At 39.5% G+C, this 69,378-nt stretch overlaps 7 protein-coding genes and 1 non-coding gene across 10 annotated transcripts; 6 read left to right on the top strand and 2 right to left on the bottom strand.

The window, feature by feature from the left end:
• Positions 1 to 21,872: 21,872 nt before the first annotated feature.
• LOC111588101 (uncharacterized protein CXorf38) lies at positions 21,873 to 28,122 on the top strand. The gene is made up of 6 exons (XM_023298252.3): positions 21,873 to 22,129; positions 22,218 to 22,352; positions 23,306 to 23,425; positions 25,607 to 25,756; positions 25,836 to 26,048; positions 26,153 to 28,122. The coding sequence occupies exons 1-6, from the start codon at positions 21,923 to 21,925 to the stop codon at positions 26,261 to 26,263; spliced, it is 936 nt and encodes a 311-aa protein (XP_023154020.1). The 5' UTR covers positions 21,873 to 21,922; the 3' UTR covers positions 26,264 to 28,122.
• Positions 28,123 to 28,174: 52 nt separating this feature from the next.
• On the top strand, positions 28,175 to 32,724 carry LOC111588094 (SH2 domain-containing protein 1A-like). The gene is made up of 4 exons (XM_023298245.3): positions 28,175 to 28,572; positions 30,854 to 30,914; positions 30,993 to 31,128; positions 32,007 to 32,724. Exons 1-4 carry the CDS (start codon positions 28,292 to 28,294, stop codon positions 32,057 to 32,059), a joined length of 531 nt encoding a protein of 176 aa, XP_023154013.2. The 5' UTR covers positions 28,175 to 28,291; the 3' UTR covers positions 32,060 to 32,724.
• A 247-nt stretch (positions 32,725 to 32,971) lies between these two features.
• Positions 32,972 to 42,735, bottom strand: LOC111588093 (granulocyte-macrophage colony-stimulating factor receptor subunit alpha-like). The gene is made up of 11 exons (XM_055014678.1): positions 42,598 to 42,735; positions 40,623 to 40,694; positions 40,062 to 40,135; positions 37,595 to 37,647; positions 37,343 to 37,497; positions 36,660 to 36,838; positions 36,309 to 36,442; positions 35,426 to 35,570; positions 35,171 to 35,276; positions 34,530 to 34,611; positions 32,972 to 34,446 (listed from the first exon to the last, which is right to left on the bottom strand). The coding sequence occupies exons 3-11, from the start codon at positions 40,126 to 40,128 to the stop codon at positions 34,360 to 34,362; spliced, it is 1,008 nt and encodes a 335-aa protein (XP_054870653.1). The 5' UTR covers positions 40,129 to 40,135; positions 40,623 to 40,694; positions 42,598 to 42,735; the 3' UTR covers positions 32,972 to 34,359.
• Positions 42,406 to 42,477, bottom strand: trnae-cuc (transfer RNA glutamic acid (anticodon CUC)). The gene has a single exon. It is a non-coding gene; the product is annotated as a tRNA-Glu (tRNA).
• A 100-nt stretch (positions 42,736 to 42,835) lies between the features above and the next one.
• LOC111588107 (caspase-8-like) lies at positions 42,836 to 45,864 on the top strand. Its single transcript, XM_023298259.3, has 6 exons — positions 42,836 to 43,058; positions 43,133 to 43,476; positions 43,584 to 43,621; positions 44,447 to 44,552; positions 44,861 to 45,410; positions 45,533 to 45,864. Exons 2-6 carry the CDS (start codon positions 43,140 to 43,142, stop codon positions 45,678 to 45,680), a joined length of 1,179 nt encoding a protein of 392 aa, XP_023154027.2. The 5' UTR covers positions 42,836 to 43,058; positions 43,133 to 43,139; the 3' UTR covers positions 45,681 to 45,864.
• Positions 45,865 to 46,662: 798 nt separating this feature from the next.
• LOC111588089 (caspase-8-like) lies at positions 46,663 to 49,901 on the top strand. Its single transcript, XM_035942901.2, has 6 exons — positions 46,663 to 46,971; positions 47,045 to 47,385; positions 47,493 to 47,530; positions 48,463 to 48,568; positions 48,915 to 49,446; positions 49,570 to 49,901. The coding sequence occupies exons 2-6, from the start codon at positions 47,052 to 47,054 to the stop codon at positions 49,715 to 49,717; spliced, it is 1,158 nt and encodes a 385-aa protein (XP_035798794.1). The 5' UTR covers positions 46,663 to 46,971; positions 47,045 to 47,051; the 3' UTR covers positions 49,718 to 49,901.
• A 143-nt stretch (positions 49,902 to 50,044) lies between these two features.
• Positions 50,045 to 54,435, top strand: catip (ciliogenesis associated TTC17 interacting protein). Of its 2 annotated transcripts, none has more exons than XM_055014816.1 (9): positions 50,045 to 50,918; positions 51,160 to 51,312; positions 51,403 to 51,458; positions 51,913 to 51,999; positions 52,185 to 52,352; positions 52,440 to 52,564; positions 53,628 to 53,704; positions 53,788 to 53,855; positions 54,010 to 54,435. In XM_055014816.1, the coding sequence occupies exons 1-9, from the start codon at positions 50,813 to 50,815 to the stop codon at positions 54,196 to 54,198; spliced, it is 1,029 nt and encodes a 342-aa protein (XP_054870791.1). In that variant the 5' UTR covers positions 50,045 to 50,812; the 3' UTR covers positions 54,199 to 54,435. The 2 variants fall into 2 exon arrangements, with proteins under 2 accessions (XP_054870791.1, XP_023154006.2); XM_023298238.3 differs by having other exon boundaries at positions 51,136 to 51,312.
• A 292-nt stretch (positions 54,436 to 54,727) lies between these two features.
• On the top strand, positions 54,728 to 62,185 carry casp8 (caspase 8, apoptosis-related cysteine peptidase). Of its 2 annotated transcripts, none has more exons than XM_023298247.3 (12): positions 54,728 to 54,920; positions 57,087 to 57,256; positions 57,432 to 57,607; positions 57,767 to 57,869; positions 58,632 to 58,761; positions 58,849 to 58,901; positions 58,998 to 59,058; positions 59,185 to 59,249; positions 59,356 to 59,467; positions 59,634 to 59,761; positions 60,211 to 60,602; positions 61,650 to 62,185. In XM_023298247.3, the coding sequence occupies exons 2-12, from the start codon at positions 57,149 to 57,151 to the stop codon at positions 61,783 to 61,785; spliced, it is 1,464 nt and encodes a 487-aa protein (XP_023154015.1). In that variant the 5' UTR covers positions 54,728 to 54,920; positions 57,087 to 57,148; the 3' UTR covers positions 61,786 to 62,185. The 2 variants fall into 2 exon arrangements, with proteins under 2 accessions (XP_023154015.1, XP_023154014.1); XM_023298246.3 differs by having other exon boundaries at positions 57,084 to 57,256.
• The last annotated feature ends 7,193 nt before the right edge of the window (positions 62,186 to 69,378 follow it).

The raw sequence follows: 69,378 nt of genomic DNA, 5'->3' as shown, positions 1-69,378 counted from the left end.
TCTACCCCCTCCACCCCCCCGGGAGAGGATGCAGATCCTGGATCAGCCCCGACTCGTCCTCACCCTCCAAAACATCAGCACCGGGGTGGAGGGGAGGGGAGCAGCAGCACTCGGCTGACCTCGGTGCTGAGCTTGTGCCGCCGTGCCCGGCATTCCCAGGAGTCCACCCACCACCACCATCCACCATCCACCCTCCTGTCACCGCTGCTGCTGCCATCTCCAGGGAGGAAGAGGACGAGGGGATGAGGAGGAAAAGAGCGCTGGAGGGAGGGGAGAGAATGCAGAGGCAAGTTCGTGGGAGGGGGGAGAGGGAATGAAAGTAAGATGAGCAGAAGAGGGAGAGATTCAGAGAGAGGTTGTGTGGGTGGGCTATGGGGTGCTGATTAGGCCCTCGGTTTGAAGTGCTCAGCGGCTTACCCTTGTGGATGTGCGCACACAGACACACACACGCAGTCGCACACATTGTCTCACACTGTCTTTATAACTCATTCAGTGTTACAAAGCCTTTAGAAGTGTACTGCGAGGACAGTGCACCGAGTTTTAGGCATTCTGTTAGAAATTCTCTGCTCTTTGAGGTGGAATATTTCCCCTTTGTTCTCAAATTCATGTCTGTGATCAATTGGACGGATAGGTCTGCTGCATAATATAACTCCCAGTGTGTGTGTGTGTGTGTGTGTGTGTGTGTGTGTGTGTGTGTGTGTGTGTGTGTGTGTGTGTGTGTGTGTGTCTGTGTTTTTATCTGCTTTTCAGAGTCTGTCCATTTGCCAGCGAAGAATTCAGCTAAACGTAAAGAATCAGCTCTGTGATATGCCCGCCAGAAATCTGTGCTCACCTGAGGCACAAAAAAAAAAAAAAAACCCTCATCGCAGCTTGCATGCGCTCCTTTGTACTCCGGCTACACAATGCTCTAACTCCGTTCACATCGCAGGGGTCTGACCACTCGTTAGCTATATGGCTGTGAAAGCGTGAGGACACACAAATCCCAAATACACACACACACACACACACACAAACAGCACAAGCTATGTCCTGGGAGTTATAACTCATGCATGATCACTAAATGGAAACATTTGTTATCTCCACAACAATACAGCCAGAGGAGCTAAATCTTTTATGGCTCCCTTGCCCCCCCAACACCACCGCCGCTAACCCCCCCATGCACTAAAAAGGCCCACACCCTCACTGCAACACACACACAGATGCCACACGTTGGAGCTCACAGGTCATCCTCCTGTGAATAAACCCAAAGAGGACGCATCGAGGCATAAACAACCGCACAACACCTCCCTCCTCAAACCTCCATTAAACATTAAAACTAAGGTGTTTGTGCGTACACCTGCATGCATGTACACACATAGACACACACACATGGGGCCCTTCACGCCTTGATAACCGTACAGTTATGAAACATTAACACAAATATATCCCCATTGTCTTGCCATGAAACATTCAGGCTCTTGTTCAGACTGATACATGCTCTCGGCGCTCATCCTCTATTCACACAGAATAAACACTCACTTTGGGGGATCGTCTGCCACCTCACCACGACAAATGTCTTGCTGACTCTCCAACTCGTCTAATCTGCTTTTTAGTGGAAACCTTCAAAATTCTGACCCACTTTAACAGAGCCTCAGACGTGTCTTCTGTCAGTTCCTGCATCCAAATACAAGGACAGTTCCAGTGGCTCTGGGTGTTTTACTCTGTTAACTACAAATGGTATAAACTTTTTATTACTGCTGACCATTTTCCAAATGAAGCTGCATGTCTTCAGAGTGATTGTTTACTTTCCAAGCAGCAGTTGGCTTCTAGTAATTTTACTTGACTTTGAAAGACGTCCACTACAATGAACATTTTGTTGCTGTCACCTTTTGTGAAAGGTCACGGCATTGTTAAACAAGCAGCTCTGCAAGGCTTTTTTATTGTGCTCAGGTTTTGTCAGCGGCTTTTGAATTTTGTATATTGGCGCAACTTTGGAAGAACCTCCAACAAAAGTTAATGCACAAAATAAAAAAAAGAAATAAGGGCAACAAAATCTTCTTTGTGGTGACTTACCCATTACAATGTGGTAAGCCTCCGCAAGCTGAATTCTGTCTGAACTGAACAGAAAAACAACAGCTGCGTGGAACATTGGAAATGAAATTTAAATCTTATGGTAAACTTTGCGAGACGATCAGCCGGAACACAAAGTTCTTTCTACACACAATTTGCAGTTAGTGAGCTTTAGGATGTGATGTTGACGGCTCTCATTTCATAGCTGCAAAAAAAAATCAAAATGGAGAAAGTGTTCGGTTTGTTGTGAAGAGATGCACTCAGAGAAGAAGCACAAAGCGGCAGCGTGAAGAATGGCTGGGCGGAGAATGGAGAGGGAAGAGAGGCTGAGTGAGCCCTTGGACACACTCTTACAAACACTCACACACACACACACACACACACACACACACACACACAAACTAAATCATCATTGGAAAATCATTAGAAATCTGGCGAAGTAGAGGGGCACAGATTGAGGGACAAACCCTCCATTCAAACGCACACAAAGCCAGGCCTGCACACACACACACACACAAACCTCACAAACAAGCCTCCATGCTTCCCACCCCGTCCGCCCGACCGACCGCCCACCTCCGTCGACATTTATTGCCCCTTCTGTGTGAATATCCTCTGGTTTCATTCTCATGTTGGCTATTGTGCGTCCGTGCGTGTGCATGCACGTGCACGTGGGTTTGTCACTGTGAACGAGAGCTCCATTAGCGATTCATTTGTGTGTAGTTAACCATTGTGGAGAGGAGGCAACATTTTATTTGTCTGAACCCAACCCCGACCATATGGCAACACCTTCCCCTCGCTCGCCGCTCTTCCTCCTCTCACATTTCCTCCTCCTTTCACCGGTTCTCCCTCCAGACTTCACACTTCTCCTTCTCCTTCTTCTTCTTCTTCTTCTTCTTCTTCTTCTTCTTCTTCTCCTTCTTCTCCCACAGTTCATCTGTTCAGTCCATCTCATCTGCACTTTTCAGCTGCAAAAGGAAAGTTGCCTCCCTGCCTCCTTCCTTCAGCTGACTTTTGGAGAGCTATCGTGCACGATTTTGTGTGTGTGTGCATGTGTGCGTGTGCATGTGTGTGTGTTGTAGGTCGATGGGGACAGGCCTCCTCTTTGGCTGTCAGCTACAATCAGCCCTCACGTGTGCCAGTAATGTTGTGTATTGTCCGAACACATCACTAGAGGAGCATCTGAGACGTCCATTAAAGTTCAAAGCAATTTATCACCATCTCCCTCCTCCTCCTCCTCCTCCTCCCCCGTCTCCTCTCTCCCATCATCCCTCACTCCCTCCTCCTCTCCTCTCTCCCTGTGCTGTCACTGTCTCCTCCTCCTTCCAGTCTCATTCCTCCGTCTCCATCCATCACACCCATTCCTCCTTTTTTGTGCCCGAATTAAAATTCAAATAGGATTAATCGTTGTGGCTTTAATTTGTTGGGGCTGAAGCAGGTTGTGTAAAGGTGCGAAAAAAAGAAAAAAAAAATCAAAATTAAGATTAAAAAAAATATTGCGGAGACACTCGCTCTGTCTCTGTCTGTGTTCTTTTCTGTCTTGTCTCCCTGCCTCTGTCTGTCACAGTCGCTAATGCACGATGCCCTTGACATCTTGAGTGTGATTTGTGACAAGCTGGGGCTCCTGAAGGCTTTGAGTGTGTGTGTGTGTGTGTGTGTGTGTGTGTGTGTGTGTGTGTGTGTGTGTGTGTGTGTGTGTGTGTGTGTGTGTGTGTGTGTGTGTGTGTGTGTGTCTGTGTGTGTGTCTGTGTCTGTGTGCGTGTGCGTGTGTGTGTCTGTGTGCGTGTGTGTGTTGGATTGCGAGTCGACGTGCAAGCTCCCCCCACCCCCCTGCGTGACAGGAGCCACCCTGGGGTAATGATAACTTTAGACGGCGAGTTTAAATATTAAAAACTGGCCTTAACAACTGACAGCTCTCTAACACCCATTCAACATGCGTGCACTAGCTCTGTTTAGCAAATACTCGCCCACACGTGTTCCAGGAGCCTTGACAGTAAGTAGCTTTCCTCAGCATACATGCCCGTGTTGGATGTGCAACTACAAACTGTATATGTGTATCCCTGTGTGTGTGTGTGTTTGTGCATATGCGACACAAGGTTGGATTTGGACTTGTTTTTAATCAGTGGGATTTTGCAAATGGCCTCGGGCTTCTCCCAGGGACTAATTAGCGATGTGACTTCAGCATAATAAATAAACACACACACGTACACACACACACACGTATACACACACACCAATGCAGCATCAAAACACAAAAAACAGAGAACACAAGAAAAGAGAGTTAGAGACGAGTTGTGCTTTACAGATCAGATGAAGGAAGTGTACATTTACAAGAGGAAATAAAAAAATGCTGCCTGATCCGCGCTGCTGCTGCTTTCTCGTCTCTACCCTAATTTCTTCCCTTTTCCCTCTTTTTTTTCGCCTTTACAGTGCATTATTGTCAAGGTTTCGCTTCCTATTTCTCTCCCTCTGTCACACACACACACACACACACACACACACACACACACACACACACACACACACACACACACACAGATTCTACTATTTAATGTGTTGACAGTCTGCGCCCAAGTGAGAGCAGAAGGTTGACGGCCTAAGAGAATTCCTCAGGCTTTACCACACTGCACCTTAATGCGTGCACACACACACAAACACGCACACACATTCTGGCTGTGTAAACCAGAGAGATTAGCAGCTCATTACCATACCACAGGGGGGCTGCACACGGGGGACTGTGTGTTTCTCAGTGTGTGTGTCGTGTTTGTGTGTGTGCCAGCGTACCTCAGAGCATTGTCTTCTGGTCATAACAACAACTGTTCCATTATGTGTGTGCGCGCCAGAATGAAAGTGTCTTTAATCAGGAGGACAGGGGGGAAAAAAATCCCAGAAAAACAGAGGCCAGAGAGAATTACTGAATATGTTTTCATCGCAGAGACAATCACGAGATTAAACAAATTCACCTCGTTAAGCAGCTAATCCATCTGTCCAATCAGCAGGGAGGACAGAGGCGGCAACACCTGCTCCCCGGCGGTGACCTCAGACAGATGTGGAGATGTGGAGATGATCCACTTTCGCAGTTGCTGCTCGGATTCGAGGGAGGATTGTTTCATCCTTTTGAAGTCCTTGCTGCGTTTGGCACGGAAAGGAGAATGCAACCCAGTTTGCAAAATTTTACTTTTCACGTTTGTTTGGAAAGTTGATTGAGCTCCACACACTTTGAAAAGTACCTCGTTCAAAGTGTGGTTCAAAGTATCCGCTCAAAAAAGAAACTTTCATTCACATTTCCCCAACCAAGTTCGTCTGAATCATCAACGCTTATCTCTAGAGCAATGAGCCAGAATATTAAAACCACCTGAATGATACTGTGTAGCTGCCAGTTCTGCCACCACAACAGCTCTGATCCATCAAAACCTGGAGTCCACAGACCTCTGAAGTTGTCCTGTGGTATCAGGCATCAAGACGTTAGCAACAGATCCTTTAAAGGTGGAGGCTCTACGCATTGGACTTTTTTCTCGCATTCATCCCACAGATGCTCAGTCAGATTGAAATCTGGGTCATTTGGAGGCCGATTCAACACCTTGAACTCTTTGTCATGTTCCTCCAACCATTCCTAACAATGTTTTTAGTAGGGCCTGACCGTTTTATCGACCAGCCGATTAAATCGGTCGATTATAGTCCTTTTCAAAATAATCGTCATCAGCCAGAGTTTTGCAGATTAAACATCGATATATTCTTAATTTCTCATAAAATGTTAAGTGTCAGAGTCACGCAGAATGATGTCCTTGAGCCATCTGTCCAATACATGGAGCTCTGACTCCATTTTATCCTCAGTAACGTACAGGAGTAAGCTATAGCCAGGCAACATTACAGGAGTGGGCTGAGCCTGATTCAGTTTAACTCTCTTTGCCATGTGTCATGACAAGTGATGCATGCTTTGTTGCGTCGGTCATGCTTTTCATTCATGTTGCACTATATTATACTAAATAGTGCAACATACACTATATATATATATATATATATATATATATATATATATATATATATATATATATATATATATATATATATATATATATATATATATAAGCAATGCTTATGTAGGTGTCAAAGTAACATCCACATGAATGCAGGACTCAGTGTTTCCCAGCAGAGCATTACACAAAGCATCACACTGCCTCCACCAGCTTGCCTTCTTCCCACTGCTGCCGTTCCTTCTCCAGGTAAATAATGTACACACACCTGCACGCTTGCAGTTCTGATGTCTACTGTAGGTGCTACACAACAGTCTGATACACTGTGTGTTTCTATCATGACCAGCAGGGATGATTATTTACTTGGCTAACTGTTCAATTGAACCCTCTGAACCATAAACAGTTTCTGGGCATTTTTCCTCACTTTCTAACAGCAATGTGAAGTCCATCACCTCTATGGAAGCAACACAACTGTGAAATGTCTTGTGCAGTATATCATAGATACAGTGCCGTGAATCAATACAAAAAAAAGTGAAATTGATTTAGTTTTTTAAAGTTTTTCTTGGCCCTATTGCAGATTCACAGAATGCCCTTTCTTGAACCACTTTTGGTAGTTCCTCACCACTACATACCATCATACATGTTCTGCCTCATTCATCTAACCATCATGATCTGGTCCTTGTCTAAATCTCCTCAATCCAACACGTCAACTTGCTGCCAAACATATTCCACCCACCAACAAGTTACACAGAAGCAAAATAATCCCTATTATTGTTATTCAGTTCACCTGTCAGTGGTTTTAATGTTGTGGCCACCAAGTTCAGATTAAGAGCAGCACAGTCAGGCCTATTGAATTTCTTCACTCTACATTCAGGTACTGTTTCTAAAACCATCACAGCTGATGCTATGGACACTTCTTTTGGCAGGGATGATAGAATTAGCTTTGCACTATGGGCTACTTACATAATTACCTGGTACAATGATGTATAACTACAGAGGAACGAGACGAGAAGCCTTAAAATTCCTTGTCACCCCTAATTGCTGCATAATTTTTTACATAATTTGCAGACTGTGCTTGACCGTGATTATAGCAGTAAAGTGTGACTTCAAAAGTGTGTCACATACAGGCACAGCAGGAGAGCAGAAATTATAAAGAGTAGCACAGGACGACATAACTTAAGGCGGCGGAAAGATGGTGGATGATAACAGGGACCAACTGTCAAGCAACATATTTTGAAGAAGGACTCTTAAAATAACTGAAATGTAATGTATCATGTCATAGTTTATATTATATTAGAGTGTTATAGTTGCAGTCAAAGCTAGGGGGAAATCGGCCAGATCTGAGCACCGTTTTGTGCCATTATCTGTTTACTAGTGGCTCAAACATTTCCACAGACAGCACTTAAATACTTTTTTTATCTTAGTTTGCAAAAATCCAACTCACCTCTGTCACATTATGTGGTTATTCTACCTATACTCTTAATAAATGCATAGCGATGGAACTGAAGTGAATATAAAAGTTTTCCTTGCTCGGTTAAACCTCATATGGTCATTATGGGACTCAGACTTTTAATTAATTAAGGAAACAGCATGCAGCTGTTCCAAAAGTAATCACTGAGATTTAAAACCAGTGTAAATCTGGTATGATGATCACATTACAGTTACTAGTCAGTTAAAGTTACTGCTTTTACTCTGATGCAGTGTAGCCTACTAACAGAACCACCTCGATTCTCTTAGACATACCACTGAGCCTTGTTCCTCCTACATTTCTGAATTGTGAAGTCCACTTTTAACTGGTTTTCACCAACTTTTCTCTTGGTTTTATGGTGAAATGTCATTAAAGAGGATAAAAGATCTTGTGTATATTTTCTTTATTAGGAGAGCGATTTGCACTAATATGTAGACAAATGTAAGACTTGATTTTATATCATTAGTTGGAAATTAAGTGACAATGCATCTAAAGTGATGATACACAGAAGTAATTTAATGACTAGTGTAATAAATAGGGAGTAAATAATTCAAGTGAAACGTAAAATATTGCTTTTTTTGAGTAAGAATTCCAACTGTGTCAGCAGTATACGCACAAACCTGAGTAGACCCGTTGGCAATACCACTAAAAGATTCAAAAGCGTATCTCAAACAAACAGGTTGGATAAAGGACAATATAAATACTGACCCGAAAGTACAACCTCAGTGCAACAATAACATGTAAACCCTTCATTATTCATGTGTAATCTATATTATTTTGTATGTCTGTGTTTATTTTTCACAACTGATTCGATCTTCTTGGGCATGAACAATCTCAGTCTGTCACACATCTGTAGACCGATGTTCTGTAGTTCCTCACATATCTTTCTTTTCAGCCTTTCTTTCCTGGTGGGCTTTTGTTGCTCCACCTTCCGCTCTCAAATACTCCACTGTTGGTTTGAAATCAGGGGACTTGACCAGGTCATAGTTTTCAGTTTCTTCAAAAACTCCAGTTTCTTTGTTTGGGATCAATGTCATGGTGGGAAGTTTCTTTCCTGCTGAGCTTCTCGATGCTGGAAGTCCTTGTTCCTTTCAGTGTTTTGGTAAACAAGCTGGCATTTGCCCATAAATGCCATTTCCTCTGCATCTTTACATGGCAATATTTTATAAGAACAACCAGTGCACCTCCTGTTATCAGTAATGCGGATTGTCTCATAGCTTCCAATCACTGCTGCAGCTGAGTTTTAGCTCATGTTCAGTATCCTCCTGGTACTCTTGTACCCTCACATCTTTCTAAAGTCTCCCAGTCTGGTTTCTTACTTGTTCGGCTGATTCATCACCATGTAGAGTCATGTTGCATTAGAGAAAACCAAAACTGAGAAAGATCTGGTGTTTAAAGGTTCTGTTATAACCACTGGCAATGCAGTCAGCCTTGAAATCCTTCACTGGTCATTGACTAAACTGATAAAAACCCATCTCTGTGTATCAAAATTACATATTTTTGATGTTTTTTTGATGAAAATGATTTCTTTATGCCTGAAAATGGTTTAAATGTAACTCTACGGTGTTGCTTCCTATAAAGATGTGCAAATATAGGAAGTCCTTGCCTCTGGTATCTCCGTCCACCATTCACACAAACACCATTAAACTATTCCACACAAAGGCCAGTTTGAATTGGAATAGTTAGGAAGTCATGGACATGCATACCTGTTAGTAGCAGAAACCAGTTTTGAAGAAGAAGAAAGACACATAAAGAAAGGTGGAACTCTGAATCAGAGTTTTTGAGGCAATCACTGGTACACAGCAGTTTCAAGGTGGAAATTCTCATCCATGGCATTGACTTTGTATTGTGTAAGAAACAGCATATGGACATGATTGTAACATAAAAAAACGTTTCACTAGAGGGGGCCTTTAAATCCCATTGCAGTAGATGCAGCGGTGCTTTGAGGTCTTTATTTTCAATGAAGTCTGATACATAACAACAAAATACCAAACATGTAAACTTAAAAATGCCATATTTTTTGTGCGATAATGCAGTTTTGGACTATTTTAAGGTGATATTGCACAGGGATGTGCTCAATTTTGTTGTCTGCTAAACCCCATCACATGTCTTGTCTAAAATACCTCCTTGAGTCATTTACTGTCTTTTATTTTTTTCGCTGTGCATTAGTTAGACGTCAGAGACACGGGACAAAACAGACTCTTGACTCATGTTTCTGGCTGCAGCAGACAGCAGGTAGTGTTCACAACAACAACAGACACGTCCCAGGGCAAATCTATTTTAAAGCTGACAGCCGGCGACTTTCTCCTTTAAGAAAGAGGAAGTGCAACCCGAAGCCTTGATCGGGACAGAGGCCGAGATTTATTTAGACTTATGAAATGATCACAGTTGTGGCATTGAAACTGAGGGAGAAAAATATGTACGTGTGTGTGTGTGTGTGTGTGTGTGTGTGTGTGTGTGTGTGTGTGTGAGAGAGAGTGAGAGTGAGCATGCACACACACACACTCACTTTCAACACACATACACACACCTCTTCACAATCAGAAATCAGCGCCTGGCTGCAGAGAGAAAAGAGAATTCATTAAACTCAGCCACCCACGCTGGGCCACAGAGTAGACGGGGGGTTGTGAAGGAAGGAAGGCGGGGAGGATGATGATGAGAGACAGAGTGAGAGAGCAAAGATGGTGAGAAAAGAGGGAGGAGGATGAGGAGAAAGAGAGGGAGAGGATGGAGTCCTCTTAGTGGGGGCCCATCAAATGAAGTGGATAGGAGGTCAGCTGAACAGAAAAGCTCTTTAGGAGCAAAGGGATGAAGAGAGAGAGCGGACAGGAGAGTAAAGAAATAGCAGAACGGTGGAGGAGAGAGGGGAGAGCATGACTATGTGGGAAGGAGGTGTTAGATGGGCTCTGGAGTCTGGAGTTAGTCTGAGATTATAACACACACAGAAGCAATTAAAAGTTGTCCTCACAAACTCGTCAAACTGTCTCGCCTCCAGCCAGTCGCACTCTGTTGTCCCTGCTCGGCAGCCAATAGGCCGTCCTGACACCTTTCACCACACCTGACTGACAGCCAATCAGATAAAGCCTTCCCGGTCAGCGTGGACGTGACCTGAGGCCGACATGTCGAGCTTTCACTCTCTAACCTCGGCTTCTCCATCCAGGGCCTAATCCACGCAGCGCTAATCTGGTTAACTAGAGCTGTTTCTGAAATTAACAAAAGCCTAATCTAATTCCCACTTAGCACTAATTAAGAGATTATTGACCTCACATCCTATTATCGCAATCATCGGTCTTTTGGCAAACAGTCAGGCGGCAACAAAAAGGAGTCAATAAAAGGAATGAGACGTGGCTGTAGTGCTGGAGATTCTGTATGTGACAACGCCGCTCGCTCAGATCAGAAGCAGCGATACAGTGAAGGCAGAAATGTGAGGCTCCTCTGTCTGCCTCACAGTCACTCTCTACACCTTTAAGCCTTTTACTGTCCAGAATGTCAGCAGCCGTCTCCAGCACGGCCGCCTGTCACACACACACACACACACACACACACACACACACACACACACACACACACACACACACACACACACACACACACACAGAGTGAAGTCAGTGTGTTAGAGCGAAGCTGAGGGACGGAGACTTGCAGGAGGGAGGGGTGTCCTTGAAAGAGGACGGAGGTGTTCAGCTGGATCTAATGTGACGGAGGAAACAACTGGAGCACACACACACTCACTCACACACACATGCACACACACTCACTCACACGCCCACGCACACACACACGGACACACACACACACACACACCACTGTTGCATCAATAACATTCCTTTCTAGGAAGAAAAAAAAGACATTTGTTGGGATAAATTCACATGAATCCACAATCCGGCCGACTAAATCCGTTTGTCCCGTCCAACCCTCCACAGACCAGCCTTTTATGTCACCAGTATAGGAATGGGAGAGAGAGCAGGGCCCAGCCCCGGCCTGCCTGGCTCTCTGCAATGGGCCTCAGCATCATTATCATCAGCAGCGGGCCCTCTCAGATGCACCAGCACAAGATCAAAGGAAAGCCTCTCAATCTTCTCCCCTCACTGAGGCAGCACAGAGCTGCTCTATAACTGGCATCTTGGTCCTGCGATAATCCTCCCATTGATCTACTTCACAGAGTTCAGTCTGCACAGAGGCTTCTGGGTTGAGGGTTAAAGATGCCGAGGAATGTCTGTCAGAGTTTGCAGCGCAGAGTGCCAGATCTTATTAAGCCATATGCTGGCCCAGCTCAGCTTTACAGGGTCCTCTTTTTTTTTTATTGAGGGAACTCGTTTTGAAGGTGTTTTTGCTCACATGAGGTCATTTTAATGTTTCATGAGGGCTCCCAGCATTTCCATAGATTCCACCAGCGTCATCATTTAGGCTTTTGTAAAGAATACAAAAATAGGTTATGTATTTAGCACAAGCAATTAAAAAGCATATCCTGCTGCAACATGTAGGCACGGGGTGGAGAGGCAAATTAATTCACCTTATTTTCTAGTTCCTTCCTTTTCCTTTGAAGTCCGTGAGGGGGAGTTCAGACTGGAAGGCAGAGGGAGAGGGTGGAGGGTGAGGATGAATACAGGGAACAATAGAGCAGAGAGCCATTACCTCAGCACAGCCACCAGGCCTCCCTCCTCCCAGCGTCTCCATCTACCGGCAGCTGGACGTAGTGCTGCCTGGATCTGCTGACTGGTACTGCTGAGTTGACAACATGGAGCTCGAGTGATATAATGCATGTTGTAACTCAATAAACACCTAAATTAAAAAACAAACAGCTAAAGTGGCTGCATTTTGAAACTTGTCCAGAATTTTAGCCCATGTAAACACATTTCTAAAGACAAGTGGGGCGGTTACTGATGAATGGCAGTTTGACAGTTTGGTTATAAAGCGTGGGTCCACAAATCCACGTGGTTAGAAGGAACAACAGTCCTGAATGCTTTATGAATGGACTGGACTGCTTCATGGCCAAGTAGTGCTTTGCTAACCATATATCTGTTTGAAGCACATTTCCCCAAAATGGTAAAATACTCCTTTAAAACCCTCGCGTTGTCTTCATTTATGGGCACCAAAAAATATTGTTCCTTTGTCTGAAAAAAATCCAAAAATATTGCTAAAAAAATTCCCCAAATTTGTAAAAAATTTGCAAAATTTTCAGGAAGAACATTCCAAAAATTCCTTAAAAGTTTCCTATAAAAGATTTATTAAAAAAAAAAAAAATCTCGAAATTTTGCAAGAAATAAAAATTTCCTAAAAAGTAAATAATTTCAAAAAATGAATAAAAATCTTCCAAAAAATCTTTAAAATATCTAAAGTGATTACATATATATCAGTAAAACTTCTAATATTTTCTTTAAGAGCATTCAGAAAAAAAGATTTTTTTCTGAATGTTCTTGAAGAAACATTTTTTTGAACATTTCTTTTTTTTTTGCACCAAAAAATGTTCAAAAATTTCCCAAAAATTATGAAAATGTGGAAGTTTTCATTGTGAAAATATTTTTTTTTCCACATTTTCAAACTTTAAAATGGGTCAATTTGACCCGCAGGACGACACGAGGGTTAATCAAAATGCACTGGATCTAACCTAAAGGATTTGGGACTAATGGTGACCAAAGCTTTATAACAAACTGAACTAACCTAAGACCAAACACTCTTACTGTTAAATAGGAAGCTACTGTCAGAGGACAGTTAGCTTAGCTTAGCACAAAAACAAAGCAGATGGAAATGACTGCACTTGACCAGGAAATTGTCCTAAATATGGACATGCATTTAGTTATATGTATGGATTAAACAAATAATATATAATTTGTGAGCTTCAGAGGTAAGTGGAATGTTTTACCTTTGAAACATGGACTGTATATAAAATATGGAGCCTCCATAACATAACTCATTGGTTTGTTTACTGTTGTTATGCTTCCTCCAATCTGGAATTTTCCAGGTTGCTTTTTTTTGAAACTGCAAACATGCAAGGAGCTGATCTGATTGGAGAGCCCAAGGACATCCCTATAACATACCCCACTATTTTTCTGTTTTTTTCACTTTAAATGGAACCATAATTCACACAATGATCCCCATGCTGTATTGAAATGTTCTTGAAACCAGTGATTGAGACCATAAACTCATCTAAAAAATGTTTACTGAGCAAATCAAGTAAATCAAGTGAGAAGTCGGTTCATTTTCTGACAGATTTCTGTATAACTGGACTTCTCTTTGCATGCAGAGGAGTCGCCCCCTGCAGGCTGTTAGAGAGAATGCAGATTTAAGGCACTTCTGTATTGACGTCACTTGTAAGACCTGGGGGCTACATTCATCTTTTATTTTACAGGCTATACCTTGAAAGAGGAGAGGGAAGCTGTTTCTTCCTATTTCTAGTTTTTACCTTCAGCTAAAGTAACAAACTTTAGGCATATTTAGCATACAGACATGAGATTTTTTTTAAAAATATGAAGCCACAGAGAATAAGTTGTTAGCTTAGCTTAGCAGAAGTACAAGAAGAAGGCGAAATCGGTAAAAATATTATTAGTTAAACATGTATTTCCCCTTAATTTGTTTTGTTTTTTAACCATTTTTGAATGTTAAAGGATTGTTATTTTTTTACAGTGTGGTGTTAAAAGTCAATGTAAAGGCTAAGGTCAAAGTGAGGCGGGTGCTAAGACTTAAAAAATAAGTGTATTTGATTAAAAAAAGAGAGAAAAGAAGTACTACTGAGACTGAAACCAAATGTGTTTGAGCTTGTCGAGGCATAAGGACTGTGGTTTGGTCAGCATGTATTAATGTGAATTTTGTTATTCACAGCCAACTGTGAATGTGTAGCTACGTGTTGGATGGGACTTATTGCATATGTTTTTATCTGCACAAACACTACAAACACTCACAGGCCGACTCACACTCTCACACACACACACACCTACTCACATGCCTCCGTCTTAACCGCATGATTTTTCCAAGCTTGGCAAAATGCATTGATAAGCAAGTGCACACACACACACACACACACACACAGAGATACACTGCAGTGTGAAATTGGGTCAGCAGTGGAGAGTGGGCTTTAATGCTGAGCACATACGCTCTCTAAAACTGATCTGCATATTCATGTGGGTGGCTATCAAAATGACACACACACAAGTAGACACGCACAGATACAAGCACGCACATAAATAAGTACACGCATGTACACACTGGCCTAAACTTATCCATCCCACACACGTGCCCACTTGCACACATACATGCAAATGCGCTCACACAGACACACACACACACACTCAGCAGACAACAAAGCACAAAGAAAACCCTGAATCTCATGGATATTGTAACTGTCAGGGAGCTACAGGGGGCATTTATGTTCATCTCATTCTAATTCTGTGGCTAAAAATGAGCTTCTTCCTCTCCCAGCTGCACCATGTCAATCATTTTTCTCCTTTTCCATCCCCTTCTACTTCTTCTGTTCGCCTCTTTTTTTTTTCTCCCGCTGGCTAAAAGCGGTGACCATCTTTCAGAAGAAAAAGTGAAGTCCGGTTGGTGCCGGCCGCCCAGCAAAACAGCTCTCATTACTTCAGAATTTGCGAGTGAGTCGCAACATTGTTGGAAGCCTCAGAAGTGCTCGAAAAAGATGTTCACGCCGCCGAGAACGGGAAAAGAAAGATCACCACTTGCTTGGAATGATTCTGCTGCTGAGAAAAGAAGAGAGGGAAGGATGGGTGGAGGTGGAGGTGGTGGAGGTGGGGGGAGGCAGGGGATAGAAAAGGAGAAAGATGGAGAGTAGGGAGGGTAGAATGAGGGGTCTTTCCCTAAGGATATACTTGTCAAAAACCCCTACTTTGCGTTTCTGACTTTTTCGGCAATGAAAAACACTTTTCTCTGACAAAGCATTTTCCTGCTTATTTGCAGACGAAGGGAGGAGACGGGCTCAAGTTTGGAACGTGAGAAACTGAAAGGATGTAACAAAGGATTCGGAGCCAGTAAGCAGATAGCTCTGAAGGCCGCTAGGGGCCCGGGGGTGGAGGAGGGAGAGGAGGGGAGGATGGAGGGAAGGAGGAGGAGAAGAAGAAGAAGAGGTGGTGGTGTCTTTTGAAGAGCGAGATGGTCGGGGGAAAGAGAAAGGAGGAGACGGGGAGAATGAGTCGGAGTGAGAGTGTGTCTCCTGTGCATGTGTTTGGGGACCCACACAGTGAGGCCTGAGCATGTGATTTATTTCAGAATACTAATGTCTCTTTGATCTCCTCTGCTTAAAAAAAAAAAACACCCTGCTGGGATCGTGGGCACATACGCACACACACGCTAACACACACACACACACACACACACACAAATGCATATATGTATTTATATACACGCCTGCACACACCCCAACATACCTACGAGCGCACATTAATATTGTCGTGTCCCTTCCACCGGCTGCTGCTCATTTATGCACACAGTCGCACATACTCCAGGGCGCCTAATCTGCTTTAACTATCATCAAATCCATAGAGATCCAATTACAAAGATAGAGGGATATTTGTTTTTCTCTGTACATCCTAAAAGACTAATTAAATTTTCATGTAAAGATGAAATTATTTGATACAACACAAATGTCTTTTCATGTTCGTAATCGTAATGTAATATGTTTTAATCGGGAATCCTGTGACTGTTTCTGCCTATTCCAGCTGAATCTGGATATTCCTGTTTAACCTGCACACACACAGAAAAAAACACAGAACACTGCCTCTCTTCTTTCTTGTACACTTCCATCACTATTCAAAGGCAGGGTCACGGGGGCAACAGCGTTATCCCAGCATGCACTTGGAGGGGAAGGCAGTCAATCATCTAACCAGCAAAGGATGCAGGCAAAGAAACACACAAGCTCCAAACAGAGAGTTTTCATCACCCTTGAGTCGATTCTTTTATTTCTGCTCTGAAAAAGAAAAAGGACGTGTTGCATGGCTATAAATATCACATGGGGAATGTGTGTTGGAATAGGAGATGGTGTGAGTAGGCAAATAGAAACTTAATGAAAAAAGGAGTTTAAAAAATCACAGTCGAAGCTGCAAGTGGTTGGGCAAGGTCACAGCCCACCATTATGTTTTCATACACACCACACAGGTCTCCTGCAGACCTAACGGGAGTCTACAGTCGTGCTGGTATGTTTTGTTTGTGAGGTTGTATTTGGGCACAGCTCGCCTGAAGCAGTGTGCAAACCTTACCAGTGGTTTATGGAGAGTTCATTTGTTTTCACTTTTTTAGTGGTCAGAAACAGCAGATACAATAAAACACTTGATTTAGCTATTATTTGCAACTGTTTAATGCTAATAAAACACAAATAATTAGAACAGAAAACAGCTGAAGAGATGGTTTTGGCACCACAGAGAGTCAGTATTGTTCTTTTTGTCTTTGTGTTTTGGCAGTTGGCATCGAGAAAGTTCGATTTTTCTTTCTGATCTTCCAGTCAAAATGAGTGAAGTTTATGATACTGCCGCCACCGTGCTTTGAAGTCACTGGCAGGACCAGCATGCATGAATGTATCTTTATTCATTGATTTAATGTGTATCTCTCACTGCATGACACACAGTAACAAAGAAACAGAGCAACAACAGGATGTTGTCAGTATATTAGAGACACTTTCATAAATTATGTTTTCAGAAAAGCTCATGTTTTTGGCCCTAACTGAAGAATTCATAGACATATTAAGACAATATTTCACACAAATGTCTTATAAAAAAAGATCAAAAGTCAGCTTCACTGTCATGTTATAATCCTCTCCTAGCCACAGGAAGAGATGAAGGGATTGAGACCATACCTCAAATTTGGTTATTTGTGACAGTAATCTTTTGAGTTCACCTACTGAATTCCTTTAAAGTCTTCATCATTTTTTATTATATGAGTCTGGATGTAAACTGCAGCTTCACTGGTTGGTGGAGTCAAACAGCCACAAGGTGATATTTCTAGTTATTGTTTGGTCTGATGCTGCTACAGTATGAATGCAGGGCTTTGTGTCTGGCTGCTCTCACATACAATGTGCTGTTGCTGCAACCTTGGAATTATTTCATAAATAAAGTTGACAAAATGCTGTATGTGACATTCAAAGTTTTACAGCAGTCTATGCAGTCATTGTTGAGATTTTCTTTTGGTTCACAGTCTGCTCTTGATTGCTTACAACCTTGATAAACCCCAGACAGGAACTGCTAACAATGTATATTTGAACAACTGGTTGCTTTATAAACTGCTACCTCATTCTATATCTTATATTATTACAAATTTGTAAAGACTGGCTGCTCTGTTTTTCTTTCAAATCTGCTACCAAAACCTGACGTGTACCGTTGGTTTGGCAGAAAAGCCAGACAGCCGAGGAATTACTGTGCAGCGAAACTGTAGGTTTGACTGGAAATATCGTGATGTTGTCGAAGTTTGGACAGCTATCTGCAGCAATGAGAAAAAAATATGCCACCAAACAACACAATAGGTCTAGAAATGGAAGGTGCAGTGTTAAGTGTGAGAGTTTTACAGGGTGCTTTCGTTTGACATATGCGGCATGTCTCCCCATGCTGCTCAGGCTTGAAATAGCAAGGGGTTAGCAGCTCCTCTCCTCCGGCAAGCCCCTAGTCTCAGTTGATACATGGTGTCTGTCAGCTCCTCCCTGATGAACACCTCCGGCAGCAGCCTCAGGGACGTCGCTGTGTGCAGCTGCTGCTGGCCGGGCTCTTCTGGGTATCCGAGGCTCCTTTTCACAGCAGGCAGCAGATGTAGCAGCCTGGTGATGCCACCTCTCATAAGGGCTTTGGCACAGCGCACCAGCGTGTTATGGATTCAGATGTGGTCTTATGTTACGTAAAAGTATGGATGATCTAACCTGCATAGAGCCCAGCAGAAAGGAACCTCCTGCAAACATTCTCGCATTGTCTTCATTTCTGATCCTTAAAGCTGTAATAATTCTAGATGTACACTGCCACGCCAAAAATAAAGTCACCACCTGGATTTAACTGAACGAATGGTTAAGAGCCTTCTATTGGATGTTTAATGCAGTGATGAATATGTTTCAGCTGCAACAACTTATTTAACCCCAGCTGATGCAGTGAGGAGCTTCTCATTTCTTAAACAACCATGTTGGAAGACATATCCTGTGGTCGTGGAAAGGATGTTAATCTGCCTCATAAGGGTCAAATTACTGGCCTTCATCAAGCAAAGAAAACAACTAAGGAGATTTATGAACTTACTAAGATCAGGTTAAGAACCGTCCAACGCATTATTAAAACCTGAAGGATAGTGGTGAACCATCATCTTTGAGGAACAAATCTGGTCGGAACAAACTCTTAGATGATCGTAGGAAATCAACAGTAGAACTCACAGCTATGTTTAATAGTGAAAGTAAAAGCATTTCCACATGCAGAATGCGAAGGGAACTCAAAGGATTGGAACTAAACAACCCTGAAGCACAAAGAAAACCACTTATCAGTGAGACTAATCAGTGGGGGGGGGCTGGGAAATGTAGCAGATATTTTACATTTAGGATGAATTAAATGACTATGTGTCATGTCAAGAGGAGGAAAAACTCACCGGTAATTATCAGAAAAGACTGCAGATTCCATGATCTCTACCGAGATTTCGTTTACATTTGGTTTTAAAATGCATTTTGGTCATTGAGTACAAGTAGTCAGCGAGCTATTGCTGTTCACACCTGAGTCTCCAAGGTGTCCACAGCTGAACACTTGTTTTCAGATTTCATTTCTGTCTACGTCACTTCCACTAGACAGTCAAAGGGTCCAACTTACAGTCAGTCTGTCACCAAAGAAGCACCAGATTTGTTTTGCAATGGATTCAAGAGCTAAAGTACAGGCAGATCAGACAAAATCATGTGTGTTAGCCGTAACCCTGCACTGATGACATATTTTCTGTTGTCAGAGATGTAAAAGAATGCATCAGTGTTTACATTGTGAAAGATATGTGGTCAAATGTGTTCCAGACACCTCAAAAAATGATTTCAATGATAAGACAACAATGTGTCTTGATGGTCGTTTATACTTGTGTTTAGCGCTGCTCACTCATGATCCAGTCACCCAAGATGCATTTTAAGTGTGAACAGGGTCTTACTGTCTCATTGTTGAAGTTTTTCATCATGCAACTTATTTTTTTTTCATTTGCTCTCATTGCTCTCATCACTGTGATTTTCCTGATGCTTTTAAAGTTAAAGCTCAGACACAGATAATTTGAGAGCACTGCAGAGCCAGGTTCAAACCGCATCAGAGACCAAAACCGAGTTAATAGGAGTGTGATTATCAGACTTACGCTCATCACATGACCAGAAACGGAATTTTCAGTGAATATCAGTGTGTTGAATCTGTAAATATTCAGTTTTCTAACCGATCCATCATGTAAACTTGTATGTCAATGCCTAAATAGACAACAAAATCAGTAAGTGCAGCTTTTGTCTTGCCAAATTCCAACAAAAATCCCAATAATGTAGCCAGTGTGTTGATTACAGATCTGTATGTACCACTCATTCCAACAGCGTCTTTCTGGTGAGTTTAAACGATCATTTTCAAAGACCAGAGCACCACAAATAGGCATCAGTTGCAGCGCTCATTAACCAGCCTTCAGTCTTGTGTCGGTAGCAGAGGGGATGGATTGAAAAGATTTGTCAGATGAGTCAGATTTGGGATTTAGGGGTTCCATGTTTGTGCAATAGGGAAGGAAGGAAGAGCACTGAAAAAAAGTAAATGAGATGTTGTTGAACACACTGATCATCTTGCAGGCAGCGAGCGACCTACACCCAGAGGATCTGTGCAGGTGTCTGTGCAACCAGGTGTCTGCTGTATGAGGCACACTGTAAAAAAACAACAACAACAAAAGGTGGAACACGGTATCATTCAAAAACTGTAAAAACAACTACAACTGAAAACAACAGCAAATATTTGTAAAATAATGATATTTTAGTGGATTTAAATACAATAAAACTGTCATCTGTTGCTGGAAACAAATTACTATGTGATAATACGGACTTTTGATCTGAATATTTTTTACAGTTTTGGTCTGGTCTTTGGACAGTAAGCATGCAAGTTAGAAATAAATACTTTCAATTTTATAGACAGACAGACAGACAGACAGACAGACAGACAGACAGACAGACAGACAGACAGACAGACAGACAGACAGATAGATAGATAGATAGATAGATAGATAGATAGATAGATAGATAGATAGATAGATAGATAGATAGATAGATAGATTCACATCAATTTTTAGAAATGGTAATTGGTTCTTTTACAAAATTCAGCTGTAAAATTGCATTATTTATTTCTGTATTTAAATCAGGAAAAACATGATTATTTTACAGATATTAGTATTATGGGGGGAAAGGTAAATGGTAACAGATGTTTGCTGTTATTTGCAAAAAAGGAAGCTAAGGATTTAAGAAAATGTAAATCATTTCATGTTTTAACAGTTATTTTACATTTTTTCTGTTTTGTTCAATTACAAATAATCTCCAACACACACACACACACACACACACACACACACACACACACACACACACACACACACACACACACACACACACACACACACACACACACACACACACACACACATATATATTGGTATATATATATATATATATATATATATATATATATATATATATATATATATATATATATATATATATATATATATATATATATATATATATATATATATATATATATATATATATATATATATGTCCTTAATATTCTTTTTTTCAAATAATAGTGAATATTTGTAAAACAATTTCTTATTTGACTGTTTTGAATGCAGTGAAATACATAGATTTTTCCAGTCGAATGCTGTCAAAGAACAAACTACCATTTATAAAAATATTGATTTTTAAAGATTTTTGATGTGGACCTTAGTTAGTTTTGGACTGTTTTTTTGTTTTGCTTGTATTTTTTTTTACTATTTTTACAGTTAACATGTGCACTATTTGCTAATATCTGTAAAATAATCATGTTTTTTTGCTGATTTAAATACAGTAAAAATCGAGTAATTTTACAGTTAAATTTTGCAAAAGAAGAAATTACCATTTGTAATATTGTAGATTTTTAATGTGGATTATTTACAGTTTGTGCCTGTTTTTTGTTGTTCTTCTACTTTAATTTATTTTATTTTTTCCACTCTTGCTTTGGTTTCATTAAATGTTGTCTGTAATTTAAAAACAAGGGAACTTATTAAATTAACAGTGAACTATTTTCTTCAAAATCACAATTAACAACTTCATGTTTTAGAATGCAGCTGAAGGCGCAGTTTTAAATCACCTCTTTGTGAACAGCAGCAGCAGTCATGATAAAGTAAACGGCGCCCTCTAGTGGTGGCTGCTGTGATTGCTCTGACTGGGAGGAGCCGAACATGGACTTGTTTTCCGTCTTTGTTGTGTTTGACGTGAGGAAGTGAAGCCGGGATGGTCCTGGAGGAGCTGCGGGTCCGTCTGAACGACAGAGAATATACAAACTGGCTGAAGGCAGGACGATGTCTGGTCATCCTGAAGAACTTCCTGCTGCCCTTCACTGAGCACCACATGAGATCTTTCCATAGAGACCTGCTCAACAGAAACCCTCTGCTGCGGACATTCTGCCAGACCTCAACCTGTAGACCCAGAGGCAATAAGGTGGGATTTATTGTGACTTTACACATCATATGCTATCTTTATCATCGTTTTCCTTGTATAAATAGTAATCCTGAGTGTGTGTTTTCAGCTTCTCTCTCCATGCAGAGTGTGTTCAGAGTGGCAGAAAGTGATCATTGACCACCACAGACAGCCTGAATCCACCATCAACTGGGACAACTGCTCCCCTCCTCAATGGAGGACACATTACTGGGAGCTGGCCAAGGTACAGCAACACACACTGCAGTCCTCACAGGAGGAAACACAAGCAGACAGGGCTTCAAAACTTCTTCCATCTGAGCTTTAGTCAAAGTCAGCTCCAAAGTTTCACTTTCAATTTCCTGAAATTATAGACTCCATGTTTTGTTTTGTTTTTATCACTCCATCAATCACAAGTTACTGTCATCAGCCAGGAGGGAACGGCGTTTTTTCTCATGTTTTTCGGGTTAAAATGAGCTATAAATCAGGCTATGAGTGATGTGAAGAAATCTCTCTGCTAGAACCTTACATAGGAATATAATTGGAAAGTTTGGTGTGTGAAATTGCTCCTGAAGTAAAGAATTCTAGTTCAGAATACAAGAAAAACATAGTTTTGAGAAAACAGCCTCTAAAGATATGTACTGTATAATTCCATACTTTAAAGACCAAAACCATACCAAACAACAACAAAGCAACAACAACAAAAACGAGACCAAAAAAAAACAATATTTAAGAGAATATACTCATTTTAAGAGTTTTAACAGTCCATGGAAAGTAAAATTCTATACTTTAAAAAAAAAGAACCAAGTTCTTGAATACTTACATTAATAGAATAATTTTTTTGTGTTTTAAGTTTTTACATCTAAATGCTTAATTACAGAAGGGAGGCGTTATATATCTAAATATGCACTAATTTGCTTTAACAGAAATCTGAACATCTTCACTAACTTCAAACTTTCTGTTTCATTTTTGTTTTTTGACTTCTTTGGTTTTGCCAGAGGTGATATTGGATATCTAAAGTAAATTTCCATTAGAGAAAAGAAGAAGTAAAACAATATTCATGTTGCATTTAACAGGAAAATATACACTAATATGGTTACAGATTGATGTGATGTTATTTCAGATTAATTGTTATTCAATAATATTTTAAGTTTCCGATGAATATGTGAGTTTGAAGTCGACCTCTTTGTGTTTCTGCAGGCCTACATGCCACGAGGTCAGGCTAAAATGAAGGATGGAGGTCAGTGCGATGCGTCGGCTCTGCTCAACCTGATCAACTACTGCAAATGGTTCTCTGTGGATCCAAAATTGGTCAGAGAGGTAAATATTAACCTTGTTGAAATCGGGTATGTTGTGCTGCTTTTTGTTAGGCAAATGTAAGATGCTAAATCCTGTATATAAACCAAGTCTGACATAGTAGGAGCCAAAGACAGACTGTAAAACTGAGTAATCACTCAACACTGATGTTACCATCGAGGACTTCATGGTGAAGTCGCAAATCTGCAACCGGGTCAATATATAATTGCAGGACTTTTTGTGTCATAGTTGACATTTTTGCTGTTTTCAGGCCTAAAATCAACATTTATAACCAAACACCACATGGCATTTTTTAACACAAAGATTCATCTAAATATTATATATACAATTTAGTAAAATTGAAAGTTATTTATGAAGATATTGTAGTAAACCTGTTGACATGCCATAAATCCACACTTGACTCACACACTAGTTTTTATTAAATAACTCAGAAAGCCTTGGAGTCTTTTTCAGTCTTTTCTTCAGGAGGAAATGACATCATGTGGAGCAGGTCATGTGATCTGGAATTAACACACTTCCTTGAGAGGTGTTTTTGTAATGGGAAACTTAATTGAAAGTGATTTCTGGGACACAGATACAATTTGTTATTGTCCATATAAAATTTGATGTATTGCCAGAAAAGAAATATCTGTCATGATTATCTCAACGTAATAAAAAGAACACAGTCAAAACTATTTTTGAATAAGTTCATTTTCTTATTGTTTTGCTAATTAGAAGGTGGTTGTTATTAAATTTGGATGGTTATTTAGTTGACATTTTAGCGATAGCCAGTCATTTTTTTTATTAATAAGTGATTGTTTCCATGATAAATAAGTATGGAATTTGTAAAGACATGATCATAATGAACATAATAAACATAATTTTTTTTTTACTTTTAATAAAAATGTATGCAAGATATATCCCATGGACTTCAAAAGTCCCTCAATTTTATATTGACCCAACTGCAAGTGTTCAGAAAGGGACTTACAGAAAATGCTGCAAACAGGAAGTGGTATATCACTGCACACAAAAACTACTTTAATTAGAAAGTGGCCAAATGTAAATCTGGTGAGGCATAATCTGCTTCATATGTTTTCCCCTTTCATTCTACATATGTCTTACAGTGCCTGTAAAAATATTCACCCCCTTGGAAATGTTCCCCTTTTACTGCTTTTCAACATTGAATCCTGGTCAGTTGTTGGCTTTCATGTCTAAGTGAAAACAGATTTCTAAAAAGTGATGTTAGCTCATCAAAAATCTGAAATATGTGATTGCTTAAATATTCACCTTCTTTAAAGTGAGTCACCTAATTCAACACAGGTGCAGTCAGTTGCTGCTGCAAGTCACGTAATCAGTGAAAGAGAGATCATCTGAGGGCAATGAATGCATCTCAAGTGGCTGTTGCATAAAGACATGATAACTATAAGGTCTGCTTACTGGTGAATCAATACTCCTGGCTTTAACTACACCATGAAGACACAATAACACTCCAAGCAACTCTTTGAATATGGTTTTGAAAAGCGTAAATCAAGGGATGGAAACAAGAAGATATCCAAGTCACTGAATATCCCTGGAGTACAGTTAAATTCATCATTATGAAATTGAAGGACTGTGTACACCTACCTAATGCAGGTCGTCCTCAAAAACTCAGTGACTGTACAAGAAAGAGACTCGTGAGGCCACCAAGACACCTATGACTCCTCTGAGCATTAGCAGCTCAGATGGGAAAGACTGTATATAAAAACTGTTGCTTGTTCTTCATCAGTCAAAGCTTTAAGAGTGATTTGCAATTAAAGAAATCTCATTAAATCTCAACAAGAGTTTGCCAGAAGGTTTGGAGGAGACTCTGAAATCAACTGAAGCAAAGGTCTGATGGTCTGATGAGACCAAAATCGAGCCATCTAGCTAGACACTATGTTTGGCACACGTCATCACAAATGCACAATCCCCACTGTGAAGCATGGAGGTGGCAGCATCATAATATGGAGGCGTTTCTCTGCAGCAGGTCCTGAAAGTCTCGTAAAAGTGGAGGGTAAATGAATGCAGCAAAGTATCATAATTACACACAGTTAATATGATTGCTTTCTCCTTAGGTCCTTTTCAAACCCATTAGCTGTTTTTAATTAATTTAGAGTAAAGAAGATTTTTTGTGTGAACATTTTAGCTGATATTTTGTAATGTTTGAGAGTTCCTGTGTGTCTCCAGGTGATCCGAATGAGGAATGAGCTGATGCATTCCTGTGATTTTCTTGTGAAGGATGAATGGATGGGACACTACTACTTTGTTCTGAAACACTTTGTGCAGCAGTTCAGTCGTGAGCCACAGATGCCATCAGTCGGACAACAGATTGAGGAGGTTAGCATGTTTGTAAAATAATCCATGATGGGAGACTCAGCTATGGTTTTGTATTACAGTTGGTTTTTTTTTTGTCCAGATGCTGACCGTTGACTTGTCAATATATGTCTCTGGTGTGGACCGAATGGATTCTGCTGGCTTGTTGAATGGATTAGAGTCCGATTCTGTCAATCAACTGACCGGACCAGAGATCAGCGCCGGCTTAGTCAGCCAATGGGAATCTGAGTTGCTACAAGAGATGTTGCAGGAGATTCTACAAGTTTCTGCTGAGGACGGTGACGCATTGACACAGGTTGGAAGAACAAGTACAGATGTCCATATGCATTTGTACACGTGATACATAAGAAGAAAAGTTTGGGCTACACGCCTTTCACTGACTTTCTGTTTCTTCCTCAGGACACTCAGCAGTTGAAGAGCCTGAGTGGCTTCCTGCAGGCCAACAAAGATCTCGGTGAGAGGTTTTCTGCAGAGCTCCAAGCCATCAACTCTCTGGAGGCCACACAGTAATGAGAAGGTGGAGGTGAAATAGAGGATCAGGGAGTTTTGCACCAAGTCTTTAGAGTCATTTTTTGATTTAGGGCAAAGTCAGAATTTAAGTTGAAGAACAGGGGATTTGTGACAGATTCTATGAGCATGCACACAGTGATTTATTAAAATATGAATGAAAGTTTTTGGCAAAATCATGGACTTTTTCTTCAATGGTTAATAAAAAAAAAAAAAAAAAAAGACCTAATGTATCCAGTGACTTAAATAGTGAATCATAGTGAAAAAGAAATTACAGCAGCAGCCGAAAAGGTGCAGACATAACTTTTATCAATGCACCGTCACAATGCAAACGTGAGAAACTTTATTACCAATTACAGTCTTTACAACATCAAAACAACTTGTCAGGGTCTAGATATTAATTTAAATTTATAGTTTTACAAATTTACAATTTGCAATTAATGTTTCTGTAATTTTTACACTTTTCGAAGTCGTCCCACGGGCCGGGCTGGACCCTCTGGCGGTCCAGTTTTGGCCTGCGGGCCGTATGTTTGACACCCCTGGTCTATTAGATACCCGACACAGTTCATCTTCTACCATATCTACAGTGAAGCATGGTGGTGGCAGCATCATGCTATGTCAGAGCTTCTGAGCAGCAGAGACAAAAAGAATCAAGGAGAAGATTAAGTTTATGATCAAAACTTTCTTCAGATTGCAGAGACCTGAGCCTGGGGCAGCAAATGACCCTTTAACACAACAAGAAACGCAAGAAAAGAGTCGAGACAATGAAGAAGTGACTTCACAACCAGTTTCTTCTGTCACTTAAGTGGCCCAACAAATCCCAGACGGTGGCAGCTACCGTCTTTAGTGTTGCATCAGCGCCACCTTCTGGAGTTAGTTAACTCCTACAATATCTATCAGTCCTGTAGAGGGACTATGCTATGTAAATGTTCATAATACAGTACAATAATGCTTGTATAGGAGGGTCCTGAAGAGAGACATCTGTGGTGCTGTTCTCCTTCTCATACTGTTCTCTTTCTTGTTCTGGAAGTTGCTTTTTTTTTTATTTTTTGAGGAGGAAAAACACTCCAGGAAATAAACACACCAACTCTAGGACTGCAACATAAAGCAGGAACGTTTTTAAAAGAAGAAAACTTACTAAAAGGAGGTGATTAGAGAGAGGAATTAGAAGAAAAATAAAGATCAAAATAAAGACACAAATGATGCAATGCGTGATCACCGATAGATAAAGGAGAATTAAAGCAACACAAATTCTGTTATGCTTCCTGCAACATAAAACCCAGTTTTAACTTGTGTTTATCACTTTATATTCTGTCTTGATTGACGTAGAGAAGTAGAGCCTCTGAAAGACACTGAACTATATAGATTTATAATATTTGTCTGGATTAACCCTTTGACTCCGTACACTGTATATTTACTGTTTCTTATGAATGTGTGCAGTTATGTTATAAAAGCTGGACACTATTTATAGTAGTTATGCTGTTACTTCCTGCTGCCATGTTTCCTTCAGTCTTTTCTCACATGTGAAACTAGAAGTGCCTCTGGTGATACCATGTAAAGAGTCCTGACAGCTCAGAATCAAACCACAGGTATGAGTGATGTGTTGTTTTGTGCGTGTAGGTGGATGGGTGGGTGGGCTGGTGATTTATGTGTTTGTGTGCAGATCTACCTGCTCAAAGCCACTGTTCTCTACTGTCCAACAAACAAATTTATATTAATATGTGTTGAAGAGACTCATGATACACATGAAATATGCCAGTAAAATGGATTAAATGCAATTTTGTGCAACAGCATTAAAAAGTCACTAAATTTTTAGAGAGAAATATATTTTTAAAAATTTAATAAAAATTTGTGTTGTTTTATTTGTATTTTCTTTCTTTTGTGACTTTAAGAACAAGAACTGTTTTAAAAATGAGCCTATGTGACATAGCTGCAACAACGGCATACAGTGCTTTCAGTTTTCAACAGATAAAATCTATTATTCAGGTTAAAAGAAAAGAAAAAAGTTCATGACATGTGAGGTGCAGCTGCATGTCAGAAAAGTGTGAAAACCAGAAAAGCTTTTCCTGCCTCATAGCCTCTCACACACTCATCTGCTGCTGCAGTCTGCTGCACTTTCACACAGCTCAGGCACAAATGGGTGCCTTCCTCCCAGGCAGCATGGACAGGGAAGGGGTGCTGGTCCAGTCCATTTACTTTGGCAGGATTGGAAGTGAAGAAACGGAGAGGCTGCTGGAGAGGTTTGGACACGATGGCAGCTTTCTGCTGAGAGACAGCGAGACGGTTCAGGGGGCCTTCTGTCTGTGTGTGAGGTGAGCTGAGCAAAAATGACATTCACTTATCCTACATGAGCCTTTATTTAATCTATCTATCCGTCAGTAAACACACTGAGCATGTTCCGTTTGTAGTAAGGGACTTATATCATACATCATGTAGAGGTGAGCTGAGAAACCCAGCTGGGTGTGTTGATGCAGCACGTACGCACAACACCTCCTTTGTAGAAGCGTTTGTAAATAATTTTTTGCAAGAAAACATATGTAAACTTTCAGAGACACAGAAAGAGCTGTGATAAAATAAATTTACATGTAACTGTTTCTTTTATTTTGCTCAGTGCCTTTGTTAAATTTACAAAATGACAAGTTTGAACTGTTTGTCCTGAAAGAAAAATGATGCGTCACCAATTTTTTCAAAGAAGAGAGAGAACGTCAACAAACTGAGCTAAAATGTATCTAAAATCAAACAAAAAAAGTCCTTTACACATATTTTCATCACAGTATGTGGAGCTATTAGCCAAGAATTAAGTGTTCCTCTTTGTAATAATACAAAATAAATAGCATTTCATGTTGTAAACAACAAGCTTGTAATTTCTTCTATATGACAACACTGATGGAGGGAGTACTTAGAGCCTTCGCTTTAGCAAAAGTACTGTAATACTACATCAAAAAATGCTCTTTACAAGTAAAATTGCAGCATGAAAACATAAATATAAGTCTGACCAAGCAATACACTTCAAATATTAAAAGTAAAAGCACTCAATGCAGAAAAATGACCCCTGTGATTAACACACTCTGACATATTATTTTTATTTGACTGACATTGCTGATGCAATAGTGTTAAGATGCATTTACCGGCTGTATGTGCCTGTTTGTGGAGTTCATCTTTAACTACGCTGTTGAGGGAGTTTCAGATTGAGGCGATAGGGAGAAAAGTCAGAGCACAAAGTGAAACAATTGCACAGCTTCATTTTATTCAGGCAGCAGACCAAGCAATAAAATAAAATAAATCGAGTTTTTTAAAGAAAAGGAGAAGGCAAACAAGTCCTTGTGTTTTAGAATTTGCAATTATCACATATGGAGGAAGAAAAAGAGCTTTTATGTAAATAAATGCACTTTCCATGCAACAATCTTCCACAGACACATTGTAAAATGCATACTGGCTTGCTTCCGTTTTATTTTTAAAGATTATTATTTTCTGTATTTTTGAAACAGATTATATATCAACAAAAGTACAGAAAAAATAACTCAGAATAACCATAAAGTTTACTCTCTTTTTGAGTTTTTAAACATTAAAATGCAGCTTAAATACAGTCATGTGTTTTGGATAATTTCACAAATATTTCATTTTTATTCAATAGATTAATTCCAGTTTAATTTTTTAAATATATTTCTAAAATTACATACAGTTATTGACAAATAACACTAAATGAAGTTTTGGTTCTGTCATGATAGATTTGTTTGTTAAATGAGCAACATCTTATATAGAAGCTTGCACAACAAAAATGTTGAATAAATGTGTATAATATGTATTTTTTGGAATATGGCCGTTCTTTTATATTAAGTTTTGTTGTTGTACTTTTTACAATCTAGGTTTATTAAATATGAATGTACTTTGGTGCCTTGCAGCAAACCACATATCCAGCTGTCTTTCACTGCATCTGTTCAGCTGCACATTCACACACTATATTTAGATTTAAATAATAAGTAGACAGTGGCAGCAGCCTTAATATTAAACTTCTTATCTGAAACAAAATAACTGTGTTGTTTTTTCTTAGCTTTTTCTTTTTTCAGAAAAAAACAGAAAATTCTGTTACAAGTAAACTCGGGAACACTGGTAAATATTTAGAGCACAAAAAAATAAAACTATGTGAGACATGAATAACTGGAAGTCAAGATCTGAAGGGTTTAAGCCCCACTTATGACTTTCTTCCACCGCTGTCTATAAACTGTGTTTCAATGGTTCAGACGCAACAAAACGTCATTTCAGAACTACAGATATTTGTCACAAAGATAAAAATTTTATCCAGTCTCATGTGGAAAATGTGAAAAGATAATCCCATCTAGCAGCTTCTAAAGCAAGGAAATCCCACGAGAGAAAGATGGACATTAAGAGATTCTTATTAAAATTCGATATATTAGATCATAACTGAGATCTGGTCTCACCCACAAGTGTGCCGAGCACGAAATCACTGACTCATCCTCGGCCCCTGTTCCACATCTCGCGCCTCTTTCAGGTTTAATCATCACATCGGAACGTGTATTTTTTGATCTCCCTGCACAGAAAAACATTCAGATTTCAGAACTTTTTGTGTCACAGGAAAACACCATTCGTGCACACCTACAGGCTCGTACACTCCGCCGACGGCTGGTGTCTCCAGGTGGGTGAATATTTTCATGCAGAACACAAACACGCGACTGAGGAGGTTATTTAAGGTTTGTGTGTGTTTGGTTTGCAGGATTTGAGAGTCAGACCACAGAGATTTCGGACCCTGGAAACACTGATAGAGACCTACAGAAGATCTACCGCCTCTGATGTTGGTATCGTCCCCTTCACGGATCCACTGGACAAAACACAACTACAGAACAACTTGGGTACGACGCACACATGCGCACACAAACTTGTTCTGCTTTATATGCTACAAAATTGTGTCAAACTGCAAAGGCGGCCTCAAAAATCTCTTAGTACGGTATGCACCGCTCAGCCACAACATTAAAAACACCTGCCTTACATTGTCTTGGTGTTTCTCATGCTGCCAGAACAGCTCTGATCTATCGGGGTGAAGACAGGAAGCCTGTTGTGATGATCTGTGGTATCTTGCACTGGGAAATCTACAATGGGTCCTGTGGTTTGCAGAGTGGGGTCCCTCGTGACTGTTCATCACACTAAACTTTAAATTAAGCTGACAAAGAACAAATGAACGTCCCGATCCAGCAGACTTCACTCAATCTCACCGAAACAATGTATTTTCAAGTCATCATAAGAAGGATTGTGAAGTTGCGGGTACAAGAGAAGATAGCGTGGTCTAATCATCCATTCATGGATGCTTGATCAGATTGAGATGTGGGGAGTTTGGAGGGATGATCACCACACCAGGCTCTTGGTCATGTTCCTCAAGCCGTCCCCGAGCAGTTTTTGTAGTATAATGGTGCTGAAGTTGCTCCTGTTGGGGAGTCCTCTAATCATTGGTGGGGAGGAGGTAACATCCGTGTGAATGTCAGAACCCAAGGTTTCCCAGCAAAACATTGCATTGCAACAAGATGATCATGGTTGTTTTCTCTGCATTGCCGGTGGTTTTAAAGTTGCGACTGATCCGTGTAGTCTTAAATCTGGTCTTTGCACTCATACTAACACACAGACATGGTTTGTGTTTGTGGTGTGTCAAAGACTTCTTTTTCATCTGCAAGCTGTCTTTTTTGGCTCATGACCTACTCAGTCAACTCTAACCCACTTTCAATGGTCTCCACCACAGAGTTTGTCTACATGGAGGTGAGCAGCAGCAGCAGCAACGGCTCTGTGTGCTGATTCCTTCCCGTCTTCAGACTGATGCTGTAAATCTGACAGGAAAGCAAGACAACAGAATCATGCAGAACGCCGCACACACTGTCTATCACCTTCTGGAGACTTGAAAGTCAATGAAACATGTTTAAATTTAGTTTAGGTAAGGTCATTTCTTAGCTAATGCTGTGTAAATATAATGCACACTATCTCTGGTTTTATTTTCAGCAGACTTCTATATGTGATCTGTGGCTGTCTTTATTTGTATGTGAGAACGAGTACATCAGCACCGACACCTTCTTCCCTTAGCGCCTTAGTCTGAATCTTGTTCCTGTGTGCATTCTGATGTTTCACCATATTTGGGTGGAGATAGTTGATGGAGTTTGGGGTTTTGTGTCATTATGGGGAAGTCACTGTTGTGGAGAGGCTATGTGGTTTATCTATGTTTTGACACCATGAAGCAAAATGGCCTCGGACTGTAACAACACAAGACACGCAGCATCGCAGGGAAAGCAGATCATACAAACTACTGTGGCCAAACTTCTTTCACCAATACAACTTTATTTATTCATTTTTCCAAGCCATGTCTCTTCTGAGACTGACGATATCAAATCTACAAGCTGATGTTCAGATCTGTCCATGAACTCAGATCTCTGGTATCAACTGTTCAAAAATAAAAGATAAAGGTTGAAGTAATGTCCACTGTTTCCAGTTGCCTTAAATGAGCACCCAGTTGGTCGCCTTTTTAGCTTTAGCTTCATTCAGGCCTATCCAGTGTTACAGTCAATCTGCCAGACACATAGATTTTGTCCGAAGTTTCCAACAGCATCTACACTTCAGTCATTGAATGTTTGTTTTTTTTTTATTTCTTTAAAACATTCTGAGATTCATAATTGGAGCTTCTTTAGAATGCAAGAGTTGTGACGACTGTAGAGTACATCGGTTTGGGAAATGTGTTTATTTTCTTTTTTGTGCACAAGCAGATGAGAAGATAGATACAAAATTCATGAATTAAATGCAGTTAGTTAGCTTAGCTTAGAATGAAGACCTGAAACAAGAGCAAAAGGAAGCCTACCTGGCTTGGTACCAAAGATACCAGCACCTCTAAAGCTTACAGATCCATGTATTATATCTTGTTTTTTCGATCTGCCCAAAACCCATATAGCAAAAACAGGCAGTAACGGCTCTGGCCATCAGACGGTGTAGGTGAAGCTCTGTGTGGACGTCCTGCTACAAGGGCATCAACTGTGAAAACTGTGAAATGCATAGACCACAAACTACTTTCTTGGATGACGTCCTCTCAGCAGACTAGAAAGCAGGACAGCTACATGTCCATGTTGCCCACAGCTGTCATTGTGTGTCTGCAAAGAAGGCTAACCAGGCCCTGAAGCCAGGATTATACTCCGTTGTGAAAACATGCAAATAGTTGTTTAAAATTATGCTGTTTTGTGCTCTGCTTGGAGGATGCGTTCCATACATGCACAGTAGATTGTCATCTGCGTATTTGCTGCAACATGGACACGACTGCCCTTGTAGAAAACACAAATTTTGTGCGGCCCATAATGTCCACAGACTCTTAAGGACTAGGGCAGATGATGAAATTTATATCGTCTCACATCTCAAATTATCACTTCTCGTGGATACAGGTAGCATATAAATGGTCTTAGACTGTCTTAAAATTGTGTGCTAAGCTGAACTACATGCATGTTGGCTGTGGCTTCACATTTAATGGACACACAAGAGAGTTGTATCAACTTTTCCATCCAATTTTTTGCAAAAATTTAATATTTCCTCAATTTTTTAATGTCTTTTTCTAGGCTGAGTGACCTCTGATTCTTTAGGTTTTATCAAGGCTGCTTAAGTAAACTGCTCTCAGGGTTACAATAAACAGAGCCCAGAAGACAATAGCTCACCTAACTTTGTTTCACAAATAAACATGACACCCATTTTATAGAAGCTTCAGCTCAAATTTCACCAGCGAACTGATAGATTCTAGTCTGATTACTTAAGTTAAAGAAAATGAATGCATTTGAGTGAGGTAATCAAGCAGAGCATGCTGAAGGCAAATCCTTCTTATTATGTTGATGAATAATCAGTAGCATATGTTGCTGTCATATTGGTGTAAATGCATCAAGATGTAATAAACGTCACACAATGTGGACCAATTCTTTAGATCTGACAGCTAGACTTCAAGACTATAAAAGCATTCAACCACCGTTTGCACATAAATACACATCAACACACACTTAGCATAAATATATATATGAAAGCCTGGCAGTGCATAGATTTAAACATAAGCATTTTAATGTGTCCATCTTGTGTTGCTTTTAAAATGATTTTTCAGTGTTCGGCTCTGTCTCTTCCACTTCTGTGATCTCTTCTTCAGTCTTTGCTGGTGGCGCAGGGTGAAAGAACTAAAAACACAAGAAAAAAACTTTACAACATTTTGTATGCCAGTGTCAGCTGATAGATGTGCAGCAAATAGGTGTGCACTTACATTAAATGCATCGCTTTTTTCCAAAAAATATTTGTACTTTGCCGGCGGACGAGGAATCGGTGGAAACAGAACCTTAGACACCCTGAAAAACACACGTTCACAACACGAGCCTTAGGCAGGATTGTTTATGCACAACTTCAAGTTCTGCTGCCTGCTGCACTGGATAAAATAATAGTTTATATATGTAGCATTTTTATACATGTGAAACAATCAAAGAAAGGAGGAAGGAAGTCCATCTGTCCTTTATCTGTTATTGTATTTTCTCTCTTTGGGTGTTTCCACTCACAGCTCATGCAGGAGGACTTCTGCCTGCATCTTAAGGAAGTTTACAGTGGCTGCTCTTGTGGCTTTTCAGAGAAAAAGCACCTACACGGTCCTCTCACTTCTTCTTTGTGTACTTTGCTTCTGGTGACCTCTGGGTCAACTTTAGCACCTTTTTGTGACACTGGTTCGCATTTGAAAACCAGCACAGATTTAATCTAGCAGTTGAGAAACAACTCATCAAAAAGGATAAATTGCTTTTTTTTAAAAAAAAAAAAGCAGTTGTGAGCGGTAGGATGTTGGTAAAGGGGCTGTGAGTGTATTTAAATGTGTGGCAGCCACGCAGGTTGGTCATTCGGCCAGAAACAGACAAACTGTACCTCTGATGGCACACCAACAACAACATAGCCAAGAGGATCATGGGTAATCCGAGGGAAATGGAGACGATCACCACATGGTTGAGTTTGTATGCTGACTGTTCCACCGCTGAAATACACAGACACACAACGAAGCTGGTTATTGCACTGAAATTGATGCTTTTGTTAGTAGTCAATCTTCCAGGCACTAACCATTGAATCAGTGGATAAGGATGACAAGATATTGGTTTAAGTTACTGTTCAACAAAGAGCACTCACTGACAGCTTGACTCCAGTCACTCCACTCAGGAGATCCATGACATGTGTCTGCCAGTACTGTCCTCATTCTCACTTTGTAGGTGCTGCTGGGATCTGCATTTGGTTCTGTATAGGACTGCTTGTCGGTGAAGATTTTTGTTTCCTCCTGTTGTAAAGAGTTTCTTTAGTAAACTCTTAGCAGCAGGGATGTCAGATATTGTCCAACTCTCAATTTCTGATTCCGATATTAGCTGATACTGATACCGATATCGATACCAATATATGTGGGCTATTTAACTAATTTTAGGTAACATCACATATCTCCTGTCGTGGAATTAACAAATCATGCTGAAATTTTATTGATACTCCACTGAATGCATTTTCAAATGCAACAAGGCTTTCCAAATGTAAACATTGTCTGTGCAAAATAAGTAAACTACTTCAGCTTAAGTTATGGAAAAAATGTCATATTTATGCGATATATATATATATATATATATATATATATACATATATACATATATATATAGTCTAACACAACAGTTCAAACTCTTCCTCTCTCCCTCCCTACCTCTGAGTCCAGTAAATGCTGGTGAAATCCAGGCATTATTTTATCAGTTTTCATGATAGGCAAAAAAATAAAAAATTATAACGATATTGACCGATTTTACATTTTCATGCCAATAACAGGCCGATAATATTGGTGGACCAATATCATCAGACATCCCTACTTAGCAGTTTTAGTTTGCTGTCCCTTTTTGGACTTTTAAAAGCTTGCCAGGTTTGTCTTGTTAAATATTTCTGCTGATATGTCCCTTACCAGAAAGTAATACGGTAAATGGGGTGTCTTATTTTTGAATTGATCAGCACCCACAGTGATCCACACACTCAAGACATACTGCACCTGGTCACCCATGTCCAGCTCATATGTAAAACATCTCGGACTGAAGTCTGATCGGCTGTGAGGCACATCCCATGTTATGTGGAGAGCTCCATCTTTGATCGATGCAGAGATGTTCTGGGGTGGAGACAGAACCTCTGTGAAAAACACAACCATATTATTAGAAAATAAATGATGATTTATGCTTAAAATTTGCTCAGGACTGTACAAAAAACAACCTAAATCGAACCACACATACATAAGGCGCTGGTCACCACTCATTTCAATGATTACATTTTTAAAAATCTGAGGTGTAATATCATTTTGCAGCTACCTAAGAAAAGCTCTGTAACAGTGTTTGTCTTGGAGTGTTACCTAGCAGCTCCATGTCGTACTTGTCAGTGTAAGTTTTCCACTCATTGTGCTGGGACATGTTTAGGTGGAGGATTACATAATGATGCATCTTATGCTCACTGAGATCCAAAGACACTGATCCAACTCTTTCCGCAGACGAATTGTATAGAGAGTGAACTGCTGTGTCTTCATCACAAAAACTGAGGAAAGAAAAATAGAGATACACACTCAAAATAATGTGTACATTTGAATGTAACGCCTTTGTAAATATGCTTTGCTGATGTTTGAAGTTTTGAAGTAAAGAACAGGTTAAAATTGTATGATCCATGTGCACAAGGTTGAATTAAGACCCATCAACACAGGTTCAGTTCTATAAATGTGGCTGAAAGTGCAACTACTAAATACTGACTTAATGGGGGTGTATAACCATGCAGTCAGTTATTTTAGGTTTTATGTTTTTAATTAATTGACATTACTTTGTAGAAATAAATTTTGTAAATTCTTGTCAAAAAACCTTAATAAAAGTGGCCATGATTCAATGTTGGAAAGCAGTAAAAGGCACTGGACAAAGAAAAGCTTCTTTATGTTGTTGTGCATGAGTTACATTTTGTCTCAGATGTTCATATTGAGAAATACTTGTGAAAAATATGGGAAAATATGCATGCAAGTAAATATGGGTAATGTCTCATTAAAATACAGAATACCTCATATGAACTGAAAGCTGAATATCCTTCTCTGATGTGTCAAATGACCAGGAGCAGTTGAGAATATTTGTTGGGTAAAGGAGGCAGATAAATTTTTCTTCTACATCAGTTTTCTCTACATGATCTTCCATCGCAGTAGAATCCTGCACTCGGACCTAAAATATAAAACCAAAACATAGATCTATATTCAAGCATCGAGGTTTAACTGCGTCTTTGCAGCCTTTGGAAGTTAAAAAATACTTAGATTCTCACCAGGCCAACGTCTATATCCTCCTGACAGACATCTAAGTTGTTGTCCTCAGTCACTGTTAAAAGAAATGGTACACATAGAGTTCAAGCATTACGGAAAAGAGAATTATAATTCATGTTAGCCACAGCTTTGAACTCTGAGAATGTACACATAACAACATGCAGCTCAGTGTGAGCGACAATACAGTCTGCAGAAATTAAAACACAACACAGACTCTCTTCTGCAGTACATCATGTTTGAATCATCAGCATTTGAAATCTTTTTCCTTTAAAGAGTTGCTGTAGCTGTTCAAAAGAGCGTCATTGTGGAAGTTCTGGTTTCAAGTTGGTTGTTTTTTGTTGTCATTTTATAAAAGTTTGAGTTCATAAGGTTAATTAAAACTAATTAAAAATGCAATAAAGAGAATGTTAAGGAAGGTAACTTTGATATTTGTATACCTTTAAAAACTGATGTTTGGCTTAATATGAAACAAGTCACATGACCACAGTTTAGTGCGAGGTCAAACGTGTAGGTCAGATACAGTACAGTTGCAAAGGAAACGCCATCATTGCTACAGAGAAAAAACCTAACTATTCTGCATGTCTGAGAGGCGCACACGGTAACTGTGACTTATGAGTTTTATTTTGTTTCATATTTGTTGCCATTATTCTTTGAAGTGCGTTGTATGGACGGTTGATGCAGTGTTGTCGTCTAAAGACAGATAATTAGCTTGAAAGACCTCTCGGAATCTGTCTAATTAACAACATTTTTTTAAACTTTGTGTATTCCTGAAATGTTTGTATGTCATTTATTTTCACAGTTTTCACGGTGTCTTCAGACTGGAGAGAAAATAAACGTTAAAAGACATCTGTTTGATACGTGACTTTCTAAACATCAGACCAGAGTAGTTACAGTTGCTCTAAACTAAATGATATGACTCTACTGTGATGAACTCAGGACTTCATGGATTGAAGACGGTTCTACACAACATCTACTGTTTACTACAATGCCAGCACTCACATTAAGCCGTTTTCCAGTGGAGGAGCTTATGAGTGGCACGAACGTTTCTGATTGTACCAACTCAATTAATTAATTAGGGGGTAGAAGTCACACGGTTTGTGAAATCGAGATCATCTGAGTGCAGTGAATGTGTCTAAAGTGATTATAAGTATAAAAACACCTCCAACCTTAAAAAGGACACTCAGTAACTCTGTGAGAACGGCATTAAAAATTACAAGTCGGGGAAAAAAGTCAATAAAAATCTTGCTGTGCAGTTGCTGTGAAATCCATCATTAAGAAATGGAGGGAATGTGATGAGTGAAGGAGGCCACCAAGACACCTATGACTCCCCTGAAGAAGTTACAAGCTTCAGCGACTAAGAGAGTAAACTCTGTGTATACTACAGCTGCTGCATGTTCTTCATCAGACAAAGCTTTCTGGGAAAGAAGTAAAGGGAAACCAACTGTTGAAAAAAATCTTGATGAGAATTCACCAGAACGTATATAGAGAATCTGAAGTCAATACTCCCCTTGCACCCGCGGCGAATGTTTTTTATTAGTACTGTACAGCCAGTAACTGCTTTTTCTTTTTGTTTCAGCAAACTTGATGCTATTGTTGCGGTCAAAACTGTCAAAGCAGAGGCTGAAATGGCTGATTAGGGGCCGTTCCTGTAAACATGTGCACCGTCTTGTGCCTATCCTGACTCCCTGCAGTGAAAATCTGCCTCTTGAACCATCATGAAATCAGTACAGAAAGAGTGTTAATGGCCTTTAGCAGGTGAAACCACTCATTTAGGTGCTCACACTACTTTGCTGTCTTTCAAGAGTGGTGCAGTGGTTCAGACTTCTGTTTTTGGGTTCGTCCAAGAACACAAAAACAGAAGTCTGAACCACCGTAGAAACCCCACCGGACTGCATTGTTCCCTTCAGACCCTCATCCTAGCCTCCTTCTAGCTAACCTCAGACTTGCCCCAGTCCTCTCTCTGGCTTGCATTACCTCGGCTCCAAGAGCTCCAGCGTCCAGCTCAAGCCAACAGAGCTCAGAATCCACCACAAAAACATTCACTTCAGGGAATTCCAAAGGGGGAAAAATCCTCAACCACCAAGAAAGCCGAATATGTGGCAGATTCAGTGTCACTCTCCATTTTCCATGCCTGTCCTCTTCCCCTCTCAGGGCCTTAATTACTTCTTGTCAGTTAACAAAATGTTTTGCGTTGGGTGGATTGTAGCTCAGAGTTGAGGGGTGAAATCACACTTCAATCTTGGCGGAGGACAAAACTTCAAACTTCATATACGGGGGAAGAGGAAACAAACCGCGCCACCACCCAGATGAAAACAAGAAACGCTAACAACCTTTGAGGAATAAAATACGGGTTACTTAAGAAAAAAAAAACGTTTTGACAGCCATGTTTTGACAGCTATTTAACATCATCCTGTTTTTATATTGGCAGCGTATGTGTGTGAATTGTGCATAATATCAAAAGCCACCCACCGCTTTGTGACACCCACAAAACCAGCAAAGTGGCCCAAAGTGTTGGATGAGCAGGAAACAGCTTCATAGCCAACCTGTGGTTTCATCACACACAAAAACAAACAGGCGTACATTAATACCCACTGATAAACACACAGGTAAGACACAGTCAGCATGGGAACGCTATTTGATCAGAACACACTGAGTAATTTCCTGGCATTTCATACTTCCCCTTTTTAAATGCTAACATCTTGAGTCTGAGTGATAGTAAGACATCTCAGTGGACAAATAATGAAACTTAAAGAAGCTGCTTGCCTTATATGAGTGTAAATTCTCCACTGTTCCTCATTCTCTTGTAGGTTTTAACAACATAAGCATCTCCACTGCTGACAAACATCTTTACATCCTCCATAAAAAAGACAGAATCACTGAGTTATCACCGCTTTGCTTTGTCGACACACTCACGCCATTAATGGACATAACCATGATTTGCTACTCCAGGTTCTGGGTCTCCTCAACGCTAACACAAAAGCATCAATCCTAACAACATTACAGTAAACAAGATTACTAAGAAGCCGTTACCTCCTGCTGCTCCTCCACTCTGTCGCTCGCTGTGGTTCTCACTGCCTGAAGTCAAAGACACATGACACATTTCTGGGGAAAGAAGAAGCATGACGTCACGTACTGTATGAGGGCTCAGGAAGCCAAGCGCTGCGCTCTCAAAACAAAACTACAACACAACAGTTTGCATCAGTCTTTCTTAGTTATGACAGCTTCTAATGGAATAACCAAATGCCAATCAACTATGTCAGAGTTAGGGGAAGTAATTTTTAACCTGTGATAGTTTAAATTACCAATATATAGCTGGTAGCATGAACAAAAAGTAAAAATCCTGAACTCAAAATGTAGGAAAATTAAGTCATCATGTCAGTTTATTAAATTCACTGGAACTTAAATGTTTTAAATCACTTAATGCAGAAAAAAATGTTACACTAAGTTGCAATATTGGTAGTTTTAGTTTATTAAAATGTCAGCGTGACTTGTCCAATCTAATTTTTTGCAACTTAAATGGCTTATCTAAATCAACAAGTTAGAATTTTTATCCTGCAACCCTGTATTTAATGAAGTGGCAGTAAAAGGTTCCCTAAATGACTTTTTTAGAGCGTGTCTTCGTTTCTCTATTTTTCTCCACTCATGCATACACTGCAAGATTAAAATAATTCCATCACCCTGTATATAGCTTTTCCTGTTAAAACTGCCGGTTTTTGGTAAGCACAAAAGGAACACAAGTGAAAGAAAGAATCAGTGTCTGTTTTGAAGTACTTCTCTGTGAGTAAGTTGTTAAAATCAAATGGAAACTTTTAAAAAAATGTTGCAACATCCTTTACTTCATAGTTTTGAAACCTTTTTTTTAATTGTAGCTACTTTTCAGGAACCAAAAAACAGATTCATATTTGGGCAGAATTGTATTCCTGGCAACAAGTCGAAGTCTTTGAAAAAGCGTTTAGATTCGTGATCTCTTGGTCTGTCTGGTAAGATATGATCAGATCAGAGATAAGATAAGATAAGGTAAGATAAGATAAGGTAAGATGAAATGTTGCATTTTAAAGGTCGATATCCAACCATATCGTACTTTCCATGGTAGTTACACTGAAAACAAATGGGCCATTCCACCTCAATTAACAGAATCCCCCACACCTGATTTAATTTCAGTTTGACAGATTTTTTTAAAGTGGTGAATATTGATTGAGTTGACCATTTGTAAATTACGGGGTCATAGGTAACATTAATTTTTCAGTTTGTGTGCGTGTGTGTGTATATATATATATATATATATATATATATATATATATATATATATATATATATATATATATATATATATATATATATATATATATATATATATATATTTGTGTGTGTGTGTGTGTGTATATATATTTCTTGTATATCTTATTCTTATTATTTTGATTGTTTTGGTCTGAAACAGGTGCTCAATACATTTCACTGCACATTATACTGTGTATAATTGTGTTTGTGATAAATAAAGGTCTTGAATCTTGAATCTTGAATGTACAAATGGTCTTCAATAGTTAGTCCTGCTTTGACCATATGTAGACCATATGACCGCATGCACATTTCAGTGAGCCTACATTATATTTAAAATAAAATTTAAAAAAAAGACTAATTTTGTCATTGCTACGTGTTGCCTGAACATGCAGGTGAATTTGATGATAAAAATATTAACTGTTTTTATTGTCTAGGATTAATGTTTTGTAAATTTTGCATGGTTTTTCTTTTACATATCCGTGTCTGCAGATACATTATTGCTACGACTACAAACGGAGGGGAGAAATAAAACATGTTCCCTGACCGGGAATCGAACCCGGGCCGCGGCGGTGAGAGCGCCGAATCCTAACCACTAGACCACCAGGGAAAACGTTTATGATACCATCACTAATTCTTTTTAGATGTGTCTACTTACTTTGTCTTGAAAGGATTTAGCCCCTGTACCCATCGACTATATATATAGTCTATGTATGCACCATGAAACTACCTTAAAAGGTCAGTTGTGTGTTTTTGTGTTTTCTCTGGTGACTCGAATGAAGAGGTTCATTGCTGTCCCATGTGGCGATGGTGAGAAAACGCCATTCTTCAAGTTGTCCCGGCTGCTTCCGTGTTCAGCAACAAGGAGCCGAAATGAGCCTCTATCAGTAAACTTTCTGCCATTACTGTAGCTCAAGAATCCACAGGAAGTCGCTCGGCTGCTCCTCCACTAGGTGGTGGACAGTCCTTTATTGTCTCCACACTCCGCTGTAGATACAATTTTGAGATTCTACTGCTGTTTCCCGGAACCTTCACATTGGATAAAAGCACCCGAGCAGGTCTGAAGAGCAGGTCTGAAGAGCAGGTCTGAGCAGGTGTCTTTAAAGCGATAAAGTTTCACTCTGACTCTTTATCAGAAGTCGATTCTAGCGGGAACACTCCACCCTGAGCACCGTCTGGAAGGACGACAAGGTAACAAAGTCCTATTTCAATAATTGTGTCCAGGTCTTCTAATTAATAATCTTCGTTTTTATCGGTACTCGCAGCTTCACCATGTCCGCCAAAGACACGCTGAGGCGCAATAAAACAGGCATTCAAACGATTCTGTGTGGAGATCGAAAGTTCATCCTCGACAAGGTCTTTGAGAATGATCTGATAACTCCACGTGAATACAACAATCTGAAAAGCATCAACAAAGAAGATGATGAGGGGCACGTTGTTGAGCTTGTGGATAAGATCATGAATAAAGGAGAAGAGACCTGCCGAGACTTCCTGGATCTCCTGCAAACTGACGAGGACATTAAATCAACCTTCCCGAGCCTGAGCAACATTCAGCTACCTGGTGCACGACCTTTACCCAGACCTGTCCAGGTCTCCTCATCACACAGTGGTACGTAAAGACACACAGCTGAGCTTTAGTCTGTCTCAGGTGAAGCAAACATGTTCCAAGAGTTTTAAGTTCGGATTTGTGATTCTGTTTTACTCTGGTTTCCTCAGAGGTGTTTCTGGGACAAGACAAGAAGAGGCCAAAGATGGTGAGATCCTGAAATAACACAGTGCTGTATGTGACAGAGCTGCAGACTTGTAGGAAGTGTTGAAAATAAATGGAATATATAACTATAAATTAATGAAGACAATAAGGAAGTTATGTACTTTTTCCTTACAAATGATCAAAAGATACGTTTTCATCTCAAAGCGTATTGAAAAATGTGTCATTAGTCTGTAGTAACATGTAGAACATTATCTTTGTGGTATTGTAATACCTTATTAAATAGAACAGAATATTCAATTTTATTTAAATAGTGCAAATTCACAACATATGTCGTCTCACAATGCTTAGAATAAATAGATAGATAGATAGATAGATAGATAGATAGATAGATAGATAGATAGATAGATAGATAGATAGATAGATAGATAGATAGATAGATAACACATTTTAGATTTTAAAAAAATAAGGAAATATTGTGCAAACGGTACTCCTAGAAGAAGAGATGTGCAAAAACATGCTGGTATTTTACAATAAAAAGTGTAATAAAAAGTCTAAATACACTATGACAACAATAATAATCTGAATATAGAAGTGGTGGTTGGGTCCTAGTAGATCCAGGATTATTGCACAGTTTAGCACATAAATATGTCACAAAAGTATGTAAAATATGTAGTAAAGTGTTATTAAAGTGTACAGAAGTCACCAATGACAACAGTGATGTAGTTATTGTTGTAATGATAGATTGTTGTATTAATATAAAAACAAGAGTAGCTGATGTTGCACTTATAGATCTTTTCATGTTTCTGAACAGTTACTTTACATTTATTTTATTTTGACATTTAAGTGTTATCACTTCTGTCTTTTATAGGATGACCTTTATCCACTGAACAGCCAGCCGGTCGGCCTCTGTCTGATCATGAACAATGTGAACTTCACTGACGGCTCAGTCAGAAGAGGATCAGACAAAGATGCTCGTAAGTTTCAGAGTGGCTCCAATTTTTTAATGATGTGCAGTATTTAATTATCATGTGTGATATTTTTTATTCTCGTCTTATGTTAGCTTACTTATTTTATTTTCCTACTCATATCTTATTGCTTTTCTACTCTGCACAGCATTTCCTGTTATGAAATTTAGTTTTCTGAGCAATGTCTGGTAAAAGAATTTCCTTTGCATTAATAAAGTTTTCTATCTGATCTTAGACTTTCAACATTTTATGTTGTTATCCTGTTTGTTTGTCGTTGAAGCTTTACAATTTATTTTTCTAATTCTTTTTTTTTGCAGAAAGTTTGGCAGAGGTGTTCAGTGAGCTGGGCTTCAGAGCGCTGATGTGTAAAGACCAAACCAAGGACCAGATGGAGCAAACGCTGACCTGGTTTTCCTCCCTGAACGACCACGCTCTGCCACCGCAGGAGTTCAGAGTTGAGGAGTGGTCTGGCACCGGATTCACTGAACCTCAGCAGCCTCTTAATCATGGAGATGCCTTCATCTGCTGTCTTCTCAGTCACGGAGTGAAAGGTGCAGTTTTGGGGACTGACAGGAATCCTGTCTCCATTAAACACATCACCAGATCCTTCAGGGCGACTGAGCAGTCGGCCCTCACCGGGAAGCCCAAAGTGTTCCTGATCCAGGCCTGTCAAGGAAAAGATGAACAGTGTGGAGTGTTAGTAAAAGATCTGGAGGAAGATAATTGTGGTGGTGGTTCCATCCCTGTAGAAGCAGATGTTCTGGTTGCCATCTCCACTGTTGAAGATTATGTATCATTTAGACACCGAATAGATGGGAGCTGGTTTATCCAGTCTGTGTGTCAGCAGCTGAGGGAGCGCTGTCCAAGGTAAGTATAAAGCTTGATGAAAATGTAAAACATCCACAGTTCTTTGTATTCTGTAGATCCAGTGAATTCCCCCATAGTATAAAGTGTCCACTTTATTAATCAGAATCTATGCACTGTTTCAGGGGTGAGGATTTATTGACCATCCTGACCCACGTCAACAATGATGTCAGTCAGAAAGAGGCCTCCAGCCAACCTGGTGAAAAGAAGCAGATGTCTGAAGTGAGATTCAACCTGAGGAAGACACTTGTGTTTTCACCACATCACACCTGAGGCCACAAATCATGCAGACACAGCAGACTTTGTCTCATAATTAGTGGTGTATAATGGTTTCTTAAGGTGTTTATTGGCTTTTTAAACAATCATTCTAATCTCTTATTCTATATCACATTGATTCTTTGTCTTTTTTACTGTCACCCATTTTCATCAGAGAATAAAATTGAAAGTGTGATGATCACTGATGGGTCCTAATTTGAACCACATAGACTCAAGATTTTTAGAACAGTTTAAAATATTTTTTACAAACAGAAGGTCTACATGCTGAATTCTGGTAACATTTACATATTTAAGATATCAATGATCAATTTCAACTTACTGATGTAATTGTTAATTACTTTATGTAATCTTTATGCAGGGTTTTATTCACACTCAAATCCTGCATAATCTTTATTTTTAGTACATCTTGACATTTTAACATTGCGGCCAGTAGAATGGCTCCTACCGATGACACATGGAGGGCTCACAGAAAAGAGTTTTTAAAGCTTGTTTACAGACTTCTCATACTGACCATAGATTTCATAGGTCACATATGGTGTTTTCTAAGATGCATATATAATCAGTATAGTTTATCAGTGTGATTTTAACTGTGCTGAATAACTACCATCATTTTATTTGCGCGAATATTGTGGGTGGGGGTGGAGGTGGGGGGGGGGGGTGTTCGGTACCACAGCGTCGTTACCATGACAACTCGGACTTGTTCGTCTTCTTCTCCGAAAAAAAGCGGCCCACAGAAGTACAGCAGAAGACTGTTTTCTTTAAAATATGACCAGAGCACGCTGTCTGTCGCAGCCAGCTGGTAGTTGCTCCTTTTATGTATTCATGCCGTTTACCTTGGTAAAGTTAAACATCGGCTATGCACCATGAAACTACCTTAAAGGCTCAGTTGTGTGTTTTTGTGTTCTCTCTGGTGACTCTAGTGAAGAGGTTCATTGCTGTCCCATGTGGTGATGGTGAGAAACGACATTATTCAAGTTGTCCCGGCTGCTTCCGTGTTCAGTCGAAAGGAGCCGAAATGAGCCTCGATCAGCGCACTTTCTACCATTACTGTAGCTCAAGAATCCACAGGAAGTCATTGTCTCTCTATATTCCGCTGCAGATATAATTATCAGTGCTGCTGTTACGCGGAACAACTTGCATATTGGATAAAAAAAAAAACAACGGAGCAGGTCAGAAGTCCAGGTCTAGGCAGGTGTCTTTTAAGCGACAAAGTTAGAGTCTGACTGAAATCGAAAGTCGATTCCAGCGGGAACACTCCACCCTGAGCACAGTCTGGAGGGACGGCAAGGTAACAAAGTCCTATTTCAATAATTGTGTCCAGGTCTTCTAATTATTAATCTTGGTTTTATCGTTCCTCGCAGCTTCACCATGTCCGCCGAGGACACGCTGAGGCGCAACAAAACAGGCATTCAAAGGATTTTATGTGGAGATGACAGGTTTATACTCGACAAGGTCTTTGAGAATGATCTGATAACTAAACGTGAATATAACATTCTGAAAAGCATCAGAGAAGATGTGGAGGGACGTGTTGTTGAGCTTGTGGATAAGATCATGAATAAAGGAGAAGAGACCTGCCGAGACTTCCTGGATCTCCTGCAAACTGACGAGGACATTAAATCAACCTTCCCGAGCCTGAGCAACATCCAACTACCTGGTGCACGACCTTTACCCAGACCTGTCCAGGTCTCCTCATCACACAGTGGTACGTAAAGACACACAGCTGAGCTTTAGTCTGTCTCAGGTGAAGCAAACGTGTTCCAAGAGTTTTAAGTTCGGATTTGTGATTCTGTTTTACTCTGGTTTCCTCAGAGGTGTTTCTGGGACAAGACAACAAGAATCCAAAGATGGTGAGATCCTGAAATAACACAGTGCTGTATGTGACAGAGCTGCAGACTTGTAGGAAGTGTTGAAAATAAATGGAATATATAACTATAAATTAATGAAGACAACAAGGAAGTTATGTACTTTTTCCTTACAAATGATCAAAAGACACATTTTCATCTCAAAGCGTGTTGAAAAATGTGTCATTAGTCTGTAGTAACATGTAGAACATTAGCTTCGTGGTCTTGTAATACCTCATAAAATACAATATAATAGACTTAAATATTCAGTTTTGTTTATATAGCACAAATTCACAACATTTGTCATCTCACAACGCTTAGACTAGAATAGAATAGAATAGAATAGAATAGAATAGAATAGAATAGAATAGAATAGAATAGAATAGAATAGTGTGCCTTTACTGCAGTTGCCCAGTGCACAATAACATATAGATAGATAGATAGATAGATAGATAGATAGATAGATAGATAGATAGATAGATAGACAGGTCATTCATCCTTTTTGGGAATATCCAAGGCATCCAGTTAGACCACATTTTAGATTTAAGAAAAATAAGGAAAATATTGTACAAATTGTGCTGCTAGAAGAAATAAAGTAAAAGAACACGCTGGTATTTTACAAGTCTAAATACACTATAACAATGATAATAATATGAATATCGAAGGGGTGGTTGGGTCCTAGTGGATCCAGGATTATTGCACAGTGTAATAAATAAATATATGTAACAAAAGTGTGTAAATTATTTAGTAAACTGTTATTAAAGTGTACAGGAGTCACCGATTACAGCAGTGATGTAGCTTATTGTTGTAATGATAGATTGTTGTATTAATATAAAAATAAGTGTGGCTGATGTTTCATATCTTCATATTTGCATGTTTCTGAACATTTACATTTATTTTATTTTCCACATAAATGCTACCACTTCTGTCTTTTATAGGATGACCTTTATCCACTGAACAGCCAGCCGGTCGGCCTCTGTCTGATCATGAACAATGTGAACTTCATGAGCCTCGGAGTCAGAAGAGGATCAGACAAAGATGCTCGTAAGTTTCAGAGTGGATCCAATTTTTTAATGATGTGCAGTATTTAATTATCATGTGTGATATTACTTCAGGGCTGCACAGTGGTGTAGTGGTTAGCACTTTCGCCTTGCAGCGAGAAGATCCCTGGTTCGCGTCCCGGCTTTCCCGGGATCTTTCTGCATGGAGTTTGCATGTTCTCCCTGTGCATGCGTGGGTTTTCTCCGGGTACTCCGGCTTCCTCCCACAGTCCAAAAATATGCTGAGGTTAATTGATCATTCTAAATTGCCCGTAGGTGTGAATGTGAGAGTGCTTGTTTGTCTTTGTATGTGGCTTTACAATTTATTTTTCTAATTCTTTTTTTTGCAGAAAGTTTGGCAGAGGTGTTCAGTGAGCTGGGCTTCAGAGCGCTGATGTGTAAAGACCAAACCAAGGACCAGATGGAGCAAACGCTGACCTGGTTTTCCTCCCTGAACGACCACGCTCTGCCACCGCAGGAGTTCAGAGTTGAGGAGTGGTCTGGCACCGGATTCACTGAACCTCAGCAGCCTCTTAATCATGGAGATGCCTTCATCTGCTGTCTTCTCAGTAACGGAATGGAAGGTGTAGTTTTGGGGACTGACGAGAACCCTCTCGCCATTAAACACATCACCAGAACCTTCAGGGCGACCAAGCAGTCGGCCCTCAAAGGGAAGCCCAAAGTGTTCCTGATCCAGGCCTGTCAAGGATATCAGAGAGTGGATCCGGAGGAAGATAATTGTGGTGGTGGTTCCATCCCTGCAGAAGCAGATGTTCTGGTTGCCATTGCCGCTGGTGAAGGTTTTGTATCATTTAGACACGTAATAGAAGGGAGCTTGTTTATCCAGTCTGTGTGTCAGCAGCTGAGGGAGCGCTGTCCAAGGTAAATATAAAGCTTGAAGAAAATGTGAAACATCCACAGTTCTTTGTATTCTGTAGAGCCAATGAATTCCCCAGTAGTATAAAATGTCCACTTTATTTAATCAGAATCTATGCTCTGTTTTAGGGGTGAGGACTTATTGACCATCTTACAACATGTGAAGAATGACGTAGGTCAGAAAAGGTTCCCCAATCGACCTGATAAAATACTGCAGATACCTGTTGTGGCGTTCACCATGACGAAGAAACTTGTGCTTTCACTGCATCACCACTGAGGCCACGAATGATGAAAACACAGCAGACTTTTCTCATAATTAAAGGTGTATAATGGTTTCTTAAAACATTTATTGGCCTTTTTTAAAATCATTCTAATCTCTTATTCTATATCACATTGAATCTTTGTCTTTTATACTGTCACACATTTTCATCAGAGAATAAAACTGAAATTCTGGGTGATCACTGGTGGGTCCTAGTTTGAATCGCATAGACTCAAGATTTTTATAACAGTTTAAAAGAGTATTTGCAAACAAAAGCTCTACATGATGAATTCTGGTAACATTTACACGTTTAAGATATAAATAATTTAAACTTACTATGTAGTTCTTAATGACGCATGGAGGGCTCACAGAAAAGAGTTTTTAAAGCTTGTTTACAGACTTCTCATACTGACCATCTATTTCACAGGTCACATATGGTGTTTTCTAAGATGCATATTTAATCAATATAGTTTATTAGTGTGATTTTCACTGTGCTAAATAACTACCATCATTTTGTTTTAACTTTTATCACTGTATATTATCACATATTTATTAAATACAACAGTAGAATAGAATAGAATAGAATAGAATAGAATAGAATAGAATAGAATAGATGTTCAATATCAGTGATTAACAATGAATGCATTTTAGCAGCTCTTTCTTTGGGTTAGCAGCACACAACAAAATGTAAATCTTTCTGTTTTTAATAGACATTTCCGCGATATAGATATATTATTAATTTTAGTTGAATTTTGTTTGTATATTATCAGTTATAACTTCACCATGGCCTTCCACACGGAAGACTTTTGCAGACTTTCACTGTTTTTACTCCCAGTTTGTTTCTGCGCATCACATACAATCCATTCTGCGCTAATGCTTCATCATTTACGGTACCACAGCGTCGTTACCATGACAACTCGGATTCGTTCGTCTTCTCCGAAAACAAGCCGCACACAGAAGTACAGCAAGAACACTGTTTTCCTTAAAGTATGACCAGAACACGCTGTCTGTCGCAACAGAAGTCTGTCTTGTGAAGCTGCTCCGGCTGCGCAGGGATTTTTTTTTTTTTTTAAACACCGGGAGCATCTGCCATAAATACAGGCAGCGTTCGTGATGGAAGCCCCGCAGGAAGACGTGGCTACTGTCGGTGCCTCAGCGGCGATTGAAGGGCAGCAGTTGAAAGCGTCGGAAGAAGCAATCGCATTCATGTCCAGCATCGGTGAGTCCACAATTCTGCTCTAATTTCAGGCCAGTAGGAGACCAGAGCTGCGTGCGTCTGAGCGCCCACCACCTGCTTTTGGCACATCTTGAGACGCTCCAGTGGGGGGAAATAAAAACAAACTGGACACTGTTCATTGAATGTGAGCTGTAGTAAAGGTCAAATGAGCTTTAGAGCTATTTCACATTGCAGCTTGATGTCGTCACACTTCCCACAGAGCCTCAGAAGTGCGTGTTTGCAGACTCTCTGGTGACTGTGTCCGAGGGAGGCAGAGATCTGGGGAAGTTCAGTGTTCAGGTGGAGTTTGGCCGCAGAGTCCAGCAGCCCTGTCTGCTGCTGTATGCTCAGAGCCACGGAGCCATTGATGACTCCCCCTGTGGGACAACAGTGACAGGTGAGACCAGCTGACATCTGCTATTTTCCATGTAAAATGCAGATGTGTCAGCACGCTTCCTTTAACGCCTGCCCTCTTTGGTCATTTCAGCCTACCTAACTTCTGACCTGGAGGTGCTGGAGGAAGATTTCCACGAGTATGTCAAGGTGAGTCAAGCTCCCTACAGTCACATTGTTGATTTTAAGATTTGTTTTAAATGGGTTGGCGCCGCTTTACTTAACAGGACTTTTACACAATCACATCTAAGTTAGAGCACTGACGTCGACCAACCAGATGTTTTTCGGGATCCAACCTTGAAATTAGATGAAATCAAGCCACCGCAGTAGCTGCTTCTAATATCTGAAACCATGTGAGAGCTCTTCAAAACTTCAGAAACCTTTAAATCACTCCTTAAGACCCACCTCTTTTCATTGACTATCTGATTCAAGTGGAGCTTAATATCCTATTTTACTTCGATTTGTGTTTTGTTTATAAATATTTTCTTTGACTAAATTTGGCTGCTTTGACATTTCTGCTGACATGGATCAGCAGTTGCACGATGTATAAAAACATCGCATTTGCCTTCCATCCTTATATTTTCCTCCTGAATCCCCTCCTCAGGTCAACGGCCACAGCTTGGACAAGAGGTGTCACATGGTGCAGCGTGACGGACAGATGGTGATCGATAAAGTCACAACTGTGGGAGAGGTTAGAGGAGAAGCAGTGCTATGAGAACAACTGCATGACACACTAACAAAGCAGTATTACAGACAGGTTATTTAGCAAAATTAGGCCCTGAAATATCCACCAATTCTTGCTTATTCTTGAGATGTTAACAAACCTGCAGTTGGGAAGTTACAGTGAGTTGTAAGCCTTTTTTTGTGCGTGAACAGGAGGTGACAAAGGAGAGCGTTTCTCATCCCATGTCTGTCCTACGAGGGCTGGTAACTGAGGGCTCCACCTTGTTGCTGATGCGTCTCATGGCTCTGAGGAAAAAGGTGCCAGAAAACATGACGTTTGTCTCCTTGGACCAACGATTGCGCATCATCCACACCACCTTTGTGAGTTATTACGTCTGACTCAGACTTCTTAGTCCATCGTTGACTTATTTGAACGGTGAAGTGTGATCGTTTTGTGTCTTTGGTCAGAGTGAGCTGGGTCTGAAGCAGCTGGAGGTTGGAGGTGAGACACTGGAGGCATTTGGAGTGGAGAAGATTGTTCATTCTGTGGAGGACAGTCCTACCGCTTGGCACTGCTACTTCCTGGATGACGGGTGAGCTCAATGACTATACGCTACCAGTCAAAAGTTTGGACACACCTCCTCATTCAATGGTCCATCCATCCATTACCTACACCGCTTAATCCTCATTAGGGTCGCAGGCTGGAGTCTATCCCAGCTGACTTAGGGTGAAGGCAGGGGACACCCTGGACAGATCACCAGTCTATCACAGGACTACACATAGAGACAAACAAGCACTCACATTCACACCTATGGACAATTTAGAATCACCAATTAATCTGAGCATGTCTTTCGATTGTGGGAGGAAGTAGGAGTACCCAGAGAAAATCCATGCCACACAGAGAGAGCTCCACACAGAAAGATCCCAGGATGCCAGGATGCAAACCGGGGATCTTCTAGCTGTGAGGCGACAGTGCTAACCACAGAGCTACTGTGCAGCCCTGTATTTGAAGTAGTCAATGCCATAATTTGATTTGTACAAACTCTCTCCTGACAGTGATCAAATAGCAGGAAATTTAAAATTCCCCACAAATCCTACCAGCCTTTAACAAGTGTATGTCCAATGTTAGGGTAATTGCAGTGTAAATGGAACTATGGCCCCTGTCTGTGTTTAAACTGTGCTTTGGTCAGTGCATGGTGATGAGGAAAACATGATTTGGCCTTTAAGGGGCTGAACCCTTCATGCTTTAATGAACATCATTTTTGTCATTACTTAAAGTCAGTGATTGTAGGAGGCAATGAGGGCTCCAAACATTACGTTATACACTACATCTCTGGCTGCCTAAACAGCTTTGAGTATAATACCACCACATGCTGGGAGAGATCCAACCAGAATTTGCATGCAAACTGGGAAAACAAATGATTTATAACCTGTCTATCATAAATATATAAAATAACCTTAAAGCTTTTATCCTGATGAGAAAACCTTAAGATAATCAGAGTAAATGGAGCATATGTGTTTGTGTATGAGGGAAAAAAAGAGAAAAGTCACTGCAGGTAATTTAGTTTTATTGCTCATGTTTTTAGTTATTTTTCATGTGCATTGTATTTGCAAAGCCCCTTAAAGCAAATTAGTGAGCATATTTTCTGTGATCAGACACTTGGCCAGCAGAGTGCAGGTGGGATCACCAGTCGCTATGAGGCTTCTGGAGCTGCCATCAAAAATAGAAAAAGGTAATTATTCCCTCACACTGAGAAAACAGGAATTCTTCAAATGAAACAGAGTCACTGATGCTGTTTATTTGTCTGTGCGTTAGGTTTTGAAAAGATCCCCCTTGTCTGGGAAGAAGACATGCAGATGCATTCAGAGTTCCTGGACAGAAAGGTGACCGAAAAAGTTCTCAGATGATACAACTTGATAGAATTTATTCAGTCAGACTTTACTTTATTAATACAGGTTCTTCTCACATGCCTTATATTACCCTGTAATTCATTTAAACACTGCGGAATACAAATGTGTTTATGTCTTGTTGTGGCAGGAGGAGCTGAAGGCTGGCCATGCCTCATACCTCAGACAACATCCAGAGATCAGGGCCCTCATGTCTGACTTTCTGCAGTTCTTGTTGCTGAGGAAACCTGATGACGTCTTCCAGTTTGCCAGAGAATACTTCCTTCCTTTTGCACCTCGCCGTCCTCCAGAAGCAGACCCGAAAGCCGAGTCGCTTTAAAAGCACACTTAAGGGCACATCTTGCATGTTACAAAACTCAGTCTTTTTCCCTGTTCATTTATCACAATATCTCACACTGAAGTTTAATATTCACACTTGTTTTTTTTCTTTTGAATGATAGCTAATAAGTGGTAAGAAGGGGAACATGGTGGAGAGGAGCAATTACTTTCAAACTTGTGGCTGTGTGATCTTTTCACAGAACTTTATTGATCTGAATAAACTGATTTGTCAAAAACAGTGTTTAGAGTTTGGTCTTATTAGCTATATGGTTTGTGCAAGGCAGTTACAGTAGCTGTGTGCCAAAGCAGCCGGTGTCCCTTCAAAATAAAAGTGTACAATTGTAAACAGAACGACGTATGACAATATGAAATGCGCTACCACTTTGGGGTTTAATGTAGATTTAAAACAAACCAATATAAGAGCTACGGGGCAGAACTAAACGCTATTTGAAATGTCTTTACTTCGTTTACAAGGCTTTTATTTTTTAAATTTAACACAGCTGAGGCGACCTGTGTGGGAAACAGGCACGCGCTCACTTCCTCTGAAAGTGAAATTCTGAGCGGCAGAAAGTCAACGACCGAAACACGGAGAAAAACAGTAAAATAAACGAGTTAGTTTGTTCAGCTTTCGCTCGTAAGTAGAGGTAATTTTACTAACATACGGAAGACGCATCTTTTCGCTTTTGTGGCCGTAAAGTTTCGGTGACGGGCGAGTCGGCAGCGGTAAGTTTTAACGTCGTAATAAAACCCACCTGACGGGTAACGCTGCTTCAGGCGACACAAAAAGTACACACCTCGACTTTAATGTACTCTAAACTGATTTAAAAGTACACTGTGTATGTAGTAGTACCGCCCAGGTTTGAGAGAAAACTTTATAAATGTGTAATTTAACTCGTCGTGAAGTCAAACAGACGTAGGGGCCGTGGCTGGTGTTTTCGCAGAGACGTCACTTTAGCATATTGTCGTCAATGTTAGCACCAAGTCCACGAAGAACTGTGCTTTCTTTATAATGTTTTACTTAAAGCCACCCTTGATATATGTTTGATGAGCTCTGTCTCGTTTAGAATATAATTTATGTTGTTGTTTGTTACTTTTATCCTCATTTGTAGCTTAACTTCATATCAATGAGGTACGTATTGTTTACTCCAATATTGTATTGTTAAGAAAATGGCCCCTAAAATCCACACCACTTTGTTTACTAGATAGCTACTCTGGTTTTAGTGACTGTAAAGGTTATCAGTATAGCACTAGAATAAACGCTTTTGAAATCAACAATAAGGAGAAAGTGAACCGTATAAAATTCTATTAATGCTAAGAACAACATCAGCAAAAGAAACAGACTTAAAAAGAATTACAGGTGTGGTATTGCTATAATGTATATAAAATATGGCCTCCAGAGGGCTGTACTACCATGTGAGATTAATGGGGTATATTGAGCCTAAAGCCAGAATCTTCGGTGTCACCTTTTGAGCTGCTCGGTCACCATGTTATTTTTTGCTGCTTGAAGTTATGTCTGGAGTTTCAGATTTAAATCAGCTATAAGAAGTGCCACCCTTTCACCAATTCTTTTCCTGACAATTCTCTATGAGATTTCAGCTGATGGAAATAACAAAGCTGTGTATTTACAGTAGTCAAAGTGTATACGTTGCATTGCCACTTGAACCTGGTCTCCACATACATTTCTGGAGTATCATGTTTAACTGTATAAAGTTAAAAGTTTCATAGTCCTAATGGGCAGCAGCTGTCATGTTAGAAATATGCAGCTGCAGAAAGACTATATATATATATATATATATAAAATAAAATTGACATCACTGACAGTTTTCTACCAGCATGTCTGTCTTGCATCTCTTGCAGTAATGGCACTTTTTGCTGTTATATATATTTATATTCCTCACAGCTCTCCATTATACCAACCTGTTTTTCTCAATTAAAGTAGAAAGCAGTTGATCAGTCTCTTTTGTGCAGAAGAGGAGTCAAATCACAAATGGAATGCCTCCTTTTATGAAAGTGCACTCAGCCTGAATGATGAAGAAACCTGGGTTAGCAAAAAGTGTTAAAAATCACTGTCACAATACACATTATCTCTGGGGTTTCAAATTTTATCAAGCTCGCTAGCACCAAGAAAGCCTGGCTGTGTCAAAAGTGTTTCGTAGTACAGCGAAGCCAATGCAAAAGTGACTTAAACCTGCTTCATCTGTCACCTCAGTAAACAATTTCTTAATGAGTTTGTGGTCACAATCACTAGTGTCTATAGTGGTTTCTATAGTTATAGACAAGTAGCTGCCGTATCACCATGTGTAGTGTTCTCAAGCTCTCAGTCAGATTCTTGCTTGTTTGTTATTTCTAGTTTCAAAAGACCAAGATTGTGCCTGCCAAATTCTAAACTCGACAATTCAAAGCGAAAGTTCACAAACCAATATAAGATGTCACTGTGGCTGTGTTCATGTTTTCTATACACAGACTATGGTAAAAGGTGGTTAATAACATGCACATTCTGTCTCTTAATTTGACTGTAGGTAGTTAGTTTGAAAAGAGAGTAACTCAGTGACATTTTCTGGCTAGACAATGAGGCGCTTTAAAGGTGCTTTTCTGGTAGGTTTCATACCACTGGTGTAAATTAATATTTCTGTGTTATTCTTGTAACCATATCAAGTATAGAGGTGATGTTCAGAAGTGTAATATGATGTCAGTTGTTTATAGCCTGAATGTGATCTTTAGTAAATTCATTACGTTTTTGCCAAAACTACTTCATTTGTTTTCTTACCCCGTTTTTTGATTAGAAGCCACTTGTTTCTAACACACAGTTTCTTTTAAAAATGTACACTTTACATGCTATCTGAATTTGTTTCTGATTTCCCATCTTGTTTGTTTCTTTTACTCTAGTAGCCCTAACCTGTAAAGTGCTGTGAGCTGAACACCAGGTTGGTGCTGGTGGGAGTGGGTTCCTGATGGATAGGCGGTTGCTGTCCCGCATAGACGAGGAGCTGGACTCCACTGAGGTGGCAGCACTTTGCTTCTTGTGTCGGGATGTCATCAGCGGGAAACGCCTGGAGGGGGTGAGCAAAGCATGTTTCATACTGTTTTCTTTGCACTTGTCTCAATGCCATGTTTGAGGAAAATGTCACAGATGAGACTGACAGTGAGCTACCTTATAGACACTCCATATATTTACGTTCACAGATGGGTTTGTTTAAGTGAACCATTGTTTGTTTCTTGGTTGTTCTGCTACAGATCAAGGATGCAAAACAGCTGTTCTTGAAACTAGAAGAAAGAGAATTGCTGCAGAACAAATTTTTCCTCACACAGCTGCTCCGCACTATCCATCGAGCAGATCTCCTCAACCTCATAGAGGCAGACAGCAGACAAACAGAGGAAACAGATGCTCGACCTATGCTGTCAGAATACAGGTAAAAGCAGGAAGAAACTGATTTTAATAGTCCAGCATGCAAACAGTATTGGCAATTCAGTAACAGAACTGAAACACTGTCAGTTTGATTTGGAAGAGTTTCAGTCCTTTATCTGTGGTGTCTTTGTGTTTCTGTCTCTTTTCTTGCTCTGACCTTCAGGATGATGCTGTACAAGATATATGATGACATGACTCGGGAAAATCTGGAAAAGTTTAAGTTTCTGTTTAACAACGAGCAACGCAGAAAAATGGAGATGTGCAATGTGAGAACACTCTCGCACACCTAGCTAACACTTTGAAAATCAACTTGCCACACCCACAGAAAGGGGTTACATAAGTAATGATGACACATCAGCTAGAGCTTTTTCTTTTCAGGGAAAAGTTTATACACAACACTAGGTACAAAGTGTGTATTTATCAGTTAAACTCTCCTCACTCTGATCAGCATATTATTATAATTGCACCTTTTTTTCTGTCAACAGGGAATACCATCAGAATTGCAAAACATACTACTTACAGTTTTCCAAAGTGCAATGCTAACTTCTAAATTTACTTACAATCTAGCTGACGTCTTTTGTCAAATACAGCGTATTTTTTTCATGAGCTATCTCAGTTATGTTTAGGTTTTCCTGCTGAAGACTATAATAGTATTTCTATATTTGTAAATGGAAATTAATTTGTGATTTAAGTAGATCAGCAAAGATGAGCTTCATCCATAAATCACTCAGGTGATTTGGAAACCTTCCATTTTGGACATATTCAGGATTCGATTAGCAATAAGTGGTTTCATGTCTTAACAGACAACCCTCCTGTATCAAAATAAAACGGAATTATGTTTTTTACAAATAGCTAACTAGTGACTAGCTTTTTTTTCCATTTATTTATTTATTTATTTATTCATTCATTCATTTATTCATTATTTACAGACAGTTCTTCACCAGATCCATTTTATGCAGCAGAACTGATTCCTAACTTGGAATGTAACTGCAAAGCTTCTAGAAACAAAACATCTTTGTCAATTACAGACAGCGCTGGATGTGTTTGTTGAAATGGAAAAGGTGGGATCGCTATCAAATACAAATCTTACTGAGCTGCATGAAATACTGCTGGAGATAGATCAACAGCTGGCAACAACTGTGCAGAAATACATGCAAGGTATGAGACCGACATCTACACAGAAGCATGTACACACTCAAACACTGTATATCTGTGAAATCAGTCAAATGATTTTACTCGTTGCAGGGCTGCACCAGCACCAACACAGTTTACCTGTCAGCATGGATCCCCAGGCCCAGGTGTGTGTGTGTGTGTGTGGGTGTGTGTGTAAATGTGTGATTCTGAACAGTTTATCCTGAAATGAGTTTATTGACGGCTGTCACTGTTTCCCACAGAGGATCAACAACACTCCTCAGCCACAACCTTTTCTTTCCATGTCTGAGACTCAGCCCAGCTGTAAGTGGCTTTTTCAACAACTCAACTGATAATCAGTTTGTAAAACATAATATATTTATGGCCATGCTACTTTTATTGCTATTACTTATGCTAAAGATGTACGTTTACATTGTTTTTGTTCTTCAGATGGGGCAGAGAGTGTTTATTCTGATGCACAATCGACGACAGAGACCCCCTCACTTTCTGATTCGGTAACCCGTTCATAGAATCATAAATGCCTCTCATGTGGTCATTCAGTTACTCTATTACTTGAAAATTAACATTTCTGATTGCCTGTGTGTCTGTGCTGCTCTGTAGGCAGACTACTATGATCTGACTCATAAACCTCGTGGTTTGTGTGTGGTCATCAACAATGAGGACTTTTCGGGAACAGGCCTGCAGAATAGAAGAGGAACTCAGGAGGATGCAAGTATGTGTTATTGTTCTTGAACATCCACATGATCTGATTTATGAGTGACTGTTTTATCTGGTAGTTATTTGGCCATGTTCCAATCAGGATTCTCAGCGTTAATGCTATTAAATGATGATGCAAACTACTAATATACTTTCATTTGTCTCTTTTCTATGTGACGCAGAGGCTCTGAACAAAGTGTTCACTAACTTTGGCTTTGAAGTGGTGATACACAACAACCTGACTGCAAGAAACATGCGAGCTGAGATTGAAAAGCTGGGTAAAAGAAATTTTGTGAATGACGATGCCTTGGTAAGTAGTTTCTGATTCCTTCAGAGACTTTTTAGATACACTTTGTTCAGCATTTTGGACTTTTTTTTGCAGTATTACTAAGAGTTAAACTAGAAGATCAATATCATTCTCATGTATGTGCTTTAAATATGAAACAGGAAGCTTGGGCTAATTAAGATTGTCCACCATCCAACTCCAACTTGTCATTTTTGAACTTAAGTTTTTATTTACAAATGTTTAAGAAACAGCTGCTGCCTCATTAAGTGTACAGATATAATCTAACTCCTAGTGTGGAGGAGCATATTTCCTAAAATGTCTCCATATAGTCCTTTCACAGTGTGGTTAACCTGCAAGTTGCTGTGATTAACTGTAGTTCATCTTTAACAACAGCAAAATTTTAGTAAATGTTGTGAGTATTGACACATTAAGACACAATACCAATTAAAATGTGTGTCTTCTCTTGATCTAAGGTGGTATGTGTGCTTTCCCATGGAGAAAATGAGTGCGTCTATGGCACTGATGAGCAGCCGGTGGTTCTGCGAGACCTGACGCTGCCTTTCAAAAGTGGTAGCGCGCCCACCTTGGCAGGGAAACCCAAGCTCTTCTTCATCCAAGCATGCCAGGGTTCCAGCTACCAGGAAGGAGCCGTGCCTTGCCCCCCAACACCAGCACCGGAGGAGGTGGAAAGAACAAGCCCCTTGGAAGAAGACGCAGGTCCAGTCCGCAGTGAGACGGTTCCCTGGGATGCAGACTTCTTGATAGGCATGGCCACCGTGCCAGAGTGCAAGTCGTTTCGAAACACCGTCACCGGTTCCATCTACATTCAGGAGCTGTGCAAGCAGCTGACCAAATCAGCACTAAGGTGAGAGACAACCAGAAAGTTTAACATTATGGTGTGTTTCCTGACAGAACTTTAAAACTACACTTTACCCCAGTTTAATCACAATATCTGTCATAAAGTACGATCTCATTAGCCTCTTTCAGACATGCGCTCCTTTCTATTATCAGACAGTATCTGAACGTGTCGGTTTATTATCTAAGCTGCTCACTTTTCACTAAAAGTCACAACACCAATCTAAGTAGGTCGAACCTAGTAACATTTATGCATCACTTTCAACATAGAACTACTCTGAACTGCATGCAGTCACTTGAAGCATTGTCTAGTCTTACACAAATGACAAATATTGTGCATGTACCGTGGCATTCTCTGTCACTGTGGTGAGTAACATTATGATAAAAGTGACCTCTGTTTGGACAGAATGCCATCACTTTAACAGACCGAAGAAGCCAGAAATGTTACATATCTGACTCATAATGAAATCGTTTCCTGCACAGTGTTGATTTTTTTCAATTAAATCTATACTGCATGATATAAAATGATCAGAATGGAGCTGCGTGTGTTCCTCTGTTTGATCTGCTGTTTTGTGTTCTTGTGCTGAAAACAGATGATAGTGACTTCTTTTTAATTACAAAATGTTTAATTACATTTTCACAGTTCAGGGTCATGGGCAACATTTTATTTTTTGAAATGATAATTTACCAAAAGCATTCAAAACCCCAACCAATCCTATTCATTGTGACCAAGTATGATTCAGGCAATGTAAGACTAACTTTTGATGCATAACTATCATGTTACTGACATAATGGCCCCATAATGTCTTCGTTTAAGTTGAAATCTGCTTTTTGTAACAGTAAAAAGTGGCCCCTTTTTTCTAGGAAAATCAACATAATGTTTCCCATCTCTCAGATTAAGGAACATGATTAAAATTCATTCAGTCATTGTACTTATCTGTGGTTCTGCTTTTGTTTTCAGATGTACTGTGGGTGTCAGACAGCAGGATGTTGTGTTTCAATGTCACTACAATTCAGGAGTTGTAATTTTTCATGTTTTTCTAATGTTTTTGTGCAGCTCGGAGAAGGACGATATACACTCTGTTCTGACGCGTGTGAACAGGGAGGTCAGCAGAGGGCGATATTTGACCCACAAACAAATGCCGCAGCCCAAGTACACTCTCACCAAGAAGCTCGTCCTCAAGTATATCTGAGCCGACTGGGACCAAGTGCAATAATAATGATGTGTCAAATTCATGGACACACATGAATGTGATTTTTTACACTGTTGTTGACTCTGTGTATGCGCGTTTGTGTGTCTGTCTGTGTGTGTCTGTATCATACAGATGGTTGGATGAATTTGAGTGTTACCTTTTATCTTTAGAATCGCACAAAAAAATTATGGCCAATAAAATGGCTTTTTTTTTTTTTTTTAAATCTTATAGTAAATACACTCTCACTAAGAAGCTTATCCTCAAGTACGTCTGAGCTAAGTGGGACCAATTGCAGTAATAATGATGTGTCAAATTCATGGACCACATGAAAGTGATTGTTTACAGTGTTGTTAACTCTGTATGCAAAAATCATGGCCAATAAAATGGCATTTTGTTAAAATCTTGTAGTATTGTCATTTTTCAAAATCAGCATGAAGACATTATTGGGAACGTGGTGCTTTCAGTCACATAATTACAGACACCTGCACATTTATTGTAATTATGTAGAAGATAAATGTTATCACCTGTATGACACACCTGCCCTCCACTTTCTAAAACTGTAAATATTAGCTCTGCACATTATGCTCCTTTAGGATGGTGTCATTTCATGGAAATATAATCAGTTTTCAGACTACGAAAGATGGATGTGGTTTAGAAAATCAATATTTCTTTAGACATTTAAAGCTGTGACTATTTTGTGGAGGCAACTAATTTTGAAACCTCTTGAACTGCTTGGTGTAACATGACAGACACAGTGGGTCAAGATTCAAGGCAATCTGGAGACCATTACATCCGTTACGATGTATATTTAGGCTTCATGGGAAATGGAAATAAGCATTTATCAGTCTAAATTTCTAGCATGGAAAAATCTAATCTGCTGCCTAAAATAAAGTGTAAACAAACTTGGCTCACAGCAATCCTTTTGGCACATATGAGGAAAAATCACCATCCTAATTAAAGACTTTCTGGGACATGCAAGTTATGTACACAATTATCTGTTAAAACAAATAATTGTGTTGATGATATTTAAACATGATATAATTGATTACAAGCAGGAAGGCAATAACAAGGTTGAACCCTGACAGAAAAAAAAACATCAATTTAAATATTGGCTGTGCAAAAACGACAAAACTACTGCATTCTTTTTACCATATTTAAATCAGCATAAACATAATTATTGTACATATATTTGCCTTATTTTCCCTGTGAAAAAGAACCTTAGGACACAATTTAATGTCACACTTTGACTCTTTTGCAGGAATTTGTTTTGCTTAAACGCCTTCTGGTTGAATCCAGACTGTTGCTGTACAACTTTTTGTGCTCAGACCAAATCGCATTAATCCCACTAAAACAATAATGGGTAATATCTGTATTTTTTTCCCTGTTGTTAATTTTGATGCAGTGACCATCATGCAATTTTACAGTCACATGTTGTAAAAGAAAAAAATACCATATGTGAAAATACAGATAATTGATGTGGACATTATTAACAGTTTTGGTAACAGTTTTGGTGTGTTTATTTTGTGTTTATCAAGGTCTGAAAACTTGAGCCTTTTTTAGCTGTTATTTTACAGATTTTGAATTATGCAAAATCACTACTAAAATTACAGAAGATAAATTTCAATTTTAATGTTGACTGGGCAAAAACAATGGACAAAACTGCACTGTTTTTACTGTATTTCAATCAGCATAAACATAATTATACATATATTTGTGCTTTTTTTTCACCCAGTTTTTGAATGTTACAGCATTCCACTGTTTTCTTACTGTTTGTTTTTTTTTTAAATTGTAGCTTAAAACGCTAAACGTGCATGTGGTTGTAATGCACCTTTTTTTATCCAGGCGTGTCTGCTGGCAGTGAGTCAGCGCCTCTCCGGCCTGCTGCTCCCACAGTGGGTGTGAGTGTGACAGATTCCTCCGGACTCCACCCTGATTTCACTTCCAGGAAACGCTCCTCACGGCCGCTTCACGTCCGTGTGCTGCTACAAGTGCAACCTGCAGACCGGGAGGGAACAGAAACGGACACCCGAACTACTTCGGTCCTCCGGGAGTCGGACGGTGACAGCGCAGAAGCTCTCATCTCTTTTCATCTGTGGGGTGAACACGGTGGACACGAGTGGACGAGTCTGAATTCGGTGAGTGAAGCTGGTTTTAAGATGGAGTCATGTTTGTGTTCACGGTGGATGTGGGGTTGTCACCTGAAAAGGCTTTTTGTTAGTTGGTGAACAGGGTGGAGTGTGTTTGAATCTGCTCAGCCATCTTTTTTCCCTTTTTTTAAACTTTGTTTTTATTGATTTTTGAGAACAGGGAGAAAAAGAGTGATAAAAAAAACAAGCGTTCACTCACCATAGTTTACATATTACAGTCATGGTGGCTCCAAGATACAATTCACAGCAACAAATAATAAATAGATACAGGAAAGACTAAAACACAGCAATCAGGAGGTTCTTTTCTACCTGGGCAGACCAGTCCTTTACCCAAGTTCATTCCATTCTGCACTGAATATCCGAAACATTAATCACTTTTTTCTATTCTGTTTTAAAACATGAATTCTACCACCTCAATCTCTCAAACATAATACCCTCAGATAATAGACTTCCACAGCTGAATAGAGACAGTCTTCCTAGCCAACGTGAAAGAAATTGAACTACCTCATTGTAATGCGTACCTTTTTTTTAGGTTTCAGTTGAGAAAACTTTTTTTAAAAAAGAAAGAGTGAGAGTCTAAATTTAGCTGCGGTTTACCTGATGAGCTGTTTGACATGCAGCTGTCTAGATATGAATCACATCTGGAAAAAACTGCTTTGAAAAAAAAATGAAAATCTGCATAGGAAGGTCAGCAATGTTGTAGTACAGAAATAGAGGCAACAATTTAACAAATAGAGCAAAAATACACTGTAAAAAAAAAGCCTGTAAAGATATGATGAAAATCTGCCAGCAAAAGTGCCAAAAAAATAAAAATAATATTGCAGTGTTCAATAAATCTGAAAATGATAAAAACAGTGGCAGATCTCTGTGAAAAAAATGTTGTATTTTTAGTGGATTTACAGACAGTAAAACTGTGAGATTGTAGTGAAACACTGTAAAAGTATATATTACTGTTTTTAAAAATGACAAATCTTTGATGTTTTTTTTTAAACAGTCAACACGTAAGTAAAACTTTTTTCTGTGATTTTGCTAGATATTATATCTAATGTAACAAGAGTAGAAAATCTATGTTAAATAGTTTCAGTCCCTAATATACGTATTTTTTGTTATATATTATTGTATATTATAGTATATTATTTTTTGCAGATTATAATACAGTAAAAATTGTGTAATTTTACAGTCAAATTTTGTAAAAGAACAACGTACCATATGTGAAAATACAGTTTTGTGATGTGAACATAATACAGTTTTGGCTTGTTTTTTGGTTTGTTGTTAATGGTTAACTACCAAATTTAGAGATATTTTTGTGTGATTTTACTAGTTAATATCTGTAATTAAACAAAACTGGGAAAATCTAGGAGTTTAAAATAGGAGTTGAAAATATTTTAAAATTTTTCAGTCCTTAATAGGCATAATTTTTGTGTCAAATGATAGCAAATATCTTTAAATGAATGTTTTTGGTTTATTTTAATGCAGTGAAAAAAGTGTAATTTTACAGTCATATTTTGTAAAAAGAACAAATTACCATTAATGTACATTCTTTTCATGTGGACATTATTTACAGTTTTGACCAATTTTTTTTATGGTTAACTAGGAATTTTTTTTTAAATGTGATTTTATTAATTATTATCTGTTATTTAGCAAAATAGGGATAATCTAAAGAATAAGAGCTAGAAAATGATTCATTGTTTTTCAATCCCTAATATACAAAATTTTTGGTTTCAAATAATGGTAAATATCTAGTGGTTTTTTTTTTGCAGATTTAAACAGTATATTTTACTGTCAAATGCTTTAAAAGAACTAATATCCATTTGGATTTTACAGTTTTGGCCTGTTTTTCATGGTCAACTAGGAAATTTAATATTTTTTTGTAATTTTATTAGTTATTATCTGTCATTTCACAGAACAAAAAACTTCTGTAAAATAACAGTAAATAGTTTGAGGAAAAAACTGTTTTAAAAAGTTAATTTTTACAGTGTAGGAAGTGCGATTTTCTTGTTTTGCACTGGGCTGTCTGACTGGATAAATGTGGCAAAGGTGTTGATTATTTTTCTTTTGTGTGTAAAGAGAATACAGCTCTGTTTCTAGACAGACATTTTGCCTCGTCACACCAGGAAAACTCAGGTGATAGCGGTTCTCTTAATGATGGCTTTGTTCCATTGACATCAGCCATGACCTAAAGGCATCATATCTCCAGTCTGCAGCAGAAACACCTCTCCCCTGTTCCCTAACATATGAAATCATCTATGGTCTGGTGATAGTTGGAACTGTCAACTAGGTATTCTCAGATAGTAGTAATGTACAGTTTTGAGTGGAAAAAGGGTTTTAATCCCATATCTTGTTGGTTAGAAAGATCTGTCTTAGTGGAATAAAACTTTAACACTATAATTAACTATAAATAAACCTTTAACACTATAGCTTGTTCATTATAAAGTAGTATTTGGGTGGAGAAAACCTTTAAAACTGTTCAAACTCAGGACAGAAAGTAGTACTTTGGGTGAAGTAGAACAACAAAGTAGAGCACTTTAATGATGATCTGATAAGCAAGAGTCCTACAACTGGGGTCCTGAAACTGCAGCGTCCTCTACTGCAGACATCTAAACTTACAAATTCTTGTTTGTTCATTCATTCAGCTGTCAGTGAGCCTCTGCACTCACACCACGGGTCGATTAATTTGTTTTTTCAGGGCTGATACCGACACGATTATTAGTAATCAAGGAGATTGATAAAATATGTGAAAATCTTGGTGCCAAAATGTAGAATAACATAAACTCCAACACAAAACTTTGTTGAAATATCTTCATTTCTGTTTTAGATGTGTTTAATTTAAAAGGGAACTTTTGCATGTGCTCCAGTACTGATTGGCAGTTACTGACATGTAGCCAATCAGATAGGGCTGTGGACGGGACTGTTCCTTCAACATTGTGATGATGCTCACGATAAGTTAACAAATGCTTAAGTGTATTAGGTATGTAGTTTCTGACTTTCTGCTTTAATATACTCACTGCTATCATAGAGTCCAAGCACTGAATAGCCCACACTCACAGAATAAAAAAATGAAATTATGTCAAACATGCTTTAATTGAACAAATCGACATTGACACCCAACCAATTAAACATAACATTAATTTAAATAAGACTAGAAGAATACAGAGGGTCTTCGGTTCACAACATCCTTGACCCTACGGCGTTTCATCGTTACGTCGGAACTGGCTACGTGAAACTAGTTGGTGAGCGGAGTGGACGAATACATCATCACGTGGCGCTATAAGACGGCTTTGTTTACATTCACCGGTTGTACGCCACCTTAGATTGTGCTACATTCACTAACTTTTTGTCCTTCATTATGGCTCCCAAGTGTGATCAAGTAGATCAACTTGTAGAAACAGTGCAACATAATCTGTTATCTTCTTGTAAAATGACTCATACATACATGAAAGTCGTTGGTATTCATGACTTTTCTGAAGAACTGATCGATATCGTGATGCACGTAACGGCTTTGTTTACATTTTCAAACAAACCAACTTATGTCAGGCCGTAGGAACGGAACTCCGACGGAAATCCGTCATCTCTCGACGCTTTCCTGGCTTTTCTTTTATTTCGTAGTTATTGTGCCTGATACCTTCACAGTCGTCTCCTCAGATGTAGACTGCAGGTTTAAGCTCATTTCAGTCAGTTATCTCATTTCACTGTTACCGTGTTAAGAATCCACTTCACTATGGGAAATAACAACAACAACAACCTCCGAGCGGCCGACTACCACACTGAAATTTTCATGTTTTGCCGAGGATTTGGATCATGCAGTAAGGCAGCCCTGCTAGTTTTTAAAATTTATTAATCCATTTTAATCACAGTGCTCATCTCCCTGTATGCAAACGTTCCACCAGAACATCGAAGCTGCGTCATTCATTTAGCTCCAGCCGTCTAAGATACCTGGGATTAGTTTAAAGAAGTACAAACAAGTTGATGTGTGTTTTTTTTCCCAATATCAGAATGATAATGAGATGCAGCCAGACCATTATGTTCTGCAGAATGGTGTAGATAAGTGACGCTGAAACCTGTTACCAACATATTAACCAACATCTGGGGCTTCATCTGATTTATTCCATTGTGTGAAAGTACAGTCCATGCGCCCAAGGCTCCATCTGATAGGTCAATGATACAACTGTTTTTCTTATTCGTTATTCGTTTACTGCATATGTTGTAATCGTGATGCTGATGGAAGTCCAGTTTATCAGTCAGCATCACTTTGCATTACATATTGAGGGCGAATCTCTGATATTCAAATAATTCTGCTGCAATGTCTGAGCTTCAACAAGGGACTGCATGGAAGCTGTTCTGATAGTTGATATGTTGAACCTCAAGTTTGTAAAAATTGTACATTTAGTTGTCTGTGACTGTTATTGTCCAATCTGAGGGGTATTTTCTCAAGTAGTGACAAATGTCGTAATGTGTCAACCAACATTCTGAACACAGCAATGTTCATTTTAGGGTTGCTTGAAGTCAAGGAAAAGCATCGAAGTCTCACATTTTAGAACCTCAAACAATGAGATTTTGCAAAAGAAGGCTAAATAACAGCTTAGGTTTATTTAATTGATTAATACTGAGGAAAAAAGACCCTCCCTTTTCTTCTAAAGACGTTGGACTACTTTGCCTCGAGACAAAAGAAAACTTATCCCTTTAAAGGGCACTCATTGAAGTACTTTCAAAATTCAAAATTTCAACCCTAGAGTGTTATTGGAGGATGTAAGACTTTTTTACTTTCATGACGTTTCAAAATTTTTAATTTTCATGTTGAAATTCAAGGTCAGTGAAGTAACCATATATGGTTCCTTGCCCATTATCATCACTTTGCACAACTACTCAACCGTAAAATGTGTGAGTTTCATCAACTAACCATGGTTAGTTTTGACGTTCGACTGCAATTATGGAAGAAGACCGGCCGCAATCCATCTTTTTTTCAACTTCGGCGAAAAAGAGAGTTTGATACGTGCCAGGCCTCTGCTGATTGGTCAAATGCTACGATGTAGTGTGCTGTAATGTAGAATGATCTTCGCTGATTGGCTGTGTGCGGAAGTTACCATATATGATCCCTTGTAATAGCATGTTCACACTTGGTAGGCTTGTTTCGATTATTACAAAATCTGACTAAACTGCTCTGTTGGAAACAGTGTGATCGTTGCCATCTGAAACTTGACTTAACTTGACCAAAGATGAACCAAAAACTGGACCAAACACTCAAGAGTGCCCAGTTCTTCTCATCAATGGATCTTTGTTGGCTGTTACAGTTCAACACACACATCGCAACTGCTGTCTTCTTGCAGTATAACTTCATTTGTCTGTCTGTTTTGAGTCTTTTATAAGCTGTTCTTGAATTGTCACATGGCGAAGAGCCCATTCAGCCAAGTTCAAAGTCAGAAAAGCTCTTCAGGCAGGTTGTGACCTT

Source organism: Amphiprion ocellaris, chromosome 10, assembly GCF_022539595.1.
Source record: "Amphiprion ocellaris isolate individual 3 ecotype Okinawa chromosome 10, ASM2253959v1, whole genome shotgun sequence".
In the NCBI taxonomy this organism is placed as follows: Eukaryota; Metazoa; Chordata; class Actinopteri; family Pomacentridae; genus Amphiprion; species Amphiprion ocellaris.
The sequence above is the reverse complement of the archived record's forward strand: the minus strand, read 5'-3'. Positions and strand labels throughout refer to the sequence as shown.

Excerpts from the sequence above, each read along its gene's own strand:
- LOC111588094 (XM_023298245.3), top strand. The coding sequence starts at position 28,292 with ATGTCAGAAAAGTGTGAAAACCAGAAAAGCTTTTCCTGCCTCATAGCC. Across the intron at positions 28,573-30,853 it reads GCCTTCTGTCTGTGTGTGAG|GAAAACACCATTCGTGCACA; the intron begins GTGAGCTGAGCA and ends TTTGTGTCACAG. Across the intron at positions 31,129-32,006 it reads ACAACTACAGAACAACTTGG|AGTTTGTCTACATGGAGGTG; the intron begins GTACGACGCACA and ends TCTCCACCACAG.
- LOC111588101 (XM_023298252.3), top strand. The coding sequence starts at position 21,923 with ATGGTCCTGGAGGAGCTGCGGGTCCGTCTGAACGACAGAGAATATACA. Across the intron at positions 22,130-22,217 it reads GTAGACCCAGAGGCAATAAG|CTTCTCTCTCCATGCAGAGT; the intron begins GTGGGATTTATT and ends GTGTGTTTTCAG. Across the intron at positions 22,353-23,305 it reads ATTACTGGGAGCTGGCCAAG|GCCTACATGCCACGAGGTCA; the intron begins GTACAGCAACAC and ends GTGTTTCTGCAG.
- catip (XM_023298238.3), top strand. The coding sequence starts at position 50,813 with ATGGAAGCCCCGCAGGAAGACGTGGCTACTGTCGGTGCCTCAGCGGCG. Across the intron at positions 51,313-51,402 it reads CTGTGGGACAACAGTGACAG|CCTACCTAACTTCTGACCTG; the intron begins GTGAGACCAGCT and ends TGGTCATTTCAG. Across the intron at positions 53,705-53,787 it reads GCCATCAAAAATAGAAAAAG|GTTTTGAAAAGATCCCCCTT; the intron begins GTAATTATTCCC and ends TCTGTGCGTTAG.
- casp8 (XM_023298247.3), top strand. The coding sequence starts at position 57,149 with ATGGATAGGCGGTTGCTGTCCCGCATAGACGAGGAGCTGGACTCCACT. Across the intron at positions 57,257-57,431 it reads GCGGGAAACGCCTGGAGGGG|ATCAAGGATGCAAAACAGCT; the intron begins GTGAGCAAAGCA and ends GTTCTGCTACAG. Across the intron at positions 59,250-59,355 it reads CCCCCTCACTTTCTGATTCG|GCAGACTACTATGATCTGAC; the intron begins GTAACCCGTTCA and ends GCTGCTCTGTAG.
- LOC111588093 (XM_055014678.1), bottom strand. The coding sequence starts at position 40,128 with ATGAAGCTGTTTCCTGCTCATCCAACACTTTGGGCCACTTTGCTGGTT. Across the intron at positions 37,648-40,061 it reads TTTGTGGGTGTCACAAAGCG|TGACTGAGGACAACAACTTA; the intron begins GTGGGTGGCTTT and ends TTCTTTTAACAG. Across the intron at positions 34,447-34,529 it reads AAAAAAGCGATGCATTTAAT|TTCTTTCACCCTGCGCCACC; the intron begins GTAAGTGCACAC and ends TTGTGTTTTTAG.
- LOC111588089 (XM_035942901.2), top strand. The coding sequence starts at position 47,052 with ATGTCCGCCGAGGACACGCTGAGGCGCAACAAAACAGGCATTCAAAGG. Across the intron at positions 48,569-48,914 it reads AGGATCAGACAAAGATGCTC|AAAGTTTGGCAGAGGTGTTC; the intron begins GTAAGTTTCAGA and ends TTTTTTTTGCAG. Across the intron at positions 49,447-49,569 it reads CTGAGGGAGCGCTGTCCAAG|GGGTGAGGACTTATTGACCA; the intron begins GTAAATATAAAG and ends GCTCTGTTTTAG.
- LOC111588107 (XM_023298259.3), top strand. The coding sequence starts at position 43,140 with ATGTCCGCCAAAGACACGCTGAGGCGCAATAAAACAGGCATTCAAACG. Across the intron at positions 43,477-43,583 it reads GGTCTCCTCATCACACAGTG|AGGTGTTTCTGGGACAAGAC; the intron begins GTACGTAAAGAC and ends TGGTTTCCTCAG. Across the intron at positions 44,553-44,860 it reads AGGATCAGACAAAGATGCTC|AAAGTTTGGCAGAGGTGTTC; the intron begins GTAAGTTTCAGA and ends TTTTTTTTGCAG.